The sequence below is a fragment of the Lynx canadensis genome, chromosome D1 (genome assembly GCF_007474595.2).
Source record: "Lynx canadensis isolate LIC74 chromosome D1, mLynCan4.pri.v2, whole genome shotgun sequence".
In the NCBI taxonomy this organism is placed as follows: Eukaryota; Metazoa; Chordata; class Mammalia; order Carnivora; family Felidae; genus Lynx; species Lynx canadensis.
Window position 1 is genome coordinate 87,227,103 of NC_044312.2, and position 72,089 is coordinate 87,299,191.

Genomic DNA, 72,089 nt, shown 5'->3' on the forward strand with positions numbered 1-72,089 from the left:
CTCTGTCTCTCTCTGTCCCAAAAATAAGTAAACGTTGAAAAAAAAAAAAAATTTAAAAAAAAAAAAAAGAAAAAAAAAATCAATGTGAAAAGCAGACCAAAGTGTAAGACAATAGAAAATGGTGAAGATTGCAGGGCCCCTACACAGCTATGGCCAATTATTACCCAATATTACCAAAACTTCCAAATATTCTAGTCTTGCTAGAAAGTTTTCTGATTTTTAAAACATTGTGTGGGCTGCCATTTTCAATCATCCTCAGATGACTTAAAATAAAGAATAAATGAAATATCAAGTTTTAGCCAGCAAGTGAGAACAGAAAGGAAAGCAAGCCACTGTAGTGGCTATAATAAAAATAAAAATAAAAATAAAAATAAAAATAAAGAGACAATAACAAGTGTCAGCAAAAATGTGGAAAAATTGGTATCTATTGTTAGTGGGAATGAAAAATTGTGTAGCCACTTCAGAAAACACAAAAAGTTAAACACAATAATATTGTATTACAGTGATCAAACTTATTAAGACACTAGATCTTAGTTATTCTCACCTCAAAAAAGAAGTGATAATCATGTGATGTGGTAGAGGTATTAACTCTTGCTACAATGGTAATCATATCACAATATATAAATGTATTAAATCAAAATGTTATATCTTACATTTACATAATGTTATACGTTAAACATAATTCATTTAAAAAAAGAAAGCTGGGGGTGGGGGGGCTAAACACAGAGTTACCATATCACCCAGCAAGTCCATGTCTAGATGCCCTAAGAAAGTGGAAACACACTCCACAAAAAACCTTGGTTTCTGTTTTAAAGTTTATTTATTTATTTTGAAAGAAAGGGAGAGTGGGAGAGGGACAGAGAGAGAGACAGGAAGAAACAGAAACCCAAGCAGTCTCCAGGCTGACAAGACAGAGAAGTATGTACCCATATGTGTTACAACATGGACAAAACTTGATGACATTATTCTAAGTGAAAGAAGCCAGACACAGAGGGCTACATATTGTATGATTTCATTTATATGGAATACCCCAAACACGCAAATTCATAGAGACAGAAAGTAGCTTAGTAATTTCCAGGGGCTGGAGAGAGGGAAATTGGGGAGTAGCTGTTATGGTATGGGGTTTGTTTGGGGGGTGGCAAAAATGTTTCAGAATGAAATAGTTGTGATGGTTTCACAACCTTGTGGAAAAACTAAAAACACTGAACTGTACATGTTAAAAGGTTAAATTTTGTGGTTTATAAATTATATCTTAATTTCAAATTTTTAACTTGAAAAAAGAGAAAAGAAAGTAAGTATATGTTGGGCTTTCCTCCAAAGTTATAATCGGCCAACATGAAGCTAGTTTTAACTTTGAGATTAAATAAATTCACCCATAAGTAAAAGTGAACATTTGTGTTTCTATTATTTTCACCTTTTTCTAATAACAGCTTTTAATAGTAATACCTTTGTTATTGTAATTTTAACAAGACCTATTCTTCCAGATGGGATGGAAAAAGTTCTGTAACATCTCCTTGTTTATTAAAAGACTGTGACTTATGCTGTTGCCTTTCGTTAGAATGATTTTTTTCTTTACTAGTCTTTCTAAAAAGAGATGGCCTATGTGTTCCCCCCAGGTCCCTGCTTAGGCTCCCAACAAAACTTGTTGCCTTTGCTCTGTCTCATTCTGTCTCACCTCCCCACCACCTCATCTTCTTAAAAACACATGGATCTACCACCCTGATACATCTGTAGTTTCCTTGGAAAATCCAGCCCTTTTAGGTCTCTGTGCCTTTACACACCAAGTGCTCTGTGTATGGAAACTCCTTCTGGAGTGGGGGGTAGCAATGTATATGGAAAGGGGTTGATGGATATTTTTTGGAGGCAGTTATTAAACTTTTTTTTTTAAGAGAAAGAGAGAGAGAGAGAAAGAGCGAGAGAGCCCGAGGGGGTAGGTGGGGAGAGGGAGAGAGAGACAGAATCTTAAACAGGCTCCACACCCAGCATGCAGCCCTACTTGGGCTCTATCCCATGACCTTGGAACCATGACCTGAGCCAAAATCAAGAGTCAGACACTCCACTAACTAAGCCACCTAGGCACCTCTTGAAAGCAGTTCTAAAAGAACTTGCTAATGAATTAGATATGGGGTAGCCAAGAAGAAAAGAATCAAGGATGCCTACTGTCTGACTTTAATACTTTTAGATGGTACTGCCATTTTCCAAGTTTGGGAAGACCAGGGTGGGGAAGACCAAGTTCAACATGGTAAACTTGAGCTGTCCATGAGACATCAAGAGGAGATATCAAGTACAGATATTATTGTGGAGTGAGATAATATGTATCTGGAGCACAAAGGGAAGATTTGTGCTAGAGGTATAAATCTGGGAGTTGTCAGCATATAAGCAATATATAAGCAATATTTAAAACCGTGGAAATGAACACAATCACCTAGGGAGGAAATTTTTTTTTTAATGTTTATTTATTTCTGAGACAGAGAGAGACAGAGCATGAGTGGGGGGAGGGGCAGAGAGAGAGGGAGACACAGAATCCGAAGCAGGCTCCAGGCTCTGAGCTGTCAGCACAGAGCCCAACGTGGGACTCAAACTCACAAACCATGAGATCATGACCTGAGCTGAAGTCGGTCGCTCAACTGACTGAGCCACCCAGGCGCCCGGGGAGGAAATATTTTTAAAGAGTGCTCAATAAGTATTAGTAACAAGTTGGGCCACAATGTGTTAACAAATCCCCTTTCTTCTTTTTTTTTTAACATATGTGTTCTCAATGTTTTGTATAACTCATGAGTAATTTCCACCACGAATATTTACAACAATTTTTGTCTGATAGAAACCAGCTTTTCATAAAAAGAACCTTACTCAGAATAGGTTTTGAGACTCAAAGTCATAGCAGAAGAAGTAAGTCTGAACAGTAAAATGGGGAGAAGACGGAGAGCAAGGCTAAGTTCTGTGTGAACAAGGGTTGGAGAGATGAGAATCCCTGCTCAGCACTTTGGTGAAAGCAGAAATGTCTAAGGGGAATTCATCAAGTTTGCTGAATGTTTTTAAATTAAACAAACTACAAAAAAAGACTCTCTTCCATCTCACCTACATAATCTTTAGTAAATTCAACATTGCTAACTAAATGCAGTGAGTTCTCTACAGTGAATTAAATGCCAAGTCCTGACTCAGGTGGGATGGTGTCAAGAGGAAATACTGTACAGCCAATATCTGGGCTACATATGTTTTGTTTTTTGTTTTTTTTAATGGCAATCCAGGATTACCTGGCTGGCTCAATCGGTACAGCATGTGACTCTTGATCTCAAGGTCATGAGTTCAAGCTCCACAGTGAGTGTAGAGATTACTTAAATAAATAAAACTTTAAAAAATAAATTAATTAAATAAAATGGCAATGCAATGAGCACCTTTAGAACTATATCTTTGCTCAGGAGTATATATTTTTTTAATTTGAGAGAGAAAGAGAGATTGAGAGAGCAAGTGGGGGAGAGGGGCAGTGGGGGATAGAAAGAGAGAGAGAGAATCTTAAGTGGGATCCATGCTCAGCACAGAGCCCAATGTGGGGCTCAATCCCACAACCCTGGGATCATGCCCTGAGCTGAAATCAAGAGTCTGACACTCATCTGACTGAGCCACCTAGGTGCTCCAGGATTACTTTTTTGGCATAAATTTCTAGATACTGGATTTAAAAAAAAAAAAAAAAAAAAAAAAAAGACCATTAAATTTTTTTTAAGTTTATTTTATTATTTTATTTTTTTAAGTTTATCTATTTATTTTGAGAGAGAGTGTGCACAAGCAGGAGAGGGGTAGAAAGAGAGGGAGAAAGAGAGACTCTCAAGCAGGCTTCACACTATCAGTGTTGAGCTTGACACAGGGCTCCAACCCATGAACTGTGAGATCATGATCTGAGCCAAAACCAAGAGTTGGACACTTAACCAACTGACTCACTCAGGTGGCCCAATTAAGTGTATTTATTTTGAGAGATAGAGAGCATGCTAGCAGGAGAGGGGCAGAGAGAGAGGGAGAGAGAACCCCAAGCAGGCCCTGCACCATGAGCACAGAGCCAGACGCAAGGCTTGAAACCATGAACCATGATATAATGACCTGAGTAGAAACTAAGAGTCAGATGCTCAACTGACTGAACCACCCAGGCACCCTTGACCATCTTTTTGAAGTTTTTTATACATGTTGCCAAATTGCCCTCAGGAGAAGTTGAACTAATGTATCACCAACATAATACTGGAGTGTTCATTTCCCCTCACCTACATTTTCTTTTTTTTTTTTTTGTTCTTTTTTTTTTATTTTTTAAAAAATTTTTAAAATTTAAATCCTAGTAAACATATAGTGTAATAATGATTTCAGGAATAGAATTTAGTGATTCATCACTTATATGTAACACCCAGTGCTCATCCCAACAAGTGTCCTCCTTAATGCCCATCGCCCATTTAACCCATCCCCCCCCAACACCCCATCAGCAACCCTCAGTTTGTTCTCTGTATTTAAGAAACTCTTATGGTTTGTCTCCCTCTCTGTTTTTATCTTATTTTTGCTTCCCTTCCCCTATGTTCATTTGTTTTGTTTCTTAAATTCCACATATGAGTGAAACCACATATTTGTCTTTCTCTGACTTATTTCACTTAGCATAATACACTCCAGTTCCATCCACGTTGTTGCAAACGACAAGATTTCATTCTTTTTAATCACCGAGTAATATTCCAGTGTGTGTGTGTGTGTGTGTGTGTGTGTGTGTGTGTATGTATATATATATATACCACATCTTCTTTATCCATTCATCAGTCAATGGACATTTGGGCTCTTTCCATACTGTGGCTACTGTCGATAGTGCTGCTATAAACATTGGGGTGCATGTGCCCCTTCAAATCAGGACTCCTATATCCTTTGAATTAATACCTAGTAGTGCAATTGCTGGGTCATAGGGTAGTTCTATTTTTAATTTTTTGAGGAACCTCCATACTGTTTTCCAGAGTGGCTGTACCAGTTTGCAAAATTGCAAAAGTGTTCCTCTTTCTCTGCATCCTGGACAACATCTATTGTTGCCTGAGTTGTTAATTTTAGCCATTCTGATCCATGTGAGGTGGTATCTCATTGTGGTTTTGATTTGTATTTCCCTGATGATAAGTGATGTTGAGCATTTTTTCATATGTCTATTAGCCATCTGATGTCTTCTTTGGAAAAGTATCTATTCATGTCTTTTGCCCATTTCTTCACTGGATGATTTGTTTTTGGGTGTATGAGTTTGATAAATTCTTTATAGATTTTAGATACTGACCCTTTACCTGATATGTCATTTGCAAATATCTTTCCCCTTCCGTCAGTTGCATTTTAGCTTTGCTGATTGTTTCCTTCACTGTGCAAAAGTTTTTTATCTTTTTATCTTGATGGGTTTTTTATCTTGATTTTTGCTTTTATTTCCCTTTGCCTCTGGAGATATGTCAAGTAAGAAGTTGCTGTGGCCAACATCAAAGAGGTTGTTGCCTGTTTTTTCTCTAGGATTTTGATGGCTCCCTGTCTTCCTTTCAGGTCTTTCATCCATTTTGAGTGTATTTTTGTGTATGGTGTAAGAAAGTTCCCCTCACCTACATTTTAATCTTTATTAAATTAATCAGAAAAAGTGGTAGCTTCTTGTTTTAACATGGCATTATCATCACCCATTAAATTTTTTAACATCACCCTGAGTAGTCTCCTTGTTTAATTTTTTTCCATGTCAATTCATTCTGTACACCACTGCCAGATTAATCTTTTTATAGTAGGGTGTCTATGACACTATTCCCCTGTTCAAAACTCTTCAATGGCTCCACTGAATTAAGTACAAACTCTTCAGTCTGTCATTTAAGACACTCTGCAATAAGGCTTCATCACATATTTCAAATCTTATTTTTTCCTCCACTTTCCTGCACATACCCCATGATCCAGTTAAAATCATACAGTAGTCATTGTTTTCCAGAACATGACCCATAATTTCTCATCTCCTTGTCATAATAGTCCAGTGATGAAAACTCATATCATAAGTGCTTCAAATCTCTCCTCCCCTGCCCTTAGCAGATACTGCTAATTAATCATCATACTCTTTCCCACTGAGCTAGGACACAATGTCTCAATACAGTGCTATAGACAGCCACCACCAGTGAATTGGAATTGGCATGTGAGGTGAAACTTACCTGCCATCCCAGTAATGGTCCTTTTACCTAGTTGGCCTTCACCCCAGTGAAGTTCTCTTCAAATGTTCCCTCTCCTAGAAAGCCTTTCTGGATTTCACTCTCCACCTCCAATTCTCTAAGCACATTATATGGCTCTTATATGTCTTACTTCATTTCACCTTGTTTTGTTACTTGTGTGCCGTCTTCTACCCTTTTGAACCATATGTGCCTTAAGACAATAAGTAAAGAGTTCAGATTCTGGAGCTAGACTGCCTTAGTTCAAATCCTGGATCTGTCCCAACTAACTTGAGCACTTGAGCAAGTTGTTTAACATGTTGGAGTTGCAGTGCCCTCATCTGTAAAATGGACATAACATTTGGAGCTACCGTGAGGCGCCTGAGTGGTTCAGTCAGTTACGCATCCAACTCTTGACTTCAGCTCAGGGCATGATCTCACGGTTCATGAATCTGAGCCCTGTGTTGGGCTCTGTGCTGACAGTGCAGAGTCTGCCCAGGATTCTCTGTCTCCCTCTCTCTCCCTGCCCCTCCCCTCCTTGCTCTCTATCTCTCTCTCTCTCAAAATAAATAAACATTAAAAATATATATATTTGAGCCTACTGAAGAAAGTTGTGAGAATTCAACAAGACAATGTAAGTCAAGTGCTTAGCTAAGTGCCACACCACATTAAGCTTTCAGAAATGCTACATACTTGTCAAAAATTTATACATAGAGTTACCATATGATTTAGCAATTCTAGTCCTAGATGTAAACTCAAGAGAATTGGAAACATATGTTCGGGAATGTTCATAGCAGCATTATTCATAGTAGTTAAAAATGGAAGCAACCCATGGGGCGCCTGGGTGGCTCAGTCGGTTGGGCGTCCGACTTTGGCTCAGGTCATGATCTTGCGGTCCATGAGTTTGAGCCCCACGTCAGGCTCTGTGCTGAGAGCTCAGAGCCTGGAGCCTGTTTCAGATTCTGTGTCTCCCTGTCTCTCTGACCTTCCCCCATTCATGCTCTGTCTCTCTTTGTCTCAAAAATAAATAAACGTTAAAAAAAAATTTAAAAATGGTAGCAACGCAAATGTCCATCAACAGATGAATAAGCAATTAGGTGTATATAAGCACAATAAAAAGGAGTGAAGTGCCGATACATGAAAATGTAATGCTAAGTGAAAGAAGTTGTTCACAAAAGACCATGTATTGTATGGTTCCATATGAAATGTCCAGAAGAGGCAAATCTATGAAGACAGAAGTAGATTAGTGGTTGCCAGGGGTGATGGGAAGGGGGCAAATCTATGAAGACAGAAGTAGATTAGTGGTTACCAGAGGTGATGGGAAGGTGAAATAGGTTGTAACTGCTACTAGGTATAGGGTTGCTTTTTGAATGATGAAAATGTTCTAGAATTAGATAGTGGTGATGGTTGTTTGCACAACATTGTAAATATACTAAAACTCATTGAATTGTACATTTTAAAATGGTTAAAATGATTCATGTTAGGAGCACCTGGGTGGCTTGGTTGGTTAAGCAATCGACTTTGGCTCAGAGCATGATATTGCAGTTCGTGAGTTTGAGCCCCATATCGGGCTCTGTGCTGACAGCTCAGAGCCTGGAGCCTGCTTCGGATACTGTGTCTCCCTCTCTCTCTGCACCTCCCCCCCACATTCTGTCTCTCTCACTCTCTCTCTCAAAAATAAATAAACATTTAAAAATTTTTTTAATGATTCATTTCATATAAATTTTAAAATTTTACATTATGTGAGTTTTATGTCATTAAAAAATGTTATTTATATCACTACTCATCTTTGTATCCCCTAGAGTGCCTAAGGAGATATCCTGAAAAAAATTATTTTCTTTTAAAGCGAAAGATATTTAATATGGCCTTTAAATGCAAAGGTGAACCGATTTGAGTAACTTCTTTAAATTATAGTGATTGCAATTTGCATGCATAACAAACCATAGACAAATGCTAATTTACTACTCTGTAGAAATTCCAATAGACTAGATTCAATTAAAACAAAACAGTTCCAACAATCTTGGGATTACACTTGGCTAAAATACCATCTAACAAAAAATAGTAATAGGGAACTCAAAAAAGCAGAACTGTAAATATCCATTGAATATGTTTAAAAAAAAAAGGTTAATTAAAACAAGAGGCTATTTTAAGCCATTTTCTAAATGTTAATACCCACCATTGACAATGGGAAATTATGGTCTTTTTGTCATTTCCCATTATATGTAAATGAGCATATACATTTATAACACTTTCTAGAGGGTAATTTGACAACATGTATAATACAGACATAAATTTGTGGCTAGAAAAAGACCTGGAATGATTTATTCCAAGTGCCATCCTTGGAGATATAATTAGCCACTCTTTCCCCTTGTCCTTATCCCCTACCTTTGTCTACAATAAGGTAAGTGTTGCATTTGTAATAGACCATAATAAAAGCATTTCTTAACCAGTTTACTTTGTTGAAGTCAGCTTAACTTTTAAAAAACGTTTCTGAATAAACTACAACTTAATGATAGATCTAGAAAATGATAAATATAGAGATCACTAAGAAGACATTAGATCTGCAATTAGAGAATGATTCATGAGATACCATCTTTACAAATCAGCAACGCAAAAGTGCAATAGTGAGGTCAATGAAAATAGATGAGTCAATAATCTCTTGTAATGTTTAAGAACAGAATCCCTACACCTATCGAAATGAATTGCTAAATTGCTTTCTAATATGGTTATTCCACTAGTGAGCAGAAAATGCCCTTCTTACCACACCCTTCTCAGGACTGATGTAATTAGCAAAAACAATTAGTCTCATTTTACTTCTCATCTCTTTGACTATTAGTGAAACTGAATGTTTTCTAAGGTTTACTTACTGGCTATTCATATTTCTTCTCCGGGATGTTGTCGGTTCATGTGTTGTGTGTGTTTTAAATAATCTTTTTCCTTGTTGATTTGTTACAATACTTTAAAAGGTAAAGATTTTAACTCCTTCCCTGTCATATGTGTTTCAAATATTTCCCCCAGTTTGTCATTTTCTTTTTGACTTTAATCGTGTCTTATAATGTGTAAAAATATTTTATTTTTATGAAATCAAATATATTATTTTTTCTTTATTACTTTTGCTTTGCTTTTATTATTAAAGAGTCCTTCTCAACTCTAGGAGAACATACTACCCACCTATAAGTTCTTCTAATTCTTTTATGGGATAATTTTTTTCATTTTATTCTTAAAGCCATCTGGAGTTTACTAGGGAGTAATATGTGAGACAGGCAACTAACTCTTAAAAACACATTTTTAATTCAACAAAATTTTCTATGACATAAGCATTTAATCAGTTCTTCAGAGTTCATTTGAAAAGGATTAGTCTGTGTAGAAACAACAATTTTCTTTTGGAAAAGGTATCTTTTTACTAATTAACTTCTATATCATTTGGATGTTTTACAAAGGGTATATATTGCTTTGCTGTTAAATAATTGGGAATTTATTTTTTAAAAAAGAAAGGAAAAGTATCTTTTTCCTTGCATGACAGGTTGACGCCATATGTCAGAGTCAGATCATGAACTTCACCTTTTTGTGACTAAAAGAGAACAAAAGAAACTCTTCATGATTCATAGGGCATGAATCATAAATGCTAGATGATTAAGTGAAATTCTAATACCAGTGGGGTGAAGTGGAAATTCTATTGGGTAGAAACCAGAAATCCTAGTTTCTTTTTTTTCTTTTCTTTTTTTTTCAGAAACCCTAGTTTCAATGCTCCCCCTGATTCACTTACTAAATTTCTTAAAATTTCCATACCTGTTTGTCAATGCAGTGAAAAAAAGATCTTGGTTGTTAGAAAAGATGGGCTTATAAATTAACATAGTAAAGTATTAAAGGCACCTTGAACTAAACATCTTCATGGACAGTGTCAGCAATTCTAGTCATCCAGGAACTCAGGAAACCTAAAATGGTTTTTAATTAATAAGCCTCCTCTGGAGGACTCTGCTGTTATTTCAGTGTGCGTAATTCTCAGAGTTGAATTTACATTGAAGATGGTGGATTTTCAGAGGTGAACATTGTGGGAATGACAGACATTTCATGTTACTGCTAATGAGACTGAAATAATACTGTATTTTAAGAAACCTAACCTTCCTTTCTATTTCTGCTACTTTTAATATATTTCAGCTTTTTGAGATGTTAATCACATATGTATTCACAAATGCTCATAGAGGTGCACACCCCGTAAATTTATGTTTACTAACATTCTTGCAAATTTGTGTATAATAATACTGATGTAGGTAACCACATGATTGCCTACTAGCATATCTTCATGTCTATCTTTAGCACATTGATGAAAAGAACAAATAGGGGCACCTGAGTGGCTCAGTCGGTTGATTGAGCATCTGACTTCACAAAGGTCATGATCTTGTGGGTGGTTCATGAATTCGAGTCCCATATCGGGCTTGTTGCTGTCAGCCTGTCAGTGCAGAGCCTGCTTTGGATCCTCTGTTCTCCTCTCTCTGCGCCTCTCCTGCTTGCGCTCTCCCCCAAATAAATAAATATTTAAAAGAAAGAAAGAAAGAAAGAAAGAAAGAAAGAAAGAAAGAAAGAAAGAACTAATAAAATCAGGCAATGAGCAAATCTGGTAAGATGATTAATACCTCTGAATCCACAACTGGTAAAGAGCTCTCTGCCTAAAGTCATCTAGGCTTTCAGTGAAACTGATGAAAAGGAGGCTTTACTTATTTCTTCATTCAGAAAATAGTAATCTGCCAGGAACTGCACTAGGCACTGAGGGAAAAGATTGGGTTGAACCACATGAAACTGCTGATATTAAGCATTTTCTTATCCATAACAGTGGCAATTTCATGTGGTTCAACCTAAGAAAGTTATAGAAATTCTTCAAAGAGGGGAAAAAAATAAGAGAGTTGAAAATCATGAGAAAAACAAAATTTTCCAAAGTAACAACTTAGAAGAAATATGAGAGAATGGCAGGAAAAAGATATTATTGGGAAATGGGAAAAGGGAACACAGAAACAAAAATAGAAGAGAATGGTAAAAATGTATGACCAAAAAAAGAATTCCTTTTTAATTTTTTATCTAGGTATAATTTATATACAACATTATATTTGTTTCAGATATACAACATAATGATTCAGTATTTGTATACATTGCAAAATAACCACCACAATAAGTCTAATTAACATCCATCATGACACATAGCTACAAAAAGTTCTTTTTCTTCTGATGAGGACTTCTAAGACCTACTCTCTTAACCACTGTCAAATATGCAGTACAGTATTAACTATAGTCACTGGGCTGTACAGTACATCCCCATGATGTAATGATGATGCCTGTACCTTTTGACCACCTTTACTCATTTCACCCACCCCTCACTCTATGCTTCTGGCGACCACCAATCTGTTGTCTTTATCTACAAGCTTGGGTGGAGGGATTGTTTGTTTGAAAAATGAATACATTCTTAATAATTAATTTAATTCATTCAGTATGTATTTATTGAGTGTCCAACACAATAGATAATTTCATGAAAGGCACAATATGTGCCTCAAAAGGAAAATTTGGTTGTCCTTAAAGAGGAAAGATAGACCAAAGTGCCCCATGTTTATAAATTCTAAATTCTGAGGGGAAAAAAATGAAAAAAAAATATTGAGGCAGTAGGGGAGCTATAACAGAGGAAACCATAGTAGAAATATAAAAAATATATATAAATTCAACACAAATCTGAGAAAAAGAAAGTAAAGTTGGAAAAAAATAAGAGTCCTGATAATAGAAAAAAGATTTAGCAGCAATGTTACCTGATAACACAAAACTGAAAAGCATAAATCAAGTTATCAGAGCAAGAGAAGCTAATAAAAGTAAAATCTAAAAATATTTTAGTATCCCTTTTGCCACATAGAAAATTATATTAATTTCCCATTTTATATAATTACAAGTGAACAAAGGATAAAATGTGTAATTTGTGTATACAGCCAATTTTAAAATTTATAGTTTCATATGATTACTGTCCTTTTAAGTCATATAAATTATATAAAAGCAAGTAATCCAACACTACCTAGAACAGGAAAGAATAATTAGAAGGTCACTTAAATATAACCTTCTTTACCCTTCTATTATCAAAGGTGTTCAAAGAACCATAGAATTTTAGCATAGGAAGAAATCTTAGAGTTCATTTAGGCCAAATCCTCAATGTCTCAGAAGAGGCAGAGAGAGTTCAGAGAAGTAATTTGTTCAAAGTGATCAAATGAGAAAGAAGCAATTTTATTCACTCTTTCATTCACTGAGCAGTTAGGAAAGCCTGCTATGTGTTAGGTGAGGTACAGAGATTATTGAATTTTGTTCCTGGCTCTCAAGGACTGTCAGAGTGGCAGTGTTCAGAGTAGACAAGGGAGAGCCAAAAGTTTTACTAATGCCATTACTGTACATCAGTAAAAGAAATAATACTTTAAAAGCCACATTTTATATGTCAAAACTCAGTTATTGAGAACTGCCATTTGAAAGCTTCAAGCCAGGGTGGTACAGAAAATAAAAAAAGGGAGTCTTTCACCAAAGAGGGATAAACAGTATCCTGGGTTTTAGATTTCCTAAGAGTTCCTCTGTATAACGTGTCTTTAATCAGTCCCAGTAACATCAATACAGAGTTAGTCATCGTTCTTTGAGGCAGAATAAATGAAAGACACTTAAATGTTGTCAATTGTATGGCTAAAATGCATGATTTGTTTGAACTCCCTTTTCACACATGTGCATGGAAAGCATGGTTTTGCAATCGATGTCACATGACCTTGTATATGAAACAATCTGTTTTTACTTAGAACATCATGATTATATGAACATGGGTTTACAAAAAAAGAAGTAGAAAAAAATTGTGTCAATCAGAAAGTAAGATTATGATGATAAACTAAGTCTGAAAGAATTATAATTGTAAAAATGCTGAAGTTTGAACAAAGAGTGAGAGTTTTGTGATCAACTGTGACATAAGTCCCTGTCACAGGCCCCTGAGGGTGGTTTAGAAGCATGTTGATTCAAGTTCCTATGTGCCTGTAAGGTCTATAAGGATTACCTTTTTTTTTTTTTTTTTTTTTTACAGCATGGCATATAGCTCTTAGTACTACTCACAGCATGACACAGAACCTGATGACCATGAAATCGGATTACCTTTCACACTGTTCTTGATTTTATTTAATTTTGTTATTAATCATTGTTCTTGAATGATAGAATTAAAAATGAGTTGTAGTCAAAAGTTCCTTTAGAGGGCTTCACATAAATGTTTAAAATTAAATCTTTAGTCCCTTTGCCTATTTGCTGAATTTGAACATACCTGCACTCGAATATATAACCAACCTTGAACAGTAGGAGTCTTTCATTTTCCACCTACTGATTTTACTGGGATAAATTAAAACAGCAAACAATTGCTGTTGAAATGTCAAGGCTAAAATGTCACAGAAACATAAGTTCAGTAAAGTTGTATCTCCTGTTCTGAATAGGATAATGACACAGTCATCAGTGTGTCTATAAGAACGTGGATGTGACTTTACATTGCAAAGCTTCGTGGCCGCAACCTTAACATTTCCTGTCACAGTCCCTGAGTCAATCCTCATGCCCACACAGTAAAATGAGTTTTCATTTCATTCTTGAGTTCACACAGGTAAATGGGTGGGTATACGCTTAAACTCAGAGATGCATTATCACATTAATCCAAGTCCATTCATCTCATTGCTCTGACTTTTTTTCTTATTTCTTTTGAAATCAAATAACACTTTACCTACTGCCCTCCATTGCTTCTTAATAACTCAGAAAAGCACAGGGAAGGGGCACCTGGGTGGCTCAATTGGTTGAGCATCCAACTCTTGATTTCGACTCAGGTTGCAATCTCACAGTTCGTGGGTTCCAGCTCCAATCAGGCTCTGCTTGGGATTCTCTCTCTCCCTCTCTCTCAAGAATAAATGAATAAACTTTAAAAACAACAACACCGGGGCGCCTGGGTGGCGCAGTCGGTTAAGCGTCCGACTTCAGCCAGGTCACGATCTCACGGTCCGTGAGTTCGAGCCCCGCATCGGGCTCTGGGCTGATGGCTCGGAGCCTGGAGCCTGTTTCCAATTCTGTGTCTCCCTCTCTCTCTGCCCCTCCCCCGTGCATGCTCTGTCTCTCTCTGTCCCAAAAATAAATAAACGTTGAAAAAAAAATTTAAAAACAACAACACCACTGGGAAGAATCAAGAGCCAGGCTACTACTTGGCCAATGACTATTCAAGACCCTTTACTTCTTCGTGCTTCATGCTTCAGTATCTCTCTTATAATATCTGACCCGATTCCACAGATGGCCAGAATAAAGCACTTAAAATTCCTTGGAAGAAAAGCATAGGAATATTGGGACTTTAAAAAGCAAATGCCACAAAGAAGAAAATGAGCACAGCAAGTAAATAACAGAAGAAATTGGCAGTGTGGACAATTGGCAGTTGTTACTGGTTATTCTCTTTTTTTCTTTGTTATCTAATCCCAAAATATCTTGTAATTCTATAGTGGTTGAAGTTTGTGTGCATACTGCCAAATGCTATAAAATTCCTTAGGATCCAATATTACAGGGAAACATGCAGGGATGTAATTCACCACTGAGAAACACTTTCATTTCTGTATCTGACTCCCCTCTCAGACTATAAACTTTGATATTTGATGAGAGCACAAAGCCTCATTTGTTTTGGTCCAAATATCCAGATATGTGAGTGGATGCATTCTACCAAGGAATGTCACCAAAGTTCACATCTGCTTATTCCACAGCATGAAGCATTGACCATTTGCCTCTCCCCATATAGTGTGAAGCAGTTTTCCTACATGAAAATAAATTACTTCCGTCCAAAAAAATAATGTATTGAGCATGAACAACATAAAAGGTTCTCTGCTGGGTACCATGGAGGATGTAAAGATAAATAAATCAGTTCCTGCCCTTATGATAACTTTACAGGCTCACATTCTTGTTTCCTGTTCTAAGATGTCAACCACAAGAAATCATTTCTAGTCTCTTCTTTGTCTGATCTCAGTTGCTTAAAAACGATAAAAGGATTGAAGGAGAGAAGAAGGATCTATCCTAGAAACAAGTTAGAGAACAAGGTGGACAAATGGAAACCGAGGAGGAAAAAATATGGAAAAGGGGAAAGAAAGAGCACTACCCTGAAGGAATCAATGAAGACAAAATTTCTGCAGAAAATCTAGGAAGAATTCAGTTAATTCTAAATAATTAGAATACAGTAGGCAATAGCCTTTGTGAGCAGAAAAAAAGAATTGGGTGGATACTGAATTAATAAAAAACTAGAAAGGGGAAAAAAATGTTTCCTCTGATTTCCAGCAAGTGCCAAGCCACTTTGGTCAAAGCACAGAATCTTTTTTTTTTTTTTTATGTTTATTTTTGAGAAAGAGAGACAGAGTGCAAGCGGGGAAGGAACAGAGAGAGACACAGAATCGGAAGCAGGCTCTGGCTCTGAGCTGTCAGCACCGAGACCAATGTGGGTAGAGCTGGAAGTCAGGAACTGTGAGACCATGACCTGAGCCAAAGTTGGAGGCTTAACCGACTGAGCCACCCAGGGACCCCTCAGAATCTTAAGTAATGTTTCAAAGAATTGTGAAGCATGTTATTTGGACAATGAAGGATGTGAATGTTACCTGATAAGGTCCTCTTACAGCCTGCTGCCTTCATTACTTGAGGCACCAATTCTCAAACGATTGGGTCTCTGGACGCTTTACACTCTATCAAGGGCCCTATAGAGCCTTTACTTATGTGAATTATATCTGATTAGATCATATTACATATTAAAACTGAGATATTTTCAAAATATTATTCCAAATCAAGACAACAAAGTTTACTTTTTTGTTGTTTCCTCATAAACTCAAAGAAAAGTTCAAGATTTCAAGATGTTTTTGCTTTTGTTTTTTTTTTTTAAATAATGAGGTTACAGTTATCCTGGCAGGTACGATCAAAGACAGCTAAATTACAGTAGTGAGAACAAATTAACTTTATTAATCTCTATAGAAACGTACATATGGATACTTAAACCTACTACCATAGAAAACACAATAATAGGGGCGCCTGGGTGGCTTGGTCGGTTAAGCGTCCGACTTCGGCTCAGGTCATGATCTCACGGTCCGTGGGTTCGAGCCCCGCGTCGGGCTCTGTGCTGACAGCTCAGAGCCTGGAGCCTGTTTCGGATTCTGTGTCTCCCTCTCTCTCTGCCCCTCCCCTGTTCATGCTCTGTCTCTCTCTGTCTCAAAAATAAATAAACGTTAAAAAAATTAAAAAAAAAAAAAAAAAAGAAAACACAATAATATCCATACAGGCATTCTATTAGAGTGATGACACCATTCACGTCAAATGGCCTCTGGAAATTTCCGTTGTACAGTCGTGAGACAACGGAAGTGAAAAAGGCAAATCATGTCTTTTTACCCTAATGGAAATAGTTTTGACCTAGGAGACCCCTTGAAAGGATCTTAGAAACATCCCAAGACCTGGCGGACCACGATTTGAAAACCAATGTAATCGATTAGTTTTAAAGTCACTTCCCATTTCCTATTACTAGTGAAGTGTATTTTCTCTGGTGAATATTTTGTTTTCGTTCCCGGACCACCCTCTGAGAACCGCTGACCTAAAGTAACCACAAGACAGACCCCTAGCCCAGGGAAATCCAAAGCGACAAGCCCGCGGGATGCGCCGGGGGGCGCTCTGCTTACCACCGAGCACTTTTGAAAACGCCCCCTGAACTCGCAAGCAACGCCGGGTCTAGAAACCAGTCCAAAACCTGCCACCCGCGCGCCAAGGCGGGGCCAGAACTGGCTGCAGGCGGCCGGGCTCGCCCGAGGCTCCCGGCTGAAGCTGCGGCGGCTCGGGAAGCACCCGCGGATCGCCCGCCCGCCGCAGGTAGGCCGGCCCCCGGGGAGGAGGAGCGCGGCGGGTGCTCCCCAGGTAGCCGCCTCCGCCCTCCCTCTCCCACTGCTCTGCTCCGCGGCCTCTCGGGATCAAGGCAGGAACTTAACGCCGCGCGTCCCCGGGCGCCCCTCCGCAGACCCCAGGCGCTTCCACGGCCCGAACGCGGAGGCCACTCCGGCCTTGCGGAGAGAGAGGCCGGGATTGTCGCCGAGATTTGGGGGTCGGGGACGCCGGGACGGAGGGTCTGGCGGCCGCAGGGACCACCCGCCGACGGGGCTTCGGCCCGGGAACTGCAGGAACATGCGCCCAGAGCCTCAGGTGCGGGGCCCGACGGCTTGGCTAGGACCGGGAATGGGTTTCTCAGAGCGCGGCCCCCTCGGCGGACCGGGTCCGATTGGAAGTGAAGGTAGAGGGCTGCCCGCGGCGACAGGTGTCCGCTCAGCAGTCGGCAGAGCACCGGGGGCGCAGCATTTGTCACTAGGCGCTCTCGGAGCCGCTTTCCGGGCGCGGGTCGGGCCCGGGTGACCGAAACCCGAGAGCGGGGCGCAGTCGGGCGGTTGCTGGGAGCGCAGCAGGTGGGTGACTCAGTTCCCAGGAAAACTCAAAGCGCTGAGCCAGGGGCTTTTTTGACTTTTTGCTGTTGTTATTTTGTTTCAGTTTGTTTGGCAGTTACCAGACTATGTTTACACTTCTGGTTTTTCTCAGCCAACTGCGCATAGTTACTTTCGCGTTTCCTCATTGCACAAGAAGTCCAAAGGAGTCTGGGCATGCTGGAGAAGAAGGTAAGCATGGCCTCCGTTCCGAGGAACCCCCCCCCCCCAACCCCGGAAACCCGAGCCACGTATTACAGATCTCCAGCGAGAAAGTGTAGTCTTTGAAATTACATGCCCCCATCAATCATAAAAAGCACCAAAATATCCCTTAGTTTAATTTGTGGTTTATTTGGCAATGTTGTGGTTATGTTGGGTACAATTTATACAAATTTATTTCTGTAGGTTACTTTTGATAAATATATATTTAAGACCTTGTTTGTGGTTCACTGAATGGAAAGCCTGTTTCACCTTCTGAAAATCAGTGAGTGCCGTTTTTCTAGATGAGGCTATGTGGTAATTATAATGAGCATAATTACTTGTTCTTCCTGGAAAGATGGACAAGGAGTCCAGGATCTAGTCTGGACTTGTGATAAGACCCTGGGCAAGTTACTTAACCCTTCTCCACTTGAATTTCTTCCTCTGTAAAATGATGGGAGTGGGGAGTAGAACGATCCCTGAGGTGCTTTTTGACATCAAATTGTCTGATTATCTGGATGAAGTCAGATGGTTGTGGGAAGATTAGGCTTGGGGCTTGCTAACCTAGAATTTCATACCTTGCGGGTTCCAGGTCATAAACAGACTGGTTCCTGATCACATTTTAAAAGTCTATCTTAGACAAAAACAGACAAGAGGGGTGCCTGGGTGGCTCAGTTGGTTAAGCTTTGGACTCTTGGTTTCCGCTCTCTTGGTTTAGATGAGTTCAAGCCCCACATTGGACTCTGTGCAACAGTGAGGAGCCTACTTGGGATTCTCTCTCTCTCCCTCTCTTTCTGCCCCGCCCCCACTTGCACTGTCTCTGTCTCTCTCAAAATAAATAAACTTTAAAAAAAGAAAAGAAAAGTCAGAAAAGAAAAAAAATTGGCTTTGGTTTCAGCATCCTTCTCTCTGCCTAGCCATTATGCTTCTCTACCCAGTGCCAATATTTTGGATCTACTTCGTTCTCCACACATTCCTGTCCCTTGTTCCTTCTCATCAGATCTAGTCTCAGCTCATTTTCATTTGGGAAGGATCTGTTACACTAATACTCCTGGATAACTTATTAATGATTAATAAAGCTGAGTGTATTAAACCTTCCAGGAGGGTGTGTGTCTGTGTGTGCATGTGTGTGTGTGTGTGTGTGTGTGTGTGTGTATTTTAAGATAGGACATCTTAACCCAAAAGGATAGGTATCTTAACCCAAAGGAGTCAAACCCTAATAGCAGAATTCTAGGCAATGGATAAGCTAGCTAGTGAGTATAGGGACAGAATTTAGAAGGAGATCCTTCTCGGTGCCTCCCAAATTACACCGCATATGTAAGATTGAAGGTCTACACTCAGTGAGACCAGGTGCTGATCCCCAGTATGCTTATGAGTATATTCATTCATTCACATAATACAGACATAAAAGACATTCTCAAGGACATCACAGACTATGGAAGGAATTTAGAGATCATACTCGAGTGCAGAAGACTGGAAATCTCTGTGGGAAATGTAAACAAGAAATCCTGTATTTCTTAAGTTTATTTATTTATTTATTTATTTATTTATTTATTTATTTATTTAGAGAGCATGTGGGGGAAGGGCAGAAAGAGAGGGAGAGAGAGAATCCCAAGCAGGCTCGGAGGTGTCAGTGTGGAGCCCATTGTGGGGCTCAATCCCACAAACCTCAAGACCACACCTGAGCTGAAATCAAGAGTCAGATGCTTAACTGATTGAGCCACCCAGGTGCCCCAAGGAATCCTATATATTTAAAGAGCTAATTTGTTCAGTTAGTAATCACTTTATTATCACATACTATGTGCCAGGCCCAATGCTAGGTGCTGGAGATACAGCAGTGAAAGACTAGTCCCTACCCTGGAAGACCTCTTCATCTGGCAAAGAGGGTAGGATGTAAAGAGATCATCTCCATAAGCTCTGTGACAGAGGTAGGGACAGAGAGCTCCAGAGAGAGGAAAGAATAGCAGTAACTCTGTCTCTGGAGAGTTGTATGGCACAGAAGCCAATAATAAGTGGCGATATGAAAAGTAACCAGGAAAATAAAGGACCTTCAGCTAAACTCTGATAAAGCCCAAGGGTGGAGTTGAAATGACTTAAAAGGAGTTTATTTAGAAAACATGGCATGAGAGAGGGAGAAGGAGAGAGGGAGCAAATAAAATCCCTGGTTTGGTGGGTTTGAAACATCGGAAAGCAGAGACAGCCTCTTAGGACAGCCTTAACTGGGAGGAATCAACTTGGGAAGAGAACCTGAGGAGGCAAATACAAAAGTACTAAGGACCACATATCCTCCAGCAATGGGCGGAGGGAAGTCCCGAATGCCCCAGGACCAGGAGGTTTGCTTCTTTGGATAACAAACAAATTCACAGTTACATAGGACCCAAACAACAAAGGACAGTATTTCTCCTAAGATCAAAAGGGTGGCAGGAACAAGTTTAATGAAGCACTGAAAGTCTGAGGTCAACCACTGATGGAATCAGAACTTTCACATTCAGGGAAGTGGCAAACAGCAGCCCCTGGAGGCCATGTTTAATTTGGGGGTGAAGATTTTACTGGCATAAGTATCATCCCAAGAACAATAAAAATGTTTATGATTCTCTCTTTCTTACTTTCCTTTCAAGTTGAAAGTAGTTCTATTGAATCCCATCTGGAGGGCACAGAGTATTTTTTAAAAAAAATTTTAATGTTATTTTATATTTGGGGGGGGGGTGCAAAGAGAGCCAGAGACAGAATTTGAAGGAGGCTCCAGGCTCCAAGCTGTCAGCACAGAACCAGATGTGGGGCTCAAACCCACAAGCCGTGGAATCATGACCTGAGCCAAAGTCAGACACTCAACCAACTGAGCCACCCAGTCGCCCATGGAGAGCAGAGTATTTTTATAATTCAAATAACCTGCTTGAAGGAAAGACCAACAGTGAGAAATTTGCATTGCTTTCTTAGCCAATAAAATGTAAAGATCTAGCCACATCTGAGAAATAGCAATACAAAAGCAGATTTCTAATTCTCCATTCTAAAATTAGATTTCATGTAGTAAGTATAGCTAAGTTAGGCAGGCCATGAGTTACTTCATCACTGGTTTAGTATTTTAAACCTACAATAAACTGAGTAATACCAGATTATACCTATGAATTGTTTTAACTAGTAGAATTTAGGTCCAAGAGTTTCTTCCCAACATAGAAAAGTTGAGTTCATTCATTCATTTAGTAAAGTTTTTTGAGTGCTTTGTATGTGTCAGGAACTGCATGCCTACTTGAATGAAATTTTTTCTTCTAGTGAGGGAAACAGTGGTAACAAGTAAGTGGGTAACACATATAAAACACCTGATGGTGATAAGTGCTATGGAGAAAAACAAAGTATAGTAAGGGACAGGGGAGTGCCAGAGGTGGGTAGGTGGGGATGGGAGTTAAGCTAACATTGAACAAAATCCTAAAGGAGATGGAAGAACAAACTGAAAGAAGAAAGTTCTGTTCAGGAGAAATAGCAAGTACAAAGGTGCAATGGAAGCCAGTGAGGCTACAACACAATGTTAAAAACAGACTGTAGGGAAGCAAGGCAACCCCTTTGAGGGCCAATGTAAGAATCCCAATGAGAGATGATGGTGACTTGGAAATTTTTTCATTTTGTCTCTATTTGGTAGTAGCATAAAATCTATAAGAAGACAAGGGAGAATAAAGAATAGAAAGATTTCATCATACTGGTTGCCTTTTAGAATATTTTTTTCTTTTCTTTTCCTTTTAGAGAGAGAGAGAACACGAGCAGGGGAGAGGGGCAGAGGGAGAGAGAATCCCAAGCAGGTTCCATACTCAGCACAGAGCCCAACTTGGGGCTCGATCCCATGACCCTGGGACCAGGATCTGAGCCAAAATCAAGAGTCCAACACTCATCTAGGGGCACCTGAGTGGCTCAGTCAGTTGAGTGTCCAACTTTGTCTCAGGTCAGGATCTCGCAGTTTGTGAGTTTGAGCCCCTCATTGGGCTCTGTGCTGACACCTCAGAGTCTGGATCCTATTTCAGATTCTGTGTCTCCCTCTCTGTGGCCCCTTCCCCGCTCATGCTCTGTCTCTCTCTGTCTCTCAAAAATGAATAAACATTAAAAAATTTTTTTAAAAAAGGGAGTCCAACACTCATCTGACTGAGCCACCCATGTGCCCCTAGAATATTTCTGAAAACAGTTATCAACAGTGATTCCATTCTAGCTTCCCCACCACCCCAGTCCAAATAGCCCATACATGTTATTTATAACATAGATATGTATATGCTGGAATAGTGCAGGCAAATAGAAACATAATGTAAACCACATAAATAATTTAAAATTTTCTTTTTTTCTTTTCTTTTTTTTTAATGTTTTTTCATTTTTGAGAGAGAGACAGAACATAAGGCAGGAAGTGGCAGAGAGAGACACACACAAAGACTCTGAAGCAGGCTCCAGGCTCTGAGCTATCAGCAAAGAGCCTGATGCAGGGGGCTGCAAGATCATGACCTGAGCCAAAGTCAGGACACTTAACCTACTGAGCCACCCAGGTGCCCCCAAAATTTTGAATTTTCTAATAACCATATTAAAAATGTAAAAATAATTGATAAAATTATATGTTTTTCATATATTTAATTTAAGCCATTATATCCTAAATATCATTTCCAAATATAAGCAATATAAGACATTGATATATTTCACTTTTTTAATTAAGTCTTTCAAATCCAGTGCATATTTTACATTTATAGCACATCTCAATTCAAATTGGCCGTAGTTCAGTTCTCAATAGCCATATGTGTGCCTAATGGCTATTGTATTGAACAAAATAGCTCTATAAGATTCAGACCTATTTGGAAAGGTGATTGATTAGTAGAAAAAAAATATCTTGGACAAGGTGTGACTGTTCTCAAGGGGCTAAGAATAAATGGCTAACCTGAGATCATTCACAAATCAATATTAATCTTTCAAGCCATGCTCTCTCATTAGTACTCAGTATTTCAGTCGCCCACTTTAATATATTCTTCCTTTATAGTAATGGTTAGCAGTGAGAAATACCAAATTCTTTTAAGCATTTGTCGTAGTGTTCACAGTTTCTGAATTCTAGTCTTGGTAATGTGACCTGGAACAAGATTTCTTTTTTTTTTTTTTTAATGTTTATTATTTATAGTATGCGTGAACACAGAAGGGAAGGGGCAGAGTCCCAAATAGGCTCCTCACTGTCAGTGCAGAGCCCCATGTGGACTTGATCTCAGGAATCGTGAGATCATGGCCTGAGTGGAAATCAAGAGTCAGTCGCTTAACCGACTGAGCCACCCAGGTGCCCCAGGAGCAAGATTTTTTAAGCATTCTTTGTGTGATGCCAGAATGAGTTTTAAGTTTGTGGGTTTTTAAAATACTGCCATGGTGGGACATTTTGGTTTTGTGTCAACCTGTGCTAAACTCTATCGTGTTTACCATTTACCTTCCCAGAAAAGATAGAGGGAGTCTTATAAAGTATTGGAGACACATATTTGGAGGGTAGGTAGAAGGAACTAATTCTTTAGGAGGGACTGAATGTCTTTTTTTTTTTTTTAACATTTATTTATTTTTAAGAGAGAAACAGAGAGAGACAGAGCACAAGCGAGGGAGGGGCAGAGAGAGGAGAGAGAGGGAGACACAGAACCCAAAGCAGTCTCCAGGCTTGAGCTGACAGCAGCCAGCCTGACATGAGGCTTGAACTCACAAACCTTGAGATCATAACCTGAGCCACCCAGGCATCCTGGGGCTGAATGTCTTTTAATTAATCTTATAATTAACTTATAATTTTATTAACTTAGAAGTTTAAAATTTTATAAGTTTTTAGTATAAACTTGCTCTAAAATTTTTAATATATTGGGATGCCTGGGTAGCTCAGTTGGTTGGGCATCCGACTTTGGGCTCAAGTCATGATCTCACACTTTGTGAGTTTGAGTCCTACGTTGGGCTCTGTGCTGACAGCTCAGAGCGTGAAGCTTGCTTCAGATTCTGTGTCTCCCTCTCTCTCTTCCCCTCCCCTGCTCGTGCTCCATCTCTCTCAAAAATAAATAAACAATGGGGCGCCTGGGTGGCTTGGTCGGTTAAGCGTCCGACTTCGGCTCAGGTCATGATCTCACAGTCCATGAGTTCGAGCCCCGCGTCAGGCTCTGTGCTGACTGCTCAGAGCCTGGAGCCTGTTTTGGATTCTGTGTCTCCCCTCTCTCTGCCCCTCCCCTGTTCTTTCTCTGTCTCTCTCTGTCTCAAAAATAAATAAACGTTAAAAAAAAATTTTTTTTTCTCGCGGTCCGTGAGTTCGAGCCCCGCGTCGGGCTCTGGGCTGATGGCTCAGAGCCTGGAGCCTGTTTCCGATTCTGTGTCTCCCTCTCTCTCTGCCCCTCCCCCGTTCATGCTCTGTCTCTCTCTGTCCCCAAAATAAATAAACGTTGAAAAAAAAATTTAAAAAAAAAAAATAAATTTTTTTTTTTTAAATAAACATTAATTTTTTTTTTTTTTTAAATTAGGGGCGCCTGGGTGGCTCAATCACTTGAACATCCAACTTTGGCTCAGATTACAATCTCACAGTTCATGGGTTTAAACCCCAAATCAGGCTCTGTGCCAACAGCTCAGAGCCTGGAGCCTGCTTTGGACTCTGTCTCCCTCTCTGTCTCTTCCCCTTCCCTGCTCACACTCTGTCTCTCTCTCTCTCTCTCTCTCTCAAAAATAAATAAACATTAAAAAATTTTTTGATTAAAAAAATTAATATAAATGTATGAATTTATAATTTTAAAACATAAAAAGATCTTAGTAATTATTTAGTTCATTTTCCAATTTTACAAACGAAGAAATAGCAAACCAGAGATGTAAGTGACTATCCCAGGATACACAGCCAATAGCTAAGCCAAATCAAAACCGAGAATCTCTGTCTTCTCTTAGTCCAATACTCTGTCCATGACACCAAACTAATTTTTCTCAGTCAAGATAATAGAGAGCCAACCCTTTAGAAGTAGAATAGCCTGACCTGTCATTTCTTGGAAATGTTATTGTCTGGAGGGAAAAGTGATATTTAAATAATTTTAATTTATGCTAATAATTTGGACATAAATCAAAATTATACTTATGCTAGTATATGTATTTCATATATAACAGAAATTATTTTTACTGATGAGATTTCTTTTTGTCAGGACTTAAAACCATACAAGAAAATTTGGTATAATCTTACATCAAGAGAATTATTCACTTTTCCACAGTTAAAACAGAAATTTTCTGCCCTATTTTTATCAACCTTTGAAATCTTTCTATTTCTTTATTAGTCTTCACATCAAAAGAAGAAGCAAACCTTTTCATACGTAGACACCTCCTATACAATAGATTTGATTTGGAGCTCTTCACGCCCGGTGACCTAGAAAGAGAGTGCATAGAAGAAATTTGTAATTATGAGGAAGCCAGAGAAATTTTTGTGGATGAAGACAAAACGGTAATTTGGTTGATAATGTTAATTGACTGGAAATTATTATTATTAAATGATACTTAAAGTGTCACTCTCAGTCATCAGAGATTTTATGGTTAAAATAAAATCAAGATTGTATACCTGTTACCCCTCTTTACTTCTTTAAAATGATAATTAAGCTATTTAAACTTGGTTTTTATATTTAATTAAATGGGCTTGTAGTAATTAGCAAGTTGTCAATTATGCTGTGATTTTGTGTGTTTAATGTTTATTATATTCAAAAACAATTATAAGGCAGAGTGAATTAAATTTTAAGATATTATTTGAGTTAGTTCTCGGACTCTTAGTTAGCTTCAATCATTCTAGACTCAGAAATTTTCCTATCAGTGACCTTATCTTTTCTGATTACTGTTATGTATTAACAATCTATTATGTCAACTGCTCTGCCAAAGAGTGAAGATACAAAATATATAGTCTCTGCATTCAGGAGTTTATTGTTTGGTATATCTGTGTAATTCAAGGGGAAAAACTTTCAGAAGTTCTCCCTTTTTTTAATTTATTTTGAAGGGGGTGGGGAGGGACAAAGAGGGAGAATCCCAAGCAGGCTCTACACTGTCATTGCAGATCCTGACTCAGGGTTCGATCTCATAAACCGTGAGGTCATGAACTGAGCCAAAATCAAGAGTCAGACACTCAACTGACTGAGCCACCCACATGCCCCCTAGATGTTCTCCTTTAAAATAGAATTAAATCCTATCTATTAATCTTGGAACAGTACAAAAAAAAAAAAAAAATGGACAGCACTATCCCTGTATAACCTGGCACATTCTTAAAGAATGTTAAGTGATCCAAATTCTTTACTTTTGTAAATTAAATAACAGCTCCTTTTTCCCTTCCTCAAGAGTCCTGTTTTAGTCTTTGGTCAATAAGAGCTCCAGGTATCCTTCAAATGCAGGTATTAATGGAACTTAGTTCCTTTTTCTTCTAAAATTGCTCCCAGCCTCTCATTCCCCACTGATATCTGCCACATCTTTTGGAGAAGGAAAACAAAGTCTGTACTTTGTAGTTGTGCCTGTTGAAATTTTATTCTGTTTGTCACAAACCCATTGAATGATTTTATCATGGTTCCTTAAAATCTGCTTCATTCTCTCAAGAAACACTGAACTTACAGAATCTCAGGGATGTCTTTCTCAATCAATACCTTTCAATAAAATCTAGCAAACTTAGGGCCCACCTAGCACAGAAAAGTTCAGACTCCTTTTCAAACTTGGTAATGGGTCCACGGTTTCAGCTCCCACCTTTGGTGCTGTCACCGACTCACTGATAGTTTCACCTGATGCCTGAGTGGGGACTCTGAGCAGGTGAAGGGAGAACGGCAGGGTACAGCAGTGGGGAGCTGGCACGGCCAGTAATCCCCTGACCAATTTCAGAGTTGGGAGAAACAGTGGTGGGTGTTAGTGCTTTAGTTAGAATGAGTCACACCCTCTAGCTTGAATAAACTGGTATCTTACCTGTGGCACATGCCAAGAATTTACCACCCCTGTGTGGGTCATTGGGACCAAATGAAATGATAATAAAACAATGAAATAAACTTGGCACGTTTGCTTTTCTCTTAGATGGCATTTTGGCAAGAATATTCCATCAAAGGACCAACCACAAAATCAGGTAAGGCAAGAATTGACCAAATTTAATGTTTTTCCCACCCTCTCTCTGTTATAATACATTTTAGTTTCATTGTTTGAGTTTGGTTGTTGCTCAACATACATACCTTGTAAACCCAGGGAAGATTTCTCAATTATACACTGGGCTATCTAAGACTGAGGAAGCCATGTTCATCTTTACACACTGAAAATCAAGTTTGGTGAGATACTAGGGAAATGAGATAATAGGCTTAAAGGTGTTTTAAACAACTCAGCTAAGTTGAGACTTGCACAGAATAAAAGTAGGACTCCATTAGTTCCAAGTAGTAAGCTATTTTAATTTTTTTTTCTCTTTTACCATTGCAAGTGAGTGGAATACTTCTGCTACTAGGTAAATTAAGAGTGTTAGAATTAAGTAACTTCTACAGAGGGGAGATCCTTTATTTTATCCATATTTATCATTTGTAGCTGCTTTTTAGTCAAGTCTTTTTTGCCAACTCTTTCATTCCCCTCAGGTAGAGCCCCAGCTCTGAGGAGACTTTATTACATTGCTATGCTAGTGTTTCTTAGTACATTTATCTGTGTATTTAATACTGAAATGTGCCTAGTTAGACAAAGAATGTTTTGTTTAGTATTTTTTTAAGTTTATTTACTTATTTAGTAATCTCTACACCCAACATGGGGCTTGAACTCATGACCCTGAGATCAGGAGCCACCTGTTCTTCCAACTTGGCCAGCCAGGCACCCTAGAATATGTTTAGTCTTAAATACTGTTCATTTAATATGATCTATTTAAAGTAAATGAGGGGCACCTGGGTGGCTCAGTTGGTTGAGCATCCAACTCTTGATTTCGGCTCAGGTTGTGATCCTAGGGTCGAGGGATTGAGCCCCATGTTGGGCTCCACGCTGAGTGTGGAGCCTGCTTGGGATTCTCTCTCTGTCTCTGGAAATAAAGAAATAAACTTAAAAAAAATTAAATAAAATAAATGAAACTATAACTAGGACTTTTAGGAAGTGCCATTTACAAATTTTTCGGGTCATGTCGCTAACACAAAGACTTTTTAGAAAAATCAATATTATTAGATGCTTAATAGTATGTTTAGATCCAGTGTTAAATTTATTGAAATCATAGGTAGTGCTTTCCAGTTAGTATATATTTTTAATGATTTTAAAATATTAAATAAATATTAACTAAATGACTTCTCTTAAGATGGCAACAGAGAAAAAATTGATGTCATGGGCCTTCTGACTGGATTAATTGCTGCTGGAGTATTTTTGGTTATTTTTGGATTACTTGGCTACTATCTTTGTATCACCAAGTGTAACAGGCAACAATATCCAGGGTAAGTACCAAGTAAAAACATGTAATTCACTATTATACATTCTATATTGTTATTTTATTAAAAAAATTTTTGTAATGTTTATTTTTTTCGAGAAAGAGAGAGTGTAAGCATGGGAGGGACCGAGAAAGGCGGGGAGAGAGAATCCCAAACAGGCTCTGCACTGCCAGAGCAAAGCCCGATGCAGGGCTTGATCCCACGAACCACAAGATCATGACCTGAGCTGAAACCAAGAATCAGATGCTTAACCAAGTGAGCCACCCAGGCACTCCTCTATGTCGTTATTTTTAAATGGATAAAAGTGGCTGCCTGTTTTTTTTAAGTAAATTTTTTATTTTGGAATAACTTTAGATATACAGGAAAGTTGCCAAGATAATGCAGAGTTTTCCCATCCTTCATCCACTTTCTCTCATTGTTAACATCTCACATCTCACACTCCCAGAGAACATTTGTAAAACAAACAAACCAACACTGGTATGTTACTGTTAACACTGGTATGTTACTGTTACTGTTCAGATTTCACCAATTTTGCCATTCATGTCCTCTTTCTGCTCTAGGACACAGTCAAGATACCACACTGCATTTAGTTGACATGTCCCTCTGGTCTCCTCTAGTCTGTGACAGTGGTTTGGTTGTCTAATTTAACACTTACATAAACAATCTATTGACGCTATTTCCAAGGTCCTTCAAAAGAATATAAGAGAATTCACAAGTGTCAACTTGAGTGTTTAATATTTCCTTCTCAAGCAGGAGGCAGATACCAGTGTCCTCACATTGTTTCCAGAAGCAAGAAGTCCCATCATTTACTCCGAGTCCCAGTATGAGCAGATCTAGCCATGTGGCTACCCAATGAAATCAGTGTAACTCGTTTTAAATTCAAACATTTTTACTGATATTTTAAATAAAAATGAATGAAATAAAATGGTTACCACTTGAAGATAATAGCGCATTAATAAAGCTTCATAAGGCTTCATAAAAGCCATAATTGTTTAGATAATAGAATCTCAGCATCCTCATAAAAATGAAAAGTTATTCTCTTCTATATTATCTCTATTACCTTCTCAGTAAGTGTAGATGAATAAGTGTAACAATAACCTCATTTAAAAAAAAGTACTAAGTGCTAAACAGGCTATTTGAAATTGATGCGTACATATCCCTATTCACACTTTCAAAATCTATGAAAAGCTCATGACCATGACCAGGTGATGAAAGAGTTATGCAAATGGTGGTGATGGTTGAATAACATTGTGAATATAATTAATGCCACTAAGTTGCAACACTTAAAAATGGTTAAAAATGGCAAATTTTATGTTATGTATATTTTGCCACAATAAAATTTTTTTCTTCATTGTAAGTTAAGAGTTTAGGGCAACAAATGTGGAATTAGGATTCATCTACTGGAGAATAAAAACTAAAGCCATGGGGTGCCTGGCTGACTCAGGTTGGTAAAGCGTGTGACTGTTGATCTCAGGATCATGACTTTGAACCCCACATTGGGCATAAATATTACTTAAAAAAAAAAAACTGAAGCCACGAGAGTAGGCAAATATTGTAAGTGTGACAAAAAGACAGATGGAAAAGGACAGAGCCTTCAAGGATGCCCACAACAAAGGTGCAGAAAGAGGGTGGAGGACAGGGGCAACATATATTGTAATTCTATCCCCAAGCTGGAATTCCTGAACAGCTCCCTGAGGCATTAACATGACCTGTGCGCATGGACAAAGGAGTTTGTCAGAGAGCTCTGTAAATCCTGGAAAATTTTGAGAAACAAGAGAAAGTAAGGAAGAACTTACTTAATTCTTCTTAAGCCACTATCTTTTAAGCTGAGAGACTTTTATTAATTTACCTTGTTTAATATAGAAAATGAGCAAGGTCTTTCCATTTTCTAGGACTTTTGACTAATATTTTATTCAGGGTGGCTTTCTCCACAAGTAGGGGAGGGAGTCCTGTAAACTCACAGGCTAATGAAGATACAGGCAAAATTGACTATGGAGACTCTTCTTGCCTTTTATCTTTCTTTTTCACCCCATTCATAATGTCTTTCCCAAAAGGTTCGTGTATACTCTCATGTTTAATAATTGCACTCAAGGTCTGTGATAGCCTAGCCATTATTCAGTGTCCTCATGCATGGCGTTTTCTTCTCTTTTGTTTTTCTTCATTTTTCTACTTTCTGCACCACTACATCTTCTTACCTTATGCTTTTTTTTTTTTTTCTCTGAAATCTTGTAGCTTCTTCCCTGCTTTAGGTTAGAAGCAGAATACAAAGGTAGCAAAGTAGTGCCATTATTATGTATGTTTTCTGTGTATGTTGTTGTAAAATTTAAAAACCCTGAATATCTCTTATTTTATTTTTTAAAGTTTATTTATTTAAGTAATCTCTATACCCACCATGGGGGCTTGAACTCTTGACTTCGAGATCAAGAGGTCGCATGCTCTACCGACTGAGCCTGCCAGGCACCCGTAATATCTCTTTATTTTGTATTTTTGAATGTTTATCCATTTTTGAGAGAGAGAAAAAGAGCACAAGGGGGGGAGGGGGAGGCAGAGGGGGAGACAGAGGCTCTGAAGTGGGTTCCATGCTGATAGCACAGAGCCCGACACAGGGCTCGAACTCAAGAACTGCAAGATCAAAACAAATAAAGTTGCTTCCTGGAAAGAAAAAAAAAAACAAAACTGCAAGATCATGACCTGAGCCAAAGTCTGATGCTCAGCTGAGTCACCCAGGTGCCCATCTCATATTTTGAAAGCAATATTAGTGAGGTGCCTGGCTAGCTCAGTCCATAGAGTGTGTGGAGTCTTGATCTTGGGGTTGTGAGTTCAAGCTCCACATTGGGTATAGAGATTACTAAGAATAAATAAATAAACTTTAAAAAATCATAAAAAAATAAAAGTAGGATTAGTTATTAATGTTAGTGTAGTATAATGCTATACAGTTCACACATCAGTTTTACATCTGTTTTCTCACTTTGATCCCCAAAACAACCTTTTGAATTTTAGGGGACATTAAAAACTAGGCTTATGAGATATTCTCTTATTTGGGGATTAACTTTTAAACACTTACTAAAGTACTTTTCATCTATTATCCCAAGAAATTCTTCTAGCAGAGTTATTTATTCTCTTTCTGTATTTTGCAAGTCTAGAAGTGGGGGAAGGGTGAGGAAATATTTGAGAAAGAAAAAAGTAAAAAATAAGATTATTGTCAGAAAAGTTGTCTCATTCCTCTGTCCAAACATGCCAAGAAATGGGAAATAAGATCTTTTCATTTCTTAGTTCCTGTATTTTATGGAGAAAAGTGGGCATAAGATGATGTTAGTTTATTTGAAATGTTATTGGTGCATACTTTCTGATATGAATCATTTAAGATGTATATAAGAAATCACTGTGTAGATTATTTAATAATTTTTATATTGTCTCTATATCTTTAAAGTTTGTTTGTTTTGTGAGAAAGAGAGAGAGGGCATGAGCACGTACACTCACGCACAAGCAGGAGTGGGGCAGAGACAGAGGGAGAGAGAGAATCCCAAGCAGGCTCCATGCTGTCATCTCAGAGCCCAACGTAGGGCTCAAACCCATGAACTGTGAGATCATGACCTGAGTCGAAATCGAGAGCCTTACATGTAGCCGACTGAGCCACCCATGTGCCTCTGTCTCTATATCTTAAAATTTGAAAGTAGACATGGAAAATTTTATTTGTTCAAATAAAACACTTGTCTCTCCTATTCTCTGTCAGCAAACAAATAGAACTTTTGGTCATAAGCTAATGAAGGTGGCAAGTGACTAGCCTACCATGACTATGTTCCAGATTTCTGGCAGAGGAGGAATTGTGTGGAGCCCTCTAAGTAAGCTTGTGATGGATGCTCTCAGTTACTCCCAGCTAACTGAAAGGCTAGTCATCCTGTCTCCTTCCCTCTAGTTTCATATCTCATTATTACCTCCAAGGAAAAGGTGTTCCAAGGTGCAAATTGACTGCCTTGGTTTGGAAAAGTTTCCGGTATTTTGCATCTGCTTAACTCTTGTTAGGAAGAATATTGTAAATATTGTCTAGAAGTTGGGAATTAACCTATGAATTCTAACTATCTTATCAGCCATAGCTCTATGAACTTGATTTACACATTAGTGCTTCATGTACAGCCCACTTCACAGTCTAAACCGATAAATTTACTAATGTTTAAATTATAATTGGTAATTCAATAGTGAGAAGGGAAAACAAAGGTTCATAACACCAGACCCGTGTTGCATATTAATTTTCATTGGCTGGTGTAGCTGACAAAGTTTTGTGAAAATGGTAGGGCTTGAACTAGGCCATATTTTCTAAAATTGTTTGTCTTAGGTCAATGGAGTGCAGAAAAGACAATAATCTGAGAAAGCAAACAATGCCAGTGAAAGCACAGAGGCAGGACAGAGAATTCATTGCACATAGTACTTTCGCAAGAGCAAAAAGCTGTAAAAAATAAGGTGAGGCCAGGATAAGGGAGGCTCTAAAAAGGAGGCATGGAGTTGAACTTGACTCAGTGGAAAGTAGGCTTCAGGTTACACTTTTGCAGGGAAGAGGGACATGACAGAAGTGCTGTTTAGGAGGAATGGGACCAGGCAGCAAGACTGCAGGGGCAATAGGAGAGAGACAGGCATCACCTGTTGTGATTATCTCTGTGACATCACTTCCCTTGGCTTGGAGTAATGCTGCCTTTCAACAAGAAAGGATTTGGTTTCACAACATATTTTGAGAAAGTTCTCTGTCAGGAGTGGGAGAAAAAGGGAATTAGTATGTTTTGAGCCCTTATTATAGTGTTCCAGACACTGCTTAGATACTTTAAATATGACATCTTTCTGAATCCACACAATACAACTCTGTTGAGGTAGCTATCATTATCCACATTTTATTGAGGAGGAAACTGAGTTAGATTACTTGCCTTTGGTCACGTAGCTATGAAATGATAGGATCCAGTTTCATACCTGTGTCTGACTCCAAAACGCTTGCTCTTTCATCAGAGTTTATGTGTAAAATAAAACTGTTGTTATAGTAATAACAACAACTTTTATGAAAAGTTCAACTTTTGATAAGCTTTTGATCAACTTTTATCAACATAGTCAGTTGGGTTTTATACTATTGCCATTTTAACCTAAAATGCTGCCTTTCTAGATCTAACCGCAGTCTCTCCGTTTAGTTCTTCAGCCACCTATGTAAGAAGGGGCCGGCACACTCCCTCCATCATTTTCAGAAGACCTGAGGAGGCTGCCTTGACTCCATCACCACCTTCCGTAGAGGACACAGGATTACCTTCTTATGAACAGGCAGTGGCACTGACCAGAAAACACAATGTTTCCCCACCGCCACCATATCCCGGGCCAGCAAAAGGGTTTCGAGTATTTAAAAAGTCTATGTCGCTCCCATCTCACTAAGCCCATCATGGTGAAAAAGGAGATTCATGTTATTTGAATGGTTTGTTTTCCCTGAACCAAAGAGACATGTCATATCAGCCTTTATGACAAACTCTAAGGACAAAGAAAGAATAAGCATGTGTACAACACCACAGAAGTTCTGTTGGCATCTTGGACCTGAACTTGATCATTATCAGCTCGATAAGAAACTTTGATTCCATGTCCTTGCAGTAAAGAAGAGAGCACTTTTTTGTTTATTTTAATGGTTCAAAAACTCTGTTATGGATGCCATAGCTAGAACTAGTAAATATCCTTTGTACAGATAAAGGTTATAGATTTCTTGCATTGAATATTAAAAAAAAATGATTTCTGATCAGTAGATTATCCAAAGTCAGCATATTGGACTCACCCTTTATTAGAATTTCTTTTTGGTTGGAAATACTTTACAAAACTTGATACTTCAGTATAAATTGGTGGCCTTAATCACTGGGTTTTACATTTTAAATAATTGCATAGTATTGAACCATAATTTGTAGGTTTTAGTTGTTAACAATTGCTGTCAGTCATGTTTTGCTATGGGGAGTAGGGAGTAATTTAAAGAAAAATCACTTGCTAGAGAGTTCTTCAGAGAGTATAGGGTTGCAATGGCAAGGATTTGCAAGGGCTGTAATACTGTCAAATAAATACATAGGCTTCAAATCTAGGAGTGACTAGAACTTGATAAAGTTGCCCATTCTACTGACATTTTCATTGCTAAATTATCTATGTATCACTATGTATAATTATTTATCTTGAAAATGTGTTGAAGTTTATAAATAATAGTTTGAGAACCTAGAAAAATTAATTTACTTTTCTGCTATTAAAATAATGCTGACTAGGGGCACCTGGGTGGCTCAGTTGTTTGAGTGTCTGACTTCGGCTCAGGTCGTGATCTCACAGTTCGTGGGTTTGAGATCCACATCGAGCTCACTGCTATCAGCATGGAGCCTGCTTGGGATCCTCTGTCGCCCTCTCTCTCTGCCCCTCCCCTGCTTTGCTCTCTCTCAAAAATAAACATTTAAAAAAATAAAATAACCTTTTAAAAAATAATAATAATAATACCAACTAAAGTTATCAACAACCCCTTGTACCTCTTAATGTCTAGACCCAAAACACCATAAGTAATCGTTTTAACCTATACTTTTTGTCTCTTCTTCTAATTGTAGATATGACTAGTCTTCCTTAAAAATGTAGTAGAATATAAGCTATAAACCTCTGGAGTGAGTGTGTTTGCACACATTTATGTAAGTAAATGTGAATTTGTTTTCTCTTTGCAGGAACTTAAGAAATAACATACTCCTGACAAATAAAGTAGAAAATTCTGTTCTTTTTGTTTTGCTAGGCATTGCATTTTCCAATTATTTAAGACCATGTGTAAAATTGTATTTTGTTTTATAATTTTTACAGAAGTGAAACTAAAACCCACATGTATTTGGTAATTCCTTCCAATTAAATGTTTACAAAGTATAAATTATCATTCCAATATGTGTGTGTGAGTGTATATGTCTCTCTTTTAAGACAACATGATCTTAAGGCGGATATAAGCAAGACCTTAATCATTTCAGACTGCAACCACTTTATCCTTCTAGATTATGGGGTCTCTTTAGTTGCTTGGCACAAAGAAATCATCTAGCAAAATTTAGGTATAATTTTAAAAAGTAGTCTTTTTACTTTTTTATTTTTATTTTTTAATATGAAATTTATTTTCAATTGTTTTCCATACAACACCCAGTGTTCATCCCAACAGGTGCCCTTCTCAATGCCCATCACCCACCCCCCCTCCCTCCCACTCCCCATCAGCCCTCAGTTTATTCTCAATTTTTAAGAGTATTTTTATTTTTTTAAAGATTTTATTTTTAAGAAATCTCTACACCCACTGTGGGGTTCAAACTCACAGCCCCAAGATCAAGAGTTGTATGCTCCACAAACTGAGCCAGCCAGGCACCCCAGGAAAAGAAGTCCTAAAAAATTTTTTTAATCTTTATTTTACGTAGGTTCCATGCCCAATGTGAGGCTTGAACTCACAACCTTGAGATCAAGAGTCATGTGCTCCACTGACTGAGCCAGCCAGGTACCCCAAAAGTAGTCTCTTTAGAGCGTCCTACATTACCTATAAAAATTTTACCATTATGGGGCACCTGGCTGGCTTAGTCAGTAGAACATGCAAGTCTTGATCTGGAGGTCATGAGTTTGATCCCCACATTTGGTGTAGAGATTATTAAAAAAAAAAAGAAAATTACTATTAATCATACTTTGACTTTCCATAGATACTTTTCTGATGTAACTTTGCACTTTGCCCTTATTTTAATTTTCTTTAAAATGTCAGAGGCAGGGGCACCTGGGTGGCTCAGTCAGTTAAGTATCCAAATTCAGCTCAGGTCACGATCTCATGGTTTGTGAGTTCGAGCCCCACATCGGGCTCTGTGCTGACAGCTTAGAGCCTGAAGCCTGTTTAGGATTTTGTGTCTCCCTCTCTCTCTGCCCCTCCTCCACTCACACTCTGTCTCTGTCTCAAAAATAAACATAAATAAATAAATAAATAAATAAGAACTTAAAAAAAAAAAATGACAGAGGCAAATTCTACTTTGCTCATTTTGTAGCAGTCAGACTGAGGTGTAGAAGGATAACTTGCCCTAAATCTAACATGTTGGTGAGAGCTAGGTTTAGAAAGGGCAAGCACACTTTTCCAGGCCCATCTCATACCTATAGAATTATGCTGTCTCAAATTACAAAGAACAGGGACCTTATTACTTAATTCTAGTTCTGTATGAAAAATTGATGACCATTTGTCATATATACATAAGTGTATATAGGTATATGTATATGTATGTGTCTAGAATTGCATTGTCTCAAATTATGAAAAACAAGAATCTTATTACTTAATACTAAGTCTGTATGAGAAATTTATGAGCATTTGTCATATATGTCATACATATGTCATACATAAACATATATAAGTACATATATTACACATAGGTGTACATATTCTCACACACATGTATTTCTTAGGATGAATAGAAATATAAGACAGGCACCTGGCTGGCTCAGTCAGAGCAGCATGCCTCTCTTAATCTCAGGGTCATAAATTCAAGCCCCACATTGGGTATACAGATTATTTAAATAAATAAACTTTTAAAAGAAAAGAAAAATATAAGATAAGATGTATCTCTTATTGAATCATAATTTGAAATATTCCTTGAACTTGTTTACTACCACTGACACACGAGAGTCTAATTGCAAAGCTAACTTCAGAAACTATGACAACCCCTCTCTCCCAGCAGTAGCCTAGATCTGTTATATGCCATCATTTAGGGTAAAACTGTTGCTCTAACTTGAATTAATCTAGAATTCATCACTAAGGTTGTGAAATCCCTGGTATTTGTAAAACATCCAATGTTGAGCTCATAATGCTTTATACAAAGGAAAATGTGGTATGAGACTACACCAAAATAAAATGCTTCTACACAGCAAAGGAAACCATCAACAAAACAAAAAGACAACCCACTGAATGGGAGATATTTGCAAATGATACATCCAACAAGGAATTAATATCCAAAATATATAAAGAGCTTATACAACTCAACACTGAACAAACAATCCAATTTAAAAGTGGGAAGAAGAACTGAACATTTTTCCAAAGAAGACATACAGATGGAAAACAGACACATGAAAAGATGCTCAAAATCTCTAGCCATCAGGGAAATGCAAATCAAAACCACAATGAGATATCACCTTATACTTGTCAGAATGGCTAGTATCAAAAAAGACAAGAAATAAGTGTTGGCAAGGATGTGGAAAAAAAGGAACCTCATGGACTTTTCGTGAGGAATGTAAATTAGTACAGACACTGTAGAAAAGAGTACAGAGGTTCCTCAAAAAAGTAAAGATAAAAAACCTTATGATCCAGTAATTCTACTACTGTGTATTTACCCAAAGGAAATGAAAACACTAATTCAGAAAGATAATCCTATATTTTATTGCAGAATTGCTTACAATCGCCAAGACATGGAAGCAACACAAGTGTCCATCAACAGATGGATAAAGATGTGGCATACATATAATGGAGTATCACTCAGCCATAAAAAAAAGAATGAGATCTTGCTACTTAAGACAACATGGATAGACCTAGAGGGTATTCTGCTAAATAAGTCACGCAAAGAAAGACAGATACCATATGATTTCACATATAGGTAGAATCTAAGAAACAAACAAACAAAATGAACAAACAAACAGACCCTTAAATGCAGAGAACAGATTGATGGTTGCCAGAGGGAAGGTGGGTGGGGAGATGGGATAAAATAGATAAAAGGGATTAAAAGGTATAAACTTCTGGTTATAAAATAAATAAGTCACAGGGATGAAAAGTACAGCACAGGAAATATAGTCAATAATATTTTAAACATTGGTTACAGATGGGGACTACCTTTATCATGGTTAGCACTGAATAGTGTATAGAATTGTTGAACATATGTTGTACCTGACACTAATATAACATTGTATATTAATTCCATAACTGGTAACTGCTTATAATAATAGAAAGAAAAATATCTTAATATAAAATTATTGGCATATATTTCTCTCATTCAGCAGTCTGAATTCTTGTAGTACTTTGGGTAGTGGATTTTTTCTGTTTGATCTGTTTTATTCGTGCTTCTTCCCCAAGAAACTTATTAGTGTTAACCATTAAATCTATTTTGAAATAAGGTTTGTATTTAGGGGCGCCTGGTTGACTCAGGTGGAAGAGCATGGGACTCTTGATCTTGGGGTAGTGAGTTCAAGCCCCAAGTGGGGTGCAGAGATTACTTAAATAAATTTAAAAAAAACAACACTTTGAAATACTGCTTGTTTTTAACTAGATCATTACAACTCCTCCATTACAATCAGGAAATGATGGAATATGGGTATAAAAAGGGAACTGGACACGAAAAAAGACAAATAGGCATTAAAAGGTTATACCTTCAATAGGATATTTAATTCTACACAGAATATTGTTTTTTCAAAATGAAAAAAATCAAAGAGCACAAATTGTGTCAAAGTTTTTCGTTTAATAATGTACCCTCTGATGGGGCATGTGGGTGGCATCCGACTCTTGATTTCAGCTCAGACTGTGGTCTCATGGTCATGGGATCAAGCCCTGCAATGGGCTCTGTGTTGATCATGGAGCCTGCTTGGGATTCTCTCTCTCCCTCTCTCTCTACCCCTCCCCTGCTTGTGCAGATGTGCACACAGACGCCTCTCTCTCTCTCTCTCTCTCTCCCTCTCACTTTCTCTCGAAATATATAAATAAACATTAAAAATAATAATAGGAGCACCTGGGTGGCCTAGTCAATTAAGTGTCTGACTCTTGATTTCAGCTCAGGTCATGATTCAGCTCAGTTTGTGGGACTGAGCCCAGCATCAGGCTCTGCGCTAACCCTGTGGAGTGTGCTTGGGATTCTCTCTCTCTGCCTCCCTCTGCTCCTCCCGTACTTGTTCTCTCTCTCTCTCTCTCTCTCCCTCAAAATAAATAAATAAACTTTGAAAAACAATATTGTACCCTCTGAATGAATACAGAGTGGGGTAAAAACTCTTGAAACTATAAAAACTAGAACAACAGTGTCTTCTGTATCTTTGGTTTCCCATTGGCCTGTAAAATTCAAATCAATTTTTCTACCTTTCAGATAATTTATGTGTGTGTGTGCTTTTCCTATATAGGTACAAGAGAATTTTTTGATAAGAAAAGGTTTGTTAGTGCTGCTCAAAAGCTTAATTTTTTGTTCTAGAACTGTTTTTGTTCTAATTTAATGTGAATTCTATTTTTATCAGTTATTATTTTGCTTTGAAATATTGTGTATAGCATTTATACTATTAGAGGAGTGTCTATAATGTCTGTAATTTTTAAAAACTAGAGTCTTTTCCTCTCTGACCTCAGCTGCAGCAATTTCTTACTTGACACATCCCCTAAAGGCAAGGGAATTAAAAGCAAAAATGAACTACTGGGACCTTATGAAGATAAAAAGCTTCTGCACAGCAAAGGAAACAACCAACAAAACTAAAAGGCGCCCAACGGAATGGGAAAAGACATTTGCAGATGACATATCGGACAAAGGGCTAGTATCCAAAATCTATAAAGAGCTCACCAAACTCCACACCCGAAAAACAAATAACCCAGTGAAGAAATGGGCAGAAAACATGAATAGACACTTCTCTAAAGAAGACATCCGGATGGCCAACAGGCGCATGAAAAGATGCTCAACGTCGCTCCTCATCAGGGAAATACAAATCAAAACCACACTCAGATATCACCTCACGCCAGAGTGGCCAAAATGAACAAATCAGGAGACTATAGATGCTGGAGAGGATGTGGAGAAATGGGAACCCTCTTACACTGTTTGTGGGAATGCAAATTGGTGCAGCTACTCTGGAAAACAGTGTGGAGGTTCCTCAAAAAATTAAAAATAGACCTACCCTATGAGCCAGCAATAGCACTGCTAGGAATTTACCCAAGGGGTACAGGAGTACTGATGCATAGGGGCACTTGTACCCCAATGTTTATAGCAGCACTTTCAACAATAGCCAAATTATGGAAAGAGCCTAAATGTCCATCAACTGATGAATGGACAAAAAAATTGTGCTTTATATACACAATGGAGTACTATGTGGCAATGAGAAAGAATGAAATATGGCCCTTTGTAGCAACATGGATGGAACTAGAGAGTGTTATGCTAAGTGAAATAAGCCATACAGAGAAAGACAGATACCATATGTTTTCACTCTTATGTGGATCCTGAGAAACTTAACAGAAACCCATGGGGGAGGGGAAGGGGGAAAAAAAAAGAGGTTAGAGTGGGAGACAGCCAAAGCATAAGAGGCTCTTAAAAACTGAGACCAAACTGAGGGTTGATGGGGGATGGGAGGGAGGGGGGGGTGGGTGATGGGTATTGAGGAGGGCACCTTTTGGGATGAGCACTGGGTGTTGTATGGAAACCAATTTGACAATAAATTTCATATATTGAAAAAAAAATTAAAATTAAGATATTCAATTAAAAGAAAAAAAACTAGAGTCTTTTGTAGATCCTATCTACGTGACATTTAGGAACATATATGACATATACTGATACATTCCACTTTCAACCATTGTTTTGAATGCACATTTTTCTTACAGCCTTAATTATATTTTTGTTTTAATGGATTTCCTTAAATCCAGACACTTTTATACATGTGAATAAACTTTATACTAAATAACTGTTACTTGTTTCAATTAAACATTCTTCTTATGTAATGCGAAAAATATTGTGAATTTAATGTGAACAGCGCATTTCAAAACAGTGTTTACAGCATGGTGTTGCTGTGAATATCTTCTATTTAAGTGGGGCTAGCCTTCTATTTAAACAATTTTGTTACACTTGTGAAAGTGCTATTTTCCTTTTTATTTTTTAAGTTTATTTATTTTGAGAGAGACAGGGACAGTGCAAGTGAGGGAGGGGCAGAGAGAGAGGGAGAGAGAGAGAATCCCAAGCTGGCTTTGTGCCACCAGCCCAGAGCCCAATATGGGGCTCAAACCCACCAAGCCATGAGATCATGACCCCAGCCAAAACCAAGGGTTGGACACTTAACCGACTGAGCCACCCAGGTGCCCTGAACGTGCTATTTTCTTTGATGCAGTTGTTTTTAAAAAAATTTTTTAGCGTTTTAATTTATTTTTGAGAGACAGAACAGTAGCGGGGGAGGGGCAGAGAGAGAGAGGGAGACACAGAATCTGAAGCAGGCTCCAGGCTCTGAGCTGTCAGCACAGAGCCCAACGTGGGGCTTGAACTCACCGTGAGATCATGACCAGAGCTGAAGTCAGTCTCTCAACCGACTGAGCCACCCAGGTGCCCCTTAACACAGTTTTAGTATTTAATATGTTGTTTGAGGCAAATATATTACTCCTCAAAACTGAATTTATTTCTGTGGCCTATATCTATACATAACCTAAAAATGATAAGAAAATGTAGTAATGTTATATTAAATTATGGGAATAACATTACTTCCAGCTTAAGAGAAACATATTAAGTAATACTGAGTATCCAAGCACCTGGCTGGCTCAGCAGAGTATCTGACTCTTGACCTCAGGGTCGTGAGGGCAAGCCTCATGGGGGTGTAGAGATTATTTAAAAATAAAGGTTTTTAAAAAGTAATACTAAGCATCATACCCATAAATAAACACTGGTTATTATTAAACGTTACTTCATGCTAAACATTTAGACTACCTCAAAATTTTTTTGTATCCAATTGAGTTATACACAAATGTTAATACTTATACTCCTTAAAATTATAATTTTTAAAATTTTCTTATTGTTTATTTAAAAAATTTTTTTGTTTAATGTTTATTTTTGAGAGACAGAGCTCGAGTGGGGGAGGGGCAGAAAGAGAGGGAGACACAGAATCCAAAGCAGGCTCCAGGCTCTGAGCTGGCAGCACAGAGCCAGATGTGGGACTTGAACTCACGAACGGCAAGATCATGACCTGACCTGAAGTCAGAAGCTTAACTGACTGAACTACGCAGGCGCCCCTCCTTAAAATTACTTTAATCAAGGGAACAAGAAGAGAAGCTAGTTACTGGGAGAAAATATTTGCAAAATACTCATCTGATAAAGGACTCTTGTCCAAATTATACAAAGAACGCTTAGAAATCAACAATAAGAAAACTAACAACTCTGATTTTTAAAATGGACAAAAGAACTGAACAGCCACCTCACCAAAGAAAATGTGTGGATGGCAAGTAAGGATGTCAGCATCGTATGTCATTAGAGAATTGCAAATAAAAGCAACTAAGAGTTACCACTACACACCTATTTAAAATGACCAAAATCTATAACACAAACACTAAGTGTTGGTGACAATGTAGAGCAACAAGAACTCTCATTTATTGCTGGTTGAAGTACAAAATGGTACAGTCACTTTCGAGGACAGTTTAGCAGCTTCTTACATAACTAATTATGCTTACCGTTTGATCCAGCAATCATGCTCCTTATTATTTACCCAAATGAGTTGAAAATGTACATCCACACAAAAACCCTCACATCAGTGTTTATAACAGTTTTACTTACAATTGCCAAAACTTGGAAGCAACCAAGATGCCCTTCAGTAGGCAAATAAACCATGCTACTTTAAGGTAATGGAATGGGGGGGTTGGTGAGCCTGAGTGGCTCAGTTGATTAAGGCTCCCACTTCGGCTCGGGTCATGATCTCACGGTTTATGGGTTCTTTGTAACTCCTTTATCAGGTGAATCTTTTGCAATTATTTTCTCCTAGTAACTAGCTTTTCTTCTCATTCCTTTGATTGTGGGGTTGAGCTCTGTGCTGACAGCTTGGAGCCTGGAGCCTGCATTGGATTCTGTGTCTCCCTCTCTTTCTGCCCTTCCCCCACTCACCCTCTGTCTGTCGGTCTCTCTCTCTCTTTCTCAAAAAATAAATAAACATTAAAAGATAATGGAATAGAGGCATCTGGGGGGCTCAGTTGGTTAAGCATCCAACTTTGGTTCAGGTCATGATCTCACGGTTCATGAGTTCGAGCCCCACATCAGGCTCTGTGCTGACAGCTCAGAGCCTGGATCCTGCTTCAGATTCTATGTCTCCCTCTCTCTCTCTGTCTCTCCCCTGCTCATTCTCTCTCTCTCTCTCTCTCTCTCTCTCAAAAGTATACATTAAAAAAATGTTTTTTGAGATAATGGAATATTATTCAATGCTAAAAAGAAATTAACTATCAAGCCATGAAAACACATGATGGAAATGGAAATGCATGTTACTAAGTGAAAAAAGCCAATCTGGAAAGTCTATATCCTGTATGATTCCAATTTCGCCTGGAAAGGTGAAACTATGGGAATAGTAGAAAGACCAGTGGTTGTAAGGGATTAGGGGTGATAGGTGGAGCAGAGAGGATTTTTAAGGCAGTGAAACTACTCTGTATGATATTTTAATGGTAAATACATGTCATTACATGTTTGTCCAAATCCACAAATTGCACAACAGCAAGAGTGAACTGCAATGTAAACTATGGACTTTGGGTGATAATGATGTGTCAACATAGGTTCATTGATTAAAACAAATGTACCACTGTGGTGTGGGATGTTGATAGTGGGGGATGTTGTTTGTGGGAGGAGGACAGAGGGTATTGGGAATTCTCTGTACTTTCCAATCAATTTTGCTTTGACCCTAAACCTGCTCTAAAAAGTAAAGTTTATTAATAAAAAAAAATTTTTAAGACAAAGGTTTCCTAGGGCCAATTGAAAGGTTTTTTTTTAATACTTCTTTATATGCTATTAAAGATTAGGGGGGAAATGAATTGGCTTAGTAATTATTTTTGTGTATATTTAACTAGACAAAGCCTATAAGTGAAATTTCAAGGGAGTCAAAAATATATCCTAGATTTTGATTACTGTGATGAGATTGTGAAAGAAACACAGATACAAATTTTTAAAAACTACATGGCATAGCCACATCATCTAAGGAGGAACCTGTCCTAACAGTTTAGTGAATATGCTTCGAACAGAAACACTAATTTACAGGGCACCTAGATGGCTCCACTCATGCTCTAGCGCCCTCTCTCAAGAATAAACATTAAAAAATAAAAGAAACACTAATATGGAGAAGAAGAACTTTGGGGATTACAACCATAAAGATTTAGGAGGTGGGGTTGATTAGAGATACCCGTACAAAGTTAGTGCAATATTGTCTAGAATCCATTGCTGATTCTAAGCATATTTTTCTCACTCAAAGATTGGAAGAAATGATGCAGTCACTTGTAAATTGGTTAGGAGACAGGTCTAAAAGATAGAAGTCAGAACTCTAGTTGAAAGTCACAAAAGCTTGGGCCACCTGGCTGGCTTAGTCAGAAGAACATAGGACTCTTGATCTCAGGGTCGTGAGTTCCAACCCCATGTTGAGCATGGAGTCTACTTAAAATAATAATAATTTTTTTAAATAAAAAATGGTTCTAAAAAAGGAAAAACACCAAGATTCTAATTGACCAGGCATGGGTCATATTTGCGAGCAGGCCTGGTTCATGTACCTATCTTGTATCCAGAGTGCAGCATATTTTGATTGGAAGTTGGGGAGAGACAGTTCCCTGAAAGAAGTGGATGCTATTACTAAATCAGGGGCAAAAGGATGTTGAGCAGAAAAACCAGAAGCTCTCATCAGATCAAAAACCATCCTTGGGGAGCTTGGCTAGTTCAATTGGTAGAGCACAGTAGAGCATGCAACTCTTGATCTCGGGGTTGTGAGTTTGATTCCCATGTTGGCTATAGAAATGACTTAAAAATAAAGTCTTAAAAAAAATCATTCGAAGACAGGTGGCGAGACTAGTTAGGATCTCTTGTACCAAACCAGATGAGGTGGGGCAGGGACTAAACAGTCCAGAAACAACAGGACAGTCAGAAAGAAGGCTATTAGGGGTACCTGGGTGGCTCAATTGAGTAAGCGTCCAACTTCAACTCAGGTCATGAACTCATGATTTGTGAGTTTGAGCCCCACATCAGGCTCTGTACTGTCTGTCAAGCTCTGTGCTAACAGCTCAGAGCCTGGAGCCTGCTTTGGATTCTGTGTGTCCCTCTCTCTCTGCCCCTCCCCTGCTCATGCTCTGTCTCTGTCTCTCTCTCTCTCTCTCTCTCAAAAATAAGTAAACATTTAAAAAATTCTTTAAAAAAAAGAAAAAGGCTATTAGACAGTAGCCCTAACCTCATTTGCATTTCAAACCGATTACATTTGTTGAGGACTGTAGTCGTTTTCTTTTGCTGTATAACAAATTTAATGCCTTCAAACAATACACATTTATTATCCCACAGTTCCTGAGTCAAGAGTCCAGGCGCAGCTTACAAGGTCCTCTCCTCCGTGTCTAACAAGGCTGCAATCCAGGTGCTGGCCAAGCTGTGTTCTCATCTGCAGGCTTCAATGTGGAAGAACCCACTTTTGTGCTCACTCAGTTTGATGGCAGAATTCAATTCCTTGATCTGTAGGACTGAAAGCCCTTATAGGCTGGAAGCTAAAGGCCGACCTCAGCTGCAGAGGTTACTTGCATTTTCTAGAAGCTGTTTGCTGTTCCCTCCACATAGGATTTACCAACATGGGCACTTTATCAACCCAGCTGAGAGATCTTTGGAGTGTGTCTGCTAGAAAAGGAAGCCTTATGTCATGTAACATAATCCCAGCAGTGATATCCCATTACTTTTGCTACTTTCTATTGGTTAGAACAAAGTCACAAGTTCCACCTGCACTTGAGGAGAGGAGAGTTACAAAGGTATGAATACAGACCTGAGGAATCATTGGGGACCACCTTACGGTCTGTATACCATAAGCATCTATCATGTGCCAATTTCTAGGCCAAATAGTTTCTCTATTATCTCTCAGTTCATATGAGTATGTTAAAAAGTCTTTCAGTTATAAAGTGTTATAGAAATGTGAGTAAACACCTAATACTAATATTATTATTGTTTCTCGAAGACTTTGCAATGTCTCAGTATTTACCATTTTCATTCATCTTGTTCATTTTTCTACAATTGTTAGCATTAAACAGTCTTGAATAGGTTAAAGTGTTTATATAAAAGACAATATTTTTTAAAGTTTTTTTAATGTTTATTTTTGAGAGAGAGACACACAGAGCACGAGCGAGGGAGAGGCAGAGAGAGAGGGAGGAACAGAATCCAAAGCAGGCTCTAGGCTCTGAGCTGTCAGCACAGCTTGAATTCAGGAGAGCCATGAAATCATGACCTGAGCCAAAGTCATATGCTTAACCAACTGAGCTACCAGGCACCCCTAAAAGACAATAATATTGAGAATAATTTGGGGAAATTGGTCCTATTCCTCAGTTAGCCAAGGCACACCCAAAGGAAAAGGAACTAAAAAAGAGTGGGTCAGACCCTAATCCTTGAATGCCTCTGAATGTCTTCTTTACTCTCACATTTGATTTACAATTTGTTGTGTGTAATGTTCTAGGTTAAAAATCATTCTCCTTGGCATGTTGTAGACATTGCTCTAATATCTTTTTTTTTATGTTTTTATTTATTTTTGAAGGAGAGAGAGAGAGAGAGCATGAGCAGGGGAGGAGTAGAGAGAGAGGGAGACACAGAATCTGAAACGGCTCCAGGCTCTAAACTGTCAGCACAAAGCTTGATGCAGGGCTTGAACTCACGAACTGTGAGATCATGACCTGAGCCAAAGTCGGACGCTTAACTAACTGAGCCACCCATGCACCCCTGCTCTAATATCTTTTACCATCTAATTGCCATTAAGAATTCTAATAGCATTCTTGGGGTACGTGGCTGACTTAGAGGAGCATGTGGCTCTTGATCTTGGGGTTGTGAGTTTGAGCCCCACATTGGGTATAGAAACTACTTAAAAACAAGATCTAAAAATTTCTAATAGCATTCTCATTCAATTCCTTTACATATGACCTTTTATTTCCAATAGAACCTTTTTTTCCCCTTAAACCATGAAAATTTATTTTCTTACAATTCTGGAGGCTAGAAGTCTTGAGATCAACATCAGCAAAGCTGATTTCTTTGGAGGCCTCTGTACTTGGTTTGTAGATAGTCATCCTCTCTCCATGTTCTAGATGGCCTTCCCTTGATATATGTCTCAGTCCTGATCTCCTCTTCTTAGAAGGACACCCATCAGGAGTGCCTGGGTGGCTCAGTCAGTTGAGCATCTGACTGTTGATTTCGGATCAGGTCATGATCTCTTGGTTGGTGGGTTTGAGCCCCATGTCAGGTTCTGCACTGTAAGTGCAGAGCCTACTTGGGATTCTTTCTCTCCATTTCTCTCTGCCCCCCGCCCTGCTGTCTTTCTCTCTCAGAAAAAAAATCAATAAACTTAAAAAAAAAGAAAAGAAGAAGGATATCAGCCATATTGGATTAGGGCCTACCCTAAAGCCATCATGTTTACTTAACCAACCCTTTAAATATCCTATTGTCAAATCTAATCATATTCTTTTTTTTTTTTTATGTTTATTTATTTTTGAGAGAGACAGAGACAGAGCCTGAGCCTGGCAGGGGTGGGGAGTGGGGGCCTGGTTCAGAGAGACAGGGAGGCACAGAATCCGAAGCAGGCTCCAGGCTCTAAGCTGTCAGCACAGGGGGCTCAAACTCATGGACTGTGAGATCATGACCTGAACTGAAGTCGGACGCCTATCCGACTGAGCCACCCAGGTGCCCCAAATCTAGTCATATTCTTAGATACTGAAGGTTAAGGCTTCAACTTCAGTTCATCCCATAACACTGGTCTCCTGTTTTTGTTCTTGTCTCCTAAAGTCCAGTTTCCATCCTCTGGAACCTTTTCAAATCTTTTTATCCCTGGTGATCTCCAATTCATTATTTTGAGTCTTGGTATAGGTTTTCATTTATTGTTCATGGTATCTAATATCTCCTTTCAATATAGAGATCTGTGTCCCACCTCCACACCCCCAAATCTAGGAAATTTTCATCTATAATTTTTGGCTTCATGTATAATTTTTTCTTCTCCTTTGTTTCTTCCACTTTTTGTGTAATTCCTAATGGTTGAAATATTGGACTTCCTGAATTGATCTACTATTTTCCATTTCTTTCTCCATTTATCCTACTTTCTGCATAAGTTCTTATACTTTAACTTCCAACTCTAACAAATTTTAACTTTTTTTAAGATTTTATTTTTCTATATAACCTCTACCCCCAATGTGGGGCTTGAACTCACAACCATGAGATCAAGAGTTGCAAGCTCTACCAACTGAGCCAGTCAGGCACCCCAAATTTTAACTTTTTGAGATTGTCATGCTTTAATTTCCAAAAGCATTGTTTATATTCTATGAATTGTTTCTGACATTTATAACAACTTTACTTGTGTATAATTTACATGCTATAAAATGAAGCCATCTTCAGTGAGCAGTTCCATGAATTTTAACAAAAATTGACACCAATGTAATAATCATCCCAAGTGCAGAAAGTTCCCATTTGTCCCTTTCTGAGTCTCTAGCCTCAGGCTACCACTGATCTACTTTATATCACTATAGATTAGTTTGCCTATGTTAGAATTTTACATAAATCGAATCACATGACATGTATTCTTCAGTGTCTGGTTTCTTTCATTCAGCAGAATATTGTTGAACATATTTGTAGTTTATTTCTATTTATTGGTGAATAGATTTTCATTGTATTGATATTTATCCATTCATCTGCTGATAAGCACTTATGAATAAAGCTACTATGAACATTCATTTATGAGTCTTTGTGTAGATACATTCTTTCAGTTCCTTCGGGTAAATACCTAGGAGTAGAACAGCTAGTAATAGGTGAGTGTATGCTTAACTTTATAAGAAACTACCAAGTTGTTTCTCAAAGTGGTAGAACTATTTTACACTCCCAAAAGGAATGTATGAAGGTTCCAATGGCTCCATATCCTTGCCAAGTCTTGCTGTTATCAGTCTTTTAATTTTATGCACTCTGGTGGGTATGTAGTGGTATCTCATTGTAATTTTAATTTGCATTTTCCTGATGAGTGATGATAGAATATACCTTTTTATATGCTTGTTAACCATTCATATAACTTCTTTTATCAAGTGTTTATTAAAATCTGTGACCACTTGGGGCGCCTGGGTGGCGCAGTCGGTTAAGCGTCCGACTTCAGCCAGGTCACGATCTCGCGGTCCGTGAGTTCGAGCCCCGCGTCAGGCTCTGGGCTGATGGCTCAGAGCCTGGAGCCTGTTTCCGATTCTGTGTCTCCCTCTCTCTCTGCCCCTCCCCCGTTCATGCTCTGTCTCTCTCTGTCCCAAAAATAAATAAAAACGTTGAAAAAAAAATTAAAAAAAAAAATCTGTGACCACTTGATTGATTGATTGATTTGGGTGCGGGGAGCAGGCAAGCATGGGGAGAGGGCCAGAGGGGGAGGGAGAGAGAGAGAATCTTTTTTTTTTTTTTTTTAATTCTTTTTTTTTTTTTTCAACGTTTATTTATTTTTGGGACAGAGAGAGACAGAGAATGAACGGGGGAGGGGCAGAAGGAGAGGGAGACACAGAATCGGAAACAGGCTCCAGGCTCTGAGCCATCAGCCCAGAGCCTGATGCGGGGCTCGAACTCACGGACCGCGAGATCGTGACCTGGCTGAAGTCGGACGCTTAACCGACTGCGCCACCCAGGCGCCCCGAGAGAGAGAGAATCTTAAGCAGGCTCCATGCTCAGCGCACAGCCCAACACAGGGTTTCATCCAATGACCCTGGGATCATGACCTGAGCAGAAATCAGAAGTTGGATGCTCAACCAACTGTGCCACCCAGGCGCCCCTCTGTGGCCATTTTTTAAATTGCCTTGTTTATCTTAACTTTTGAGTTTTAAAGAGTTCTGTATATGTTCTGGAGATAAGTCTCTTGTCATGTATGTGTTTGGCAGATATTTTCTCCTAGGTTGTGGCTTGCCTTTTCATCTTCTTAACAGTGTCTTTCAAAGAGCAGAAGAGTCCAATTTATCAGCTTTTCTTGTAATGTTCATTGTCTTTTTGTGTGTCCTGCCAAGAAATTATTGTCTGCCCCATAGTTGTGAAGATTTCCTTATGTTTTCTCCTGGACATTGTGTAGTTTCAGCTTTTACATGTAAGTCTAATTTTTATGTGTATATGGAGTTAGGGTCAAGGTTCATTCCCCATCCCCCCCATCGAACTATGTAGTTGTGTTAGCAGGATGTATTTACAAGGCTATCTTTTCCCCACCAAATTATCTAAATTATATTGGAGCCTTTGTCAGAAATCAATTGAAGATACATTTGGGGTTCTCTGTTCCATTGGTCCCTATCCTTATGCCAATATCATACTGTTTTGCTCACTGCAGCTTTGTAGTTGAATCTTGAAAATAAATAGCATAAGTCTTCCAACTTTATTCTTTTCCCGAATTACTTTGGCTATTGAAAGTATTCTGCATTTCCATATATATTTTAGAATCAGCTTGTCAACTTCTAAACCAAAATACTTTGGAGAATTTTACTAAGATTGAGTTTAATTTATAGAAAAATTTAAGGAGGGGGTGCCTGGGTGGTTCAGTCGGTTAAACGTCCAATTTCAGCTTAGCTCGTGACCTCAAAATTCTGTGAATTTAAGCCCCACATCGGGCTCTCTGCTGTCATTGCAGAGCCTGCTTCAGATTCTCTGTCCTCCTGTCTCTCTGCCCCTGCTCCACTCATTCTCTCTCTCTCTCTCAAAAATAAACATTTAAAAAAAAGAAAACTTTGGGGTACCTGGGTGGCTCAGTCGGTTAAGCATCTGACTTCAGCTCAGGTCATGATCTCACAGTTTGTGTGTTCAAGCTCCACATTGGGCTCCATGTTGACAGTGTGGAGCCTACTTAGGATTCTCTCTCTCCCTCTCTCTGCCCCTCCCACAATTGCCCTTTCTCTCTCTCTCAAAATAAATAAATAAACTTTAAAAAGAAAAATTTAAGGAGAATCCACCTCTTTTTTAAGAGCTAATAGCTCAGAGCCCCAATGCGGGGCTTGAACCCACGAACCATAAGACCATAACCTGAGCCGAAATAAAGAGTCAAATGCCCAACTGACTGAGCCACCTAGGCGCCCCACTCTCTCTTTTTTTAAGAAGAAGAATCAACTTCTTAACAATTGAGTCCTCCATTCCATAATACATTTTTCAAGATATTGAGGCCTTTTAAATTTTTCATCAATGTTCATAGGTTTCAGTGTATAAGTGTTGTATATATTTTGTTAAGTTCATCTTTAAGTAGTTCATGTATTTTTACACTATTTCAAGTGGTATTTTAAAAATTTGATTTCTAACTCCTAGGTGTATACCCAAGAGTATTAAAAACATGCATTCACACAAAAATTTGTGTACAAATAGTCATAGCAGCATTAATCATATGACCAAAGTGTGGAAATACTCAAATGTCCACCAACCTATGAATGAATACACAAATGTGGCCTATCCATTCAATGGAATATTATTCAGTGGTAAAAAGGAATGAAGTGCTGATATATGCTGCAACATGATGAACCTTGAAAACATTATGCTAAGTGAAAGAAGTCAGACACAAAAAGGCCATTCATAGCATATCGTTCCATTTACGTGAAATGTCCAGATTAGGCAAATCCACTGAGATAGAAAGTAGATTAGCGGTTATCAGAGGTTAGAAGAAAGAGGGAATAGGGAATGTTTGATGATGGCTATGAGGGAATTTGGGGTGGTGGTGGTGGTGATGTAAATGTTCTAGAATAAGGTAGTGGTGATGGCTGCACAATCTTATGAATACACTCAAATCCACTGAATTGTATACTCTAAAATGGTGAATTTTATGTTTTGTGAATTATGTCTCAATCTTTAAAAATCTCATTCTCCAATTGTTTATTGCTACTATATACAAATATGATGTTTTTTATTTATTGACCTTGTATCCTGTGATCTTGTAAAATTCAATTATCAGTTCTACTTTTTTCAGTAAATTCCTTAGGATTTTCAATGACATAATCATGACATTCACAAAGAGAGTTTTACTTTTTTATTTATATTTCCTTCATCTTATTGCACTGACTAACCCTACAAAATGGTGTATGAAAGAAAGAGATATTGGAAGAAAATGTGGCAAATGTTAACATTTATGAAATGTTAATGAATGATTTAAAGGTATTTTTTGTACTATTCTTTAACTTTCTTTATGTCAAATAAAAAGTTTAAAATCAAAAACCAAAAACTATGTGTGTGCCAAGCACAGTTCTTTTTTTTTTTAATTTTTAAAAAATGTTTATTTATTTTTGAGAGAGACAGAGACAGAGCGTGAGCAGGGGAGGGGCGTGAGTAAGGGAGGGGGGGAGAGAGAGAGGGAGACACAGAATTTGACTCAGTCTCCAGGCTCTGACTGTCAGCACAGAGCCTGACGCGGGGTGAACTCACAAACCGACCTGAGCCAAAGTCGGACGCCCAACCGACTGAACCACCCAAGCGTCCCTGTTCTAAGCACAATTCTAAGTGTATATGAAATTATTTAATTCTCTCAACACTTTGGTGAAGCAGTGGAAACGGAGACCCAGAAAGGTTGAGTAGCTTACCCAAGGTCCCAACAGTAAGCAGCAGAAGCAGTATTTGAATCAAAGCAGCCTGGTTCCAGAGTCTATGCTCTTTAACCATTGTGCTATTCTGTCTCTCCAAAGGGTACATCTTTAGTTTGTATTTTATTCACAAGGACATTCATAGTAGGTCAGCCCCTCTAATTTATTTAGTTTCCATTAGGTTATGTTTCTCAACTGGAATTCCTCTTAATCTCAGGTTTTTGTTTTGTTTATTTATTATTAATTGTGGCGGCTGGAGAAGAACCACTGAACTTTATTGACTTTAGTAGATAAGTGTCTGAAAAAAACTGGTAGAGAGTTGTCACTCAAATCAAGATGGCACAGAAGGTGAGGATGCTCAGGTCACAAGGATACCTTGTATAGTGCTTGGGGCAGAGGGACTTATGTCTGAAACTAACTGTAAAGAGAAAAGGGACCAGTTGTGATTCTAAGCTCATCAGTACTATAAAGCAAATAGCACAAGTGTGGCTGCTGTGACCTTAATTTCAACAAGGTAAGTCTAAATGGATCCATGCATTCATGCTGACATGGTACACTCAACATAGTGCTCTCATGGACTGTCGGTGGAAGAGAAATTGATACACTCTTTCTGGAAAATAATTTGACGATATGGATCAAGGACATGAAGGAGCAGTCATTAAGGAGCATTGAGGAGCATTTGTGCTCCAAGACAAAGAAGGTCCACTTCTAGGAATATAGCTTAAAGAATCAAAGGATTACATATTTTCAGAAAGTTGCTCATTGCAGTGTATAAAGTAAAAAATTAGAAATGAGGGGAGCCTGGGTGGCTCAGTCAGTTGAGCATTTGGCTCTTGGTTTCAGCTCAGGTCATGATCTCACAGTTCGTGAGTTTGAGCCCCACATCGGGCTCTTTGCTGACAGCGTGGAGCCTGCTTTGGATTCTCTCTCTGCCTCCCTGCTCATGCCCTCTCTCCTTCTCTTGAAATAAATAAAACTTAAAAAAAAATTAGAAATGAATGTCCAACAACAGTTGAAAAGTTAATTGAATTATGTCAATATAGTAGGACTATGATGTAGCTATCAGCATTTTAACAAAATAAGAAAACTATTATAGATAAAATTTTAGCACTAAGAATTAACCAGCCACCGTTCCATTTCCTGAATACCAGCAACTCTTATTTTGGGGCCCTGTTTTTGCTTTCTGCCTGAGCTCTAGCTACTTTTCTAGCCCTATACTTTTGAAACCAACTTCATAGAGGCCTCAGAGTTTTATAAGGTGTGTTGGTAATTGCGTGTAGGGAGCAAAGGAGAGGGCCAGCAAGACTCAGGATTCCACTTTTATCAGTATTATATACTAAGGGGGCATGTAAGCTTTCATTTGGAAGAACTACAGTGTGTTTTAAAAAAAGACCCAAGCTCACTTGTTTCACACTTTATATGGATAACATCTTTGGGATTGTCTGCCCCAGTTCTAACCTCTTGAACATGCCTTTAGAATGTAGCTTTTAGCACTTTTAACAATACTCCTTTACTCTACCTTGTTCTCTATGTCAGTCCACACCTGAAGAGGGAAGATTCAATAACAACGTTGCCTTGGGAACAGCCACTTATAAAAACATACATAAAAATTTAAAGTGCTAAAATTAAGTAGTTATATCAAATAATAGTATAAGACATGTTTCCCCAAAAGCAGAACCTGAAACAATGATTTGAATGCAGGTAGTTAATTGGGAGGCAGCAAGAATGACTGAGCAGGGAGTGGAACTGGGCAAGAGGACAAGCTAAAGGGTATATTATCAAAGTTGTTGCTGTTAGCAACAATGGCTCCCTTCCACTAGGACCACTGAGAAGGGTGCAAAATGCCTCCCATAGCAACCCATCTGGAACCCGGGAGGCTGACTTATTCACTGACTTCTGTTCTCTATGATGGGAGAGATGCAAACTCCTCTACACTCCAGCAAGCTCCAGTGGTGTCACAAAAAGTGGAATACAGAAAGACACATGCAGTGTCTTGGGATAGAATGCTGTGAGCATGAGGTAAGTCAGAACTGTCTCAGAGGTGAGCCAGGGGATGTGATGTGGGCACCAGAGGGGCCTGCTATAACATGTCATGAGCAATGCTTCCTCTGAGTTTTTAAACTTGTGAGAAAGCAGTCATATTACATGAGCAGCATAAAAATGAGCACATACACATAAATATAATAAAATTGGTATAATGAATAGTCCAGCGCTTACCTTGCTACTTTCATAAATGTTCTCCATGAGTGGATTTGTGTGTGTGCATGCGCACGTGCATAACTATGAAGAGACTGAGTTTCATTTTCTACCTTGAACAGAGCCATCACTCCATAGAAGCAGAAAAAACTTGAAGACACATTGAGCAAGAGGGCATAAGTTTCCCCAGAATTTGCAGATATTTGGGAGAAGTTTTGGACTTCCACAGGGAATGTGAGCCTACCATATCTAATCTTAAGTAACTGAGAAATTCCATATGACAAAATTGAATCTGTTACCAAGTAATGAGATGCTAGTAGTTAGTAACTATATACTAACATTAACATGCATGAAAGGGGTGCTGGGTGGCTCAGTTGGTTAAGTGTCTGACTTCGGCTCAGGTCATGATCTCACAGTTTGTGAGTTTGAGCCCCCACGTTGGGCTCTGTGCTGACAGCTCAGAGCCTGGAGCTTGCTTTGGATTCTGGGTCTCCCTCTCTCTCTGCCCTTCCCTTGCTCATGCTCTGGTTCTCTCTCTCTCTCAAAAATAAAATAAACATTTTAAAAAATCGTGCATGATAATTAGGTGAAGTGTAGACAACTCCGAACTAGCTTCCTTTACCACTACCATACCTAGGGCTTTGGGACAAAGGGAACAGAGAAGTAACAAGGGAGAGGATATAAACCAGCATTGCAGGGGGCTTTCTGTTCAGGCAGAGCATGCTTTAGGGTCTTAAACTTAGGCTGTAGCTGAAGAATCTAGAGACTTGAGAACACATGCTCTACCATCCCTGGTTGAAGTTCAGTCCTTCAGCAGCAAAACCCCTGGAAAGTATTTGCCTCACGTTGTATTTATAAACAAATAGGACAACAGGAATATAGTGGGACTGTCTTAAGTAGTGAAATGTTTTTTCTTTTCTTGTTGTTGTTGTTGATGGTGGTGGTATGTGTGTATGTGTGTAAATCTATGAAGGGTTCTCATGTTGGTACACCGATGTTCCATCTAGCCTGAAGATACAGACTACAGTGGGACATTAGGAAGGGCAAGGGAGTGTTTTCCATGGTTTTGATCATGTTATTCCATGCTTAAAACGTTCTCATGGCTCCTTAATGTGAGGAAATTTACTAAAGTAATTGTTTTGGTATTGGGCCAAATATGTGATTTGAACGTAAAAATAAATATGGCAACGGATTATAATCCTGTGTTCAAGGACCCCCCAAGACCACCTTCACATTAAAAATCAATAAGTATGGTAACAGATTATGACCCACCCCCGCCAAGAACACCCTCATGTTCAATAATTTATTATAGGAATTCAAGTCAGAGAAGTTGTTATACTGATGGTTATAGTTTATTACAGTGAAAGGGTACAGATTAAAATTGGCAAGGGAAAATGGCACATAGTGCAGAGGGTAAGGGAGACCAGATGCAGCTTGCAGTGTTCTGCCCAGTGGAGTCCTGTGGGCATTAATCAGTGAAGTACTGCCAACCAGAGAAGCTCACCTGAGCCTTGGTGTCCAGGGTTTTTACTGGGAGTGGGTCACATAGACATGACTGACTGCCCTGGTGGCTGACCTTAATTCTCCAGCCCCTCCAGAGGTCAAGCTGATACTGTGTGGTCCAAAGACCCCCCACCATAAATCACATCATTAGCATATCTGGTATGAACCAAGGCCTCAGGTAAACAAAGATACTCTTAATGGGCAGGGTATTCCAAGTGCTTAGAAGTTATTGCCCTGGAACCTGGCAAGGGCCAAATCTTTCTTTACAATGTACAGGGTTTGGACAAACTGGACCTGCTTAGTTAATCCTTTACTACACAAATCCATTGAATAAGAATCCATGAGTCTGTACTGAAATAGATAAGGAAAATTCCTTCCTGTAGAAGAATGATCACCTATTATAGAACAAATGATGGAATTAGAAAAATTACTATTTGGTAAACATAATAATAGTTGCTTCAAGAAAGAATCACTAGTGGATGTAGCACTGAGTTGATTGGTGACCCCCTAAAAGATGTGTCCATGTCCCAATCCTCAGAACATGTGAATGTGACCTTATTTGATAGAAGGGTCTTTGCAGATGTAATTAACTTAAGATCTCATCTTGAGATGAGATCATCCTGGATTACCCAAGTGGGCCCTAAATCCAATGACAAGTGCTCTTATAAAAGACATAAGAGAATGGCTTAGTCAGAAGAGTGACTCTTGAGAAAAAAGAAAAAGAGCAAATCTTGATCTCCAGGTCGTGAGTTCAAGCCCCATGTTTTAGTAGAGATTACTAAAAATTAATTAATTAAAACAAAACCCCCAAAATGTAAGAAAAGACAGATATACAGAGGAGAAGGCCTTGTAAAGACTGAGACAGAGATTGGAGTGCCATGGTCACAACCCAAGGAATGCCACCAGAAGCGGGAAGAGGAAGAGATGAATTCTTCCCTAGAGCCTTCAGATGGTGCACACAGCCCTGCAGACATCGTCATTTCAGACTTCAGAATTGTGAGACAGTAAATTTCTGTTGTTTTAAGCCAGTTAGTTTGTGATAATTTGTTGCAGCAGCCACAGAAACTAAAACCAGTGGTAGAAGAAGAATGCCTCAGGAATTCATGTAGTCTTAAAGTGCCCACAAGATATGTATTAATTATAAATTTTTTGTTTATTTTTTGAGAGAGAGACAGTGCAAGTGGGGGAGAGGCAGAGAGAAAGGGAGACACAGAATCTGAAGCAGGCTCCAGGCTCTGAGCTGTCAGCACAGAGCCCCACGTGGGGCTTGAACTCACAAACCATGAGATCATGACCTGAGCCGAAGTCAGATGCTTAACCAACTGAGCCACCCAGGTGCTCTGATACGTGTTAATTATAAAGGAAAATATGGTAACTCTTCAGTGGAGAAACCCGGCAGGACCAAGCTTATGGAGTTTTGGAGTCAAACAAACATAGGTGGCCTGAAGCTTCACTTGCACCATCATCAATTTGTAACTTAACTTCATTAGCCCTCAATTTCCTGTAAAATGGAGGTGATAAAAACCAATACCCACATCTTAAGGATATTTTGAGGATTAAGTAGAATAATCTATGTAAAGCCCATAGCACAGGACCTAGCACATATATATTCAATATTCACTGGTTTTTCTTTTTTTAAAAAGATTTTAGTTGTAAGTACTCTACACGCAACATGGGGCTTGAATTCACAACCCCAAGATCAAGGGTGGTACAGTCCAACAACTGGGTAAGCCAGGTGCCCCTATTTATTGGTTATTTTGATGAGAATAGCTATCATCTACAGAATGAGGTTAAAATTTCCTGTAATCTATCCAAAGAGATAAGAGATACACTCAATGAAAGACTTCATGATCAGGCCATACCTGTATCTTTCCAGGTCATACTTAAATTGTTTTTCATCCCCAGACCTCCTGGTCTTCTACCATTCAACCTTCCTTTTTCTAGACTCCTGATCAGCTAAGCCATTCATCAGAGCCTGAGTCCATCCGCATCCATAGCTCAGACCATTTCTTTATACATACAAAATTGATGATCAAGTATGCTTCTTGAAGTTCTGCTCACTGAGAGGAATGTGCCTTATCACTGTCTTTCAGTGACACCTCTGAGTGAGGCTGTGGCTTCCAAAGAAGCAGGCTCTTCTGACTCCATTGCTAGCTCCCCGATGGATATGACAGGCAATGGAGAGCAGTCAAAGATGACTGATAGGGTTAAGCCTCATAGACAGAGAAAGTAATAGTGGGACTTACTTTATTTCTGATGTTTTAATTTCTGATGCTGACCTAAGGGACTAGAATTAGGGTTGTCCTGGCAAAGATGGGGCTTATGCCAGAAAAGAAAGGAAAAATGAAAAACTAACTAAGCCCCCTCCATCATCAATCCATTTCCCACTCCCGATATACTTGGTAAAACCACAAACTTGACCTCCTTGGATCTTTCCAGTTAACAGCTGGTCTGTTTGTAACATTAAAATATATTAACTCATTGACTGCATTTCCAGTCAGGCAAGCCCAAATTCTGCCTTTCCCAACAATCTAATAAACAAGGCTGCCTCAGTGGAGATGGAGTTCCACTGTTCTCTCTTCCATCTGATTGCCTCCATCACCTTAAAGCAAGTGGCTGAACGCTGGGCCTCCGTTTCCTCAACAACAAAATAAGGGTGATGAACTACCCAGTCTAACTCCAATCTCCCTACAAGTTGAAATACTTTGTGATTTTTCTAATGGGAGGGAGGAAAGCTGGAAATGTGAGGACACCGTTCATGATATATTCTGAGGCATTGATAACTCCTAGACAATAAACTCAGAAGGAAGTGAAGATGGAGGTGAGGAAGAGGAAAGACTCCTTCTGAAGTATAAGATTTCAATTCCTCTTGCCACCAAACTGCCTTTGATTGCATTGATTTTCAAAACTTGCCCCCAATTTTAGAATTGCGATAGAAATAGCGGGCAAAGGAACATCATATATGATGACAGAGGAATATTATTTTTAAAATACTCACCAAAAAGTTCCCTTAATTTCTTTTCTGATTTATGTGACATAAATAAACTACATAATGGTGTGAGGGACTATAAAGGTTTTATTACCACTTGTTTGGTATTGCCTGCATATCTGAGTACCAGTTGTGGGTATCTCAAACTAAGTGCCATAAAACATTTACAGCATGCCACCCCACTTCCTACACTTTCCGTGAAGACAAAACTTGAGTGCTCACAAAATACTTATAAATGTAATAGTTAGTAGTGAGAACTTTCTTCTTTTATTTAGATTACAGATCTCCAATCTGTAGCAAGAAAAATAAATGTGGTAAGGAAGATTTATGTTACTTCTCGGCAGGATCTCAGATTATCTGGCAAATTCCTTCCCCAAGGAAAACTACTTTTCAAAGAAACCCTTAGTAAATGCATACTGGAATTAACATAAAATTGGCAAGATCACTTGTGTCTAGGCGTTGGAATTCATTTGTAAATAACGACTGCTCACTTCCTTGCTTCCCCACCCGGGGACCAGACTCCCAAGCATTACAGGTGCCGAAAGACTTAGAAAAAGGAAGGAATAGGAACAAAAGGATGTTGGCGCCAGGAGGAAAACAGAATCTCCCAGAACAAAAATAATCTCAGAAGAAATAGCAGATTCAGTATCAGGTATTACCGAAATTTAAACTGGCTCTTAAAATGGTGAACAGATAGTTTTATTAACTAGGTCTTCTATTATGCCTGTCTGTTTAAACTTTTAAGCTTATCTTGAGGGGCAGATTTCGGTGCTAAGCACGTAATAGTTATTAAACTAATATTGACTTTTTTAATGGGTGATGGTCAATAAATATAAACTTTACTGTTTAACTTTTACTTTATGCCTTAAGGACCAAACGATGATTTCTATGATCCCGAAAGTTCACTACTCGTGAGTTATAGAAGAAACACAGCTCTGATATAAACACAGAAGATCTTCAAATAATAATTAAATTAACCCCTGCCAAACAGCGTGGTCAGATAGGAAATGTTTGGGTAGAGTCTTGCTGAAGTCCCAAGACTCAAAACAAAAAACTCCAACACAAAGTGTGCACAGTGAGTTTAAATATATTGTAATTAAAGTCATCCAGATGGTAGTTGGATCAATCAATGAAGAGGCAGTATTTACCTTGGGATAGAAGATTCTGAAATCCAGAATGAGAAAATCCCTAAGGTGGGGGTGGGGACAGTTAATAGGAGCCCCTGGGAAAGGTCTTTTCAACGAGGATTGGAAAATAATACGTTTGAATTAGAATCTCTTTGAATATAAATCTCCCCTAACAACAGGAAAAGGGTCCTCTAGCCCAGCAAGCTTTGTGCAGGAAGGGAGTAAACGGAACTGTAAAACAGCCCGCTCAGCTGTTTCTGGTTTGGGACTGGGAGCAGAGAAAGAAATCGCGATGTGGGAACTGAGTATTTGAGACACTGAAAATAACTCGAAGGGTCAAATAACGAACTCCAGGCAAAGCCTTGACAAGCCTCCCCCTTTGTAGCACCTACGCTGGGTTTCCGCTCAATTTCCCCTCCCTCGCGCTAGGAGAACTGCAGGCGCGGCCCCTTCCCACGCGGGACGCGGCGAGCGTGGACAGCTCCCCTTGGAGCAGCCGAGGGCGGGAAGTCCGCGGCCGGTTGGCTACCGGTGGCGGGCAGCCCTCCGGGTCCCTGAAGCCGGCTGGGCCGGCAGGCCTCGAGCCTTCTCCGCCCCGGCTAGCCTGAGCGAGGCGGCCGGTGGCGGCAGAGGCCTCGCGGGCCGCCCGTCTGGCCCGCGAGCTGCGAGCGCGGGGCGCCGAGGGGAGGCGGGGCGAGGCCGTGGGGCGGAGGGGGGCGGGAGGTGCATCCTGGGAAATCCACCAACATGGGGCGAAGCGGCCACCGCCGCCGCCGTGAGTCCCGGCCGCGGATGCCGCTGCTTCCCTGACGCCCAGCTGGGGCCTCGCGGCGTGCCGCGGCCTGGGTTCCCCCGGCAGAGACCGGCCAGCGCGCCCTCCGCCCGTCCTCCCGCCGGGGCCATGTGAGGGGGCAGCTCCCTCCGCCGCCACCTCCTCCTCCTCTTCCTCCCCCCGCCCCCTCCCTCCCCTCCCGCCCCCCTCACACTGGGCCCTAGAGGAGCCCCCACTGCTGCCCGCCCTCCCTACGCAACCCCCACGATGGACAGGAACTACGCGACCTCCGGCTTCGCGGACCCGCCGCCGCCGCCCGCGCCCCCCGCCGCCCCCGCCACCGCCAGCGCCGCCGCACCACCCCCCGCCCCCGCCTGGGCCTACGAACCCCGAGCCGCGGCCGCCGCCGCCGCCAGCAGCAGCTGCAGCAGCGGCAGCAGCCCCAGCCCCAGCCTCAAGGCCAGGTAGGGAGGGTGGGCGGCGGGGTCGTCGTGGGCCAGGAAAGGCCGGGGATGCGTTTGGGGCCTTCGCTCCTGTGCAGCGCCGCCCAGGGGTCCGGGCCGGGCGGAGAGCCTTCCACTCTTCTCCTAGCCCATGCCCGCGTCGGGAGAGGCTGCTGATGACTCCTATGAGGTGGTCTTGGGGTGGGTGGGGGCGCCCAGTGCAGGATTCGCGCCTGGGGCTGCTCGGGGACTATGAGTAAAAGGGAGGGCTGGGCGGGAGTCGTGGGTCTCCGTCACCTCGCGGGTCTTGGGCTCTCTCACATGGTGAAGTTTGGGTTCGTGCCTGAACTCGGCGATCAGGGAGACCCGGGACTGGCTCCGGGGGGCCGAGGGGGGCTCTGAGGAGTTCCGGGCAGTGACATTCCATTGTATTGGAATGGACAATGTGGTTGGGGACCCCGGCAATGTGAGGGTGGGGGAGGCGCGAGAGGAAGAGGCGTCGAGCTGTGTCTCTGACATTGGGAGACCCGGGAGGGCTGGATTGCGGGAGAACCCCTGGGGCGTGGGGGCCCGGGAGAGGGCCTGGAGGGGCGCGAAAGCTGCGAAGGGGCTGGGTGACATATGTTTGCGGTGGTGGCCAAGACTAAGCTATTTCTCTTCCACGCGTTCAAAGTTACTGTTGGGTTTCCTCCCCTTTTAACAACAGCAGGAAGTAAGGGATCTTTTTTGCCTTCTGTATCTTGGGGAGACTAAGAGTTGGGAAGAAATTGGAGCGGGGGGTCAGCGAAGGCCATAAAGGTTGAAGAACAGAAGCATGCTTCTCCATCTCGGCTTCTGAAACCCCGGTTCATTATGTAGAGTGGGGTTCGGTTCAAGAGTTCATCTTTGCTCCATCATGACCAAGAGAATCTAAAATGTTGACTCTTACTAGATATTTAAGCTCGCGGGAAATGTGTAGTAGTGCCACACTTTGAAATGGTCCATTTGAATGATAACTGGAAGGCGTGGTCTGCTTTGGACGATTCGGGAGCGGGGTGTTTTAAAGCCACCTCTGCCGAACAATGCAGAATCTGGTAGGTGCAGCTTCTGATTACAAGGACCAGGGAATCCTGGGTTGCTAATGACTTCATCCTCAGCTACCAACAGGAAGCTTCGTGGCTTTATGATCTCATCAGATTTCTTCACTATTGTCACAACAGAAGTGAACTTTTTTTTACTTTATATATTACACTGTTCTAGATTATCTTCTTTGTTTTTATCAAAGTTCCACGTTCGTGATTTGGAAAATAATGTGTGAAGAGTAGCTGGTCTTTTGTCTTAAATACTACCTCGGGATGATTCTGGGAGAATGAGAAAAATTTGGTTCAAGAAAAGGGAAATAAGCTTTCTTAGAAAATTTTAGGTCCTTTGTTTAAAAGAGCTGGGATTTAAAAAATAATGTGATGTGCCAGTTTGGAGCTAAATAATTGAAACTTTTCAGAAATAGTCATAACTTTGTATTATATACAATTAAGACATTTCAAGGAGTTTTATGAAAAATGTTTGGCACTTTTCCCATTGATTTTTTTGATGCTAATTTTACTATCGTTTTTCAAGTGGCTTTTGCATTGAGTACGATAATTTACAGATTAAAATTACTTTCTCTTCAGTAAACAGTAATGATAGGTATTTGTGTATCATTTTTTATGTTTTAAATTAAAAGTATTAGGTAAATGGAACAATTTCTACCTAGTTATTTCTGTTATTTCTTTTAGCAGAATACTTCTGAGGCAAGAAACTAAAATCTACTTGTCATATTTTCCAAATGTTATTTATCACAGTAACAAAGAATGACTTCCCAAACACATTTGCAAACAGTAAGTAGATTCATTTGGGACACGTAATCTAAAAGAGATTTATTTTCTGTTTTTTGGAAGTTATTGATTCTTAAATGCTAAGCCCCCCCCCCCTTTAAAAATATGTATTTTGGGGGTGGAGTCAACTAAATTTTAGCATAGAACATGCAGGTTTTCCCCCTCCCCCACCAACTTGCTTTGTTAACATCTTGTGTTAGGATCAGGCCATCTGTACAGGGCTACGCACACTTCTTAATTGTACCTCATTTTATTCTTCAAATTGTGCAATGTCCTCTTTCATTTCAGTTATATAGAAAATACTGAATCTGAAATATGGCCTGTAAGTCTTTAGCTATTCTGCTTTTTTGAAGCCTATTCATATTTTTATAACATTTTTAAAAGCTTTTTCATAATTCATATATCAGTTGAATGTTTTTGTTCCCCTTTGCGGCAGTTTCTTCTTGAAGGTGCAAATGAGTACTAGTGTAATGATATATGGATACTTATCCATAAAGAATTAGTCTGTCACCTTATTTCCAGTAACCTATTCAGAAGTGAACAGATGGTAATGACATTCAGTTGTTACTGACATGGGATCTAACATCCTACTTTGTGTCTTTGCTTGGTCCTGAGATGGAACGTTTTCATCAGTTTATGGGAAAGACTGTGGTAAACAATTTTTCATTACTTTGAAATAATACTTTTTTGGTATAACAGCTCCATCAGATACGAGGTATTTCTCTTGTTTTACAATTAAAAAATAAAGAGCTAATGGGAAACTCCAACCATTTATCTTAGGGTGTATAGAGGGTTTTCTGAATATTTCTGAATATATCTGAAATACGTGCTAAGTAAATGGGAAATTCAGGGATAAAAATTGGTCCTATAAATCTCCATTTTTTTTGGTGTGTTCTTCGTTAGTTTTAGGGACTGAATGACTATATCTTTGCCTATCACCATGCATTTGGAAATACTTTTGTGGGGCTGTCTTAAATACCTTTGTATACCTTTTGGAAATAAGATGATCATCAGGAAACTGCATACCTGCTGCCTTTTCTCTACCTGTTATTTATATCATGTATTTATATCAAGAGGCTGTTTCCATCATAGTGATGATAGATATGTTTGTATTTGAATATGTACCAGAAAGTGACTAAATAAAAATGCTTTGTTTAAAGTAGGTTTATATCTGTTTTTGTAATTTTGTCACTTGAAACAGTCTATTTTTTTGCCACCAGTTTTTAAAATTTCCTGATACATAAGTTCTTTCTGATCGTATAGAATGTGTAATGAGTAGGGATAAGTACCCCTCCAAAAACCAGAAAAATAATTAGCTTCTCTAAAACTGGTCAGCTATCTTGAGGACTTTTGGGGTAAGTTTTAAATCTAGAGTTTCTCTCAAGGCTTTTGGGAAAAGATCTTGTAAGATCACAATTTATGAGTAGAGACAATCCCAAATTAGTGAAGGGTTATTTCAAACAAACTTTTGTTATTCACAAAGTATTTTCTCATAGAGACCATGTTGTAAATAATAATAGATATATTTACTGAGCTAATTTGTGCTAGTTACTGTTTTAAGTGATGCATATGTGCGTGCATACACAAAACACACACACAAACATGCTTAATCTTAATCCTCTGAGGTAGGTATTATTTTTACCTTTTATGAATGAGGAAACTAAGGCATAGAGGCATTAAGTATAACTAAGTCAAAGTATAATTAAGTGTAATATATTTATAGGCACCTAGTAAATAGGGGAGCTGGGATTTAAACCTGGGCATTGTGGATCTGGAGCCTGCATGTTTAATTACTATATTGGACTACTTCATGGTAAGGTAGTCTAATAATGTAATCTGCCTATATTATGGGTTAAATGAGCTTTTATAGCTGGCCTAGAAACCTACCATCATTAGTATCCTTATTTCAGTGTTCATGTCACTGTTGACCTTTTTTTCCCAAGGGAAATGTGCTTTTTTTTTTTATTCTTTTAAATGTTTATTTTTGAGAGAGACAGAGTGTGAGCAAGGGAGGGGCAGAGAGAGAGAAGGAGACACAGAATCTGAAGCAGGCTCCAGGCTCTGAGCTGTCAGTACAAAGCAATGCGGATCTTGAACCTATGGACCGTGAGATCATGACCTGAGCCGCAGTCAGTCGCCCATCTGACTGAGCCACCCAGGCGCCCTGAAACATGCTTTCTTTTACTTTCATAGCACTGTACTTTGCTGGTTTTCCTCTTACCTTTCTAACCCACTGCTTTTCCCTGTTCTTCATTAATTCTTCCTCTTCTGATCTCTACGTGTCGCTTGCTCAGGACTTTGAACTGATACAATTTCTTGTGCTTTCTCCTGAGGATAATTATATCCATGCTATGACTTTTGTTTTTTTAAGTTTATTTATTTATTTTTGAGAGAGAGAGAGAGAATGAGCTGGGGAGGGTTAGAGAGAATCCAAAGCAGGCCCACACTGTCAGTACAGAGCCTGATGTAGGGCTCAACCCCACAAACCGTGAGATCTTGACCTGAGCTAAAACCAAGAGTCAGGTGCTTGACTGACTTAGCCACCCAGGTGCTCCATGCCTATGACTTTAAATACCATCTCTGGAGATGCCTATGTATATGTCTAAGGCACAAACCTGTTCTGATCACCTAATCACATAACCAGCTACCTCTCTGAGCTTTTACTTGGGTATATAAGGACCATTTAGTGATGAACTCCTGCTGTCCCCACCTATTTCACCTCTGCTTCTCTAATGAGGCCTGTCTCAGGAAGTCACACTTTTGTCCATATAGTTACCCAGGTCAACCTGGGAGTTGTGTGTGCTTAGTCACCAATCCCTCCTGCTTTTTTTTTAATCTCTTAAATATATCTTGAAATTGTCTACTTCTTTCTACTCCTTTCCCTTCTACTGCTCCACCCTGATCCAAGCCACCATTATTTTTCACAATAACTGCAGTCTCCTCCAAACTAAACAATCTTGAACCTTTTCTTCCTTCAGTTGACTCTTAGAGAATTCAGACTGATTTTCTTTTTTAAACATAAATTTGCTAGTTTGATTATGTTGCCCCTTTGCTTTATAAAACCTTTCCATGGTTACTCCTGCATCTTAGGATCAAGTTTTTAAAATTTATAAAAACAATGTATATGGCCCTGCATTTACTGGTCCATTTTAAATTTCTCGGGCCATTCTAAATTCCTTCCTACCTTAAAACTTTCATACATGCTGTTACCTCCACTTAGACAACTCACTCTTTCCCTCCCTCTTTACCTGACTTCTTAAGGTATTTATGTCAGAGACTCACTGCCTTCCAACCTCTGTCCCATGTTGTTTTGTGCAATGGTATATATGTTTTCACACTGTATTTTAGTGTACTTTAATATAATTCTTAGAAATATCATATACTTATATGCTATTTATGTAATAGATACCTTCCTCTTTAGAATGCAAGTTGTTTGAGGGACAGTTTTGTGTACTGCTATGTATCTAGTACTCACTCTAGTGTCTGGCATATAGGTGGTGCTTAATACATATTTATGACACAAAAGCCTGAACTCTTGAGTTAGTTTGGGAATTGGAAGCCCTTTCCTTCCTGCTGCAGCTTCTACTCCTTGACCCTGTAGTAGGAACCAAGACAAAGGGCTTAGGACATTTGTGATTATCATTGGTTAGAAGTGAGGATGTGGGCTGCTGCTTGTTTTCTACGTTTCCTTGCTATGCTCTCTGGAACAATGAATACTAAACTGTATCTAGCAAAACTTAGTCCAAGTTTTTTTTCCATTCATTAAACAAATATTTGAGTGCCCAAAGTACGCGAGACACTATTGCTTTATCCCAGGTATTATATATTTCTTCAGTGAAAACTTGAGAAATCATTCATTTGTGCATTCATTAAAATATATTGAGCATCTTTGAGTTTCTGTTACTGAGCTAAGTTCTATAGGCTACCAAAAAAAAAAAAAAAAATGAAAAAGACACTGCTTTGCCTTAAGAACTTGTGATCCAAAGAGGAAACAGGATAATATCACTTGCTGCCTCTCTGCTTGGTTTCTAAATGTTGAAGTGCCCAGGGGCTTGGAGTTCCAGACTTTTTCCTTCTCTCCTCACTTATCCTGGGTGAAGTTGCCATACACATCATTTAACTTTCAAATTTATATTTCTATATTCATATCTAGTTACAACGGTGCCTCCGCATCATCTCCACTTGGGTATTGAGTAGGTATTTCAAACATCCTATATCCAAAACATGGTTATCACCCTAAGCCCTAACCTGGTCCTCCTTTAACCTTCCCAACCTCAGTAAATAAGATCACTTGCTTAGTAGTGCTGGCCCAAAAGACTGGAGCCACCTGTGATTCATTTCTTTCCGCCCATATTCATCTCCTCGGTAAATCCTGTTGGTTTGATCTCCATATCCATAATTTCCCACAGGACTATGCAGTCCCTCCTATTGCTTTCCTTGTTTCCACTTTAGCCTTCTAGAGTTTATTAAACATGCAACAGCCAGTTAACATTGCAAAATACAAATCAGGTAATGTTGTGACCCTGCTTAAAACCTTCCATTGTTACTCAGAGGAAAATCCAACGTCTTTATTATGGCCTACAAGGCCCTGTGTGATCTGAGCCTCAGCTAATTCTCCAACCTCATTATTCTACTCCCCCTACCATCCTTCAGCCATGCTGGCTTTATGTCTGTTCCTGAAACATATTAAGATTATTTGTGCCCTAGGAATTTTGTGCTGGCTGTTCTCTTTATCTGGTATTCTTTTCACAGGTCTTCCGCTTTGTTGCTTCTTCTGGACACCCAGGTCTTCACCCAGGCCTCATAAAGGCCTTCTCTGCACTATCTAAAGTAACCTCTCATCATTGCATCATATCATAGAGTTTTGTTTTCTTCATAGCATTATCACTGTCTGAAGTAGTTTTGTAGAATTATATGTATTATTACTACCCTTTCCTCATCCCACTAACTACCACTAATAGAATGTATATTCCATGAGGACAGAGATCTTGTCTGTCTTGTTCACCTCTGTAGAAGGCAGCTTGGAGTAGTGGTTGATAGCATAAACTCTGAAGTCAGAATTTTTGGGATTCTATTTTGACTCCACTTGCACTATGATCTTAAATAAGTTTCTTAATCTCTCTGTGCCTGAGTTCCTTGTATAAAATGAGCATTTTTGAAAAAATTTTTTAATGTTTATTTCTTTTTGTGAGAGTGAAAGAGAGTGTGAGCGAGCATGAGCGGGGGAGGGGCAGAGAAAGAGGGAAACACAGAATGTGGCAGGCTCCAGGCTCTGAGCTGTCAGCACAGACACCAGCACGAGGCTCAAACCCACAAACTACAAGATCATGACCTGAGCCAAAGTCAGATGCTTAACCAACTGAACCACCCAGGTACCCCAAAATGAGCATACTTTCCAGAGTTCTTGAAAATTAAATGAAATAACTCAGAAAAGTGTTTAGACTGGCATCACATTCTGAACTATATAGAATATTAGTTTTTAAAAAAAATTATTTTTAATGTTTATTTTTGAGAGAGAGACAGAGTGCGAGTTAGGAAAGGGCAGAGAGAGAGGGAGACAGAGAATGTGAAACAGAGATCATGACCTGAATTGAAGTCGGACGCTTAACCGACTGAGCCACCCAGGCACCCCTAGAATATTAGCTTTATTGTCAGCACTTAGGACAATGTCTGGCAGGCACGTTATAAGTGTCTACTAAACATTCAGCAAATGAATTGAAGCCCTGTAGTACTAAGCAGAATATTTGTTTCTTTTTAAGTGTTACCAAAATGCTTTGGGGACTTAGAAGGAAAAATTATATAAAGTTCAAGGGGATCATGGAAGCCTTGTCAGGTATATTACATACATCTGACCTGAATTATTGTTAATGTTGCATGAATAGAATAAGGGATGAGCATGAAGTGGGGGTGCCTGGGTGGCTCAGTCAGTTAAGTGTCTGACTTCAGCTCGGGTAATGATCTCACTGCTCATGGGTTTGAGCCCCGCGTCAGGCTCTGTGCTGATAGCGTCAAGCCTGGAGCCTGCTTCAGATTCTGTGTCTCCCTCACTCTCTGCCCCTTCCCTGCTCATTCTCTCCCCCCCCCACCTCTCTCAAATATAAACATAAACATTAAAGAAAAAAAATTTTAAAAAGGAGGAAATGGAATCAGACCAGTTAAGGGCTGATCCTTAAACTAACATAGCATCACTTACGGTCAAAGCAGTTCTGGGCCTAGTGTAGAGTTATGGGAGAAAGACTATGCAAAGGTGTGTTTCATTGGGAAGGTCAGCAGAGTAACACTCTACCACAGTGTATTAGTGCTAGACTTGGACAGCTTTGATGACAGACTACGGAGTATAGTCTATACATCTCAACAGGAAGCTTTGAAAGGTTTTTGAGAAGGATGATGATGATATGAGCAAATAAGTGTTGTAATATTATTTTCTCAGTTAAGTACATAATGCATTAGAATTGGCAGAGGTAGGGACACCTGGCTGACTCAGTCAGTTGCGCATCCAACTCTTGATATCAGCTCAGGTCCAGGGTTGTGGGATGGAGCCCCGTGTTGGGCTCCGTGCCGAGCATGGAGCCTACTTGGGATTCTCTCTCTCTTTCCCTCTGCCCTCTCCCCAACTCACTTGCTCTCTCTCTAAAATAATCTTTTAAAAATTGGCATAGGTATAACACAGATACCAAATGAGAGGCAATTCATCAGTCCAGACAGGAGGGAGGTTGTATTAGTCAAGGTTCTCCAGAGAAATATATGATTTGTAATGGATGTGGATGGAGTATATGTATGTATATATGATAATTGTGGTATCTATCCATGTATGATTTATTATGAGGAATAGTTTCACACGATTATGGAGGCTGAAAAGCTCCATGCTCTATTCTTTGCAGTCTGGAGACAAAGAAGGCCTGTTGTGTAATTCAGTCTGAGTCCTAAGGCTTGAGAAGGAGGGGAGCCCATGACATAAATCCCAGTGTGAGGACTGGAGAAAATGAGATGTCCCAACTCACACAGTGAGGCAGGAAACAGGGGGCAGTTTATTTCTGGGGAAAAGGAGGCAGAAACATGCTTAATCTGGGTACCCAGTGGCCAGTGAAGGTGACCTTGTCATCTTTACACCTGTAGGCATCTACTTAATCTGTACTTAATCTCCAAATAAAGATAACAATAAGATCATAATTTTTTCTAGCAGGATACAACTATCCTGTGTACAACTGAAAACCTGCCAGTCCCTTCCCCAGGAGAGCAGATTAAGTCCTTGAGTGATGTTTATTCTTCTCCTTGATATCCTATAACTTAAATACTATAATGTAAAATTAATAATACTTAAGTACTGTGATAGAAAATCAGTACATCTTATGTCACATGATAAGGAAATAAGAGGAAAGAAAACAAATATACATGGACACAAAAACATAAGCAAAATAAGGAGGAAATACTCATGACAATTATAGTCCTGTTTCTTTAGCTGGTTATATACTCATAGCTAGTATTATAACTACCTCTTCCACTACCCATTCTGTTTGCCTTCAGCAACTATCTCAGCTGCCTGTGGTTCTTTACCTGGTCGGGTGACCCAACCTTCATTTCTAAAGGGCCTGTACCATTATGGTCCTGTTTGGACTTAGTTGTTTTAGTTTTCCGTTGACTTTAATCACAGGGCATGGTAATACTTGAGCATCACCTTAAGGGACTTCCTGTATTCCACACATACTCATCATTGCTTGCATTGCAGAGTATTTCAATTTCCCCTTGGTAGAGTAGGAATTCCTTTTTTTGTCTGTTGATTCAGAGGCATGAGAAGCCCAAAGTGGCCGAGTGGCAGTCTTAACTTCCAGTCCAGTAGAATCATTGTTGGGTCTCCTAATGAAGCATTTTTCCTGCGGGATCTTAGACCTCCAGGCCAGCAGAGCATAAAGTCACTGAAACAGGGAATTTCATTTAGTGGTTCACTAAGGATGTTAATAAGTGGTGACACTCCCATTCTCCCCCTTGATTCCTAGGCCCATGAAAACAATACTAGGCAACAGGATGATGATTCAGAACATATACAGAGTTCTAGAGAACCTTGCCCCAGTCCTCAAGGTGCCCCAGTCCTAGTTGGTGCTTAAATAGTCTTCAAGAGGCCATTCCACCATTCCATCAAGCCAGCTGCTTCAGGATGATGGGATACATGGTAAAACCAGTGAATTCCATAAGAATGGGCCCACTGTTGCACTTCTTTTGCTGTGAAGTGAATTCCTTCATCAGAAGGAATTCTGTGTTGGAATACCATAATGGTGGATCAGGCATTGGCATTCCATAAGTCCACAGATGATAGTTGTGGCAGAAATCCACATCCAGAGTAAGTATCAGTATCTATTCAAGCAACAACAAAGTGTTGCCCCTTCCATAATGGAAGCTGTTCAGTGTAATCAACCTGTCACCAGTAGCTGATCACCCTGCGGAATGGTACCATATCAAGGGCTCAGTGTTGTTATCTGTTGCTGGCAGATTGGGCACTCAGCAGTGGCCATAACCACGTCAGTCTT

General features: G+C 39.4%; 1 protein-coding gene across 1 annotated transcript; it reads left to right on the plus strand.

Moving 5' to 3' along the window:
- The first annotated feature begins 17,261 nt into the window (after nucleotides 1-17,261).
- PRRG4 (proline rich and Gla domain 4) lies at nucleotides 17,262-33,641 on the plus strand. The gene is made up of 6 exons (XM_030332198.1): nucleotides 17,262-17,381; nucleotides 17,721-17,845; nucleotides 25,123-25,286; nucleotides 26,876-26,924; nucleotides 28,110-28,242; nucleotides 33,405-33,641. The coding sequence occupies exons 2-6, from the start codon at nucleotides 17,743-17,745 to the stop codon at nucleotides 33,637-33,639; spliced, it is 684 nt and encodes a 227-aa protein (XP_030188058.1). The 5' UTR covers nucleotides 17,262-17,381; nucleotides 17,721-17,742; the 3' UTR covers nucleotides 33,640-33,641.
- The last annotated feature ends 38,448 nt before the right edge of the window (nucleotides 33,642-72,089 follow it).

Excerpts from the sequence above, each read along its gene's own strand:
- PRRG4 (XM_030332198.1), top strand. The coding sequence starts at position 17,743 with ATGTTTACACTTCTGGTTTTTCTCAGCCAACTGCGCATAGTTACTTTC. Across the intron at positions 25,287-26,875 it reads TTGTGGATGAAGACAAAACG|ATGGCATTTTGGCAAGAATA; the intron begins GTAATTTGGTTG and ends CTTTTCTCTTAG. Across the intron at positions 26,925-28,109 it reads AGGACCAACCACAAAATCAG|ATGGCAACAGAGAAAAAATT; the intron begins GTAAGGCAAGAA and ends ACTTCTCTTAAG.